We start from the raw sequence: 72,089 nt of genomic DNA, 5'->3' as shown, positions 1-72,089 counted from the left end.
TCAGCAGGGGAGAGAGCCTCTGCAAGGGCTACTGGAGATCAGGCACAGTAACAAAGGGGTTACCCTTTGGCAGTGTTTTACCAGTCCAGGGGTCTTTCTTTCCCATATCTCTTTTCATCTTAGGCTTGTCAACTGACATGTCTACATAATTCCTTTTGGAAATTGCTGAAAAACTATACATACTCACAGATTATAGTGGTACCTTTAATAATAGTAGGTTGCAAAAATGATCCCAATTCTTCACTGTTCCCTTGCACTTACCCCTTTGAAAATGACTTTGTGGCTATCCTCCATCATGGGAAGCAGGCTGTCTCTCCATTCTTTGATTTGGGCTGCCCATGTGACTTCTCTGACAAGCAGAATGCAGTGGATGTTATTTGAATAGTTCTTAGCCTCTTGCCTACTCTCTCTTGGAACCCACAGAAATAGGCCCAAGCCAGCCTGCTGGAGGGTGAGCCCGCACAGAGAGTGCAGAGAAGCTACTCCAGTTGAGGCCATCTGCTAGGTCTGAATGTGTCCCTCAAAGTTTCAGGTATTAGAAACTGAATCCCCAACACAACAGTATTGGGGGATGGGGCATAATAAGAGGTGATTAGGTATTAATGTCATTTTCAAGATAGTGAGTCAGGGATCATGAGAGTGGATCTGTTATAAAAGCAATTTTGGCCCTCTCATGCTCTCTTGCTTCTGCCCTGTCTTGCCTCTTCACTCTCTGCCTTGGTATAGCACAACACAAAGGCCCACACAAGGTGAAGACACCATGATTGGACTTCTCAGACTCCAGAACAATGAGCCAAATAAATCCCTGTTTGTTCTCTCTAAATTGCCCAGTTTTAGGCATTCCATTATGGCAGCAAAAAGTGAAATAAATAGCATCCTAGATCAACCAGCCCCCAGCTGGCTTAACAGCTGACCTCAGGGCATGTGTGAGCCTAGCCTAAAGAAGCTAAAAAACTATAGAATTTTATGCTAAATAAGAGTTGTTGCTTTAACCATTAAGTTTAGGGATGGTGTGTTAAACAGAAAGAGCTCACTGGTAGACTTACTATGTGCCACACCTGGACACTGGCTGGATACTTTATGGAAGTGTTTTATTTCTTTTAACTACATTGGTACATATCAGCAGCAGAGTATGCATTTGGGGGATACATGCCCCCCCGCCCCCCTCACTCCTCAGTTTGCTTCTGTCTGTGTTCCATTCCAATGGAAATTCTGCGTAGTCAGTTGCTCCAAAGACCTTTCAGACTGACAAGAGGATTAGGATGTTCTGTGAGAACCCCCTAATGTTCTTTAGTCTCTCCTTACTTAAAAGTTTGTGAGGTTGGGAGGTGGCAAGCTGGTTGGAATCTACCCAAATTCCCACTGTACTAGCATCTCTTGGGGGAGATTTCTTGCTACTTTTAAGCATATGGCAGGACTCACATCTTGGGCAGTGTCCATCCAGGAGGGGAGGGAGGTCCTATGGAGGTCCTAGAGGTCAGGGACAAGGAGGGATCCTTTAGTGCCACTCACTAGATAATCCTTGACCAAGAAAGTAGGGAATGTGAGACACTAGATTCTTTCTGTGCAGAAAGAAGTGGGAGTAAATGGGGAGGTGGTAGCTTAAAACCCTTGGCAGGAGGACATCACCAAAACAGTGACCATGATGAATAACACCTCTATGCCAATAAGGAGGGTATGGCATCAGGGTGGAGGTACTCCTGACTGGATAGCCACCCTCAGCATGCATAGCCTCATGCTGGACCTACTGTGGGCTGTGGGCACAGTTTGCCACATTTCCTTGATGTAACACTGGTGAAAGTCAAGGTGTCTGCCAAAAGATAATAGGTTTCAATGTGAAATTACAAACCATTATGGGTAATGCAATGCAAATTGCAATAGAAGCATTGGTAGTATTTTACTTTGATTTCATTTTTACTTTCCTTTTATTGCCAGCTTTATCTAAAGTTGCTGTCTGGGACACCTTATTCCCATGTCACATACCCTTTAGTGATGGCACTGATGTTGTCCACTTGGGTAGGAGGAGAGGCATGGAGGCCAAGGAGACTGTGAAGGAACTCTCCTTTCCAGACAAGCTATGATTATTTCTAAGTTCATGTTTAACTTTTTCAACTTGGTTTCTTCATTTTCTCTCTGCGCAGTGCTTGGAAATGTTGGATTTCCTTTGGAACTTGGAAGTCAATTTTTTATGGTTAATCCAAAAGTCACCTTTTTTCAAAAGCTTAAGGAAATCTTGTTAAAAAAAAAAAAAGTTGGTGGCGGGGGTGGGGGGGGGTGGGGGGGCTGGATTTGTTTCCTTTTTATTGGCCCACCTCTGCTGGAGAGGGAAGACTTGAAAACACTGTGGTCCTTGAAAGGTTCAAACCCACCTGCTGGGTACTTTCTTCCCAGGAATGTGGGAAAATTGAAAAGTGACCATTTCTCAATGCTTTCCTTTATAACCACAGGGAGGAAGGTATTGCTGAATATCTGCCTTAAGCGGCAAAACCAGAAAAAGAAAAGAATAAACAGAGGGAAAAAAACCCCAGAAGTGTGAAAACACTCCTGAAGTGTTTTTATTTCAAACTTCTTACAAGAATGGAGATTCAAATTGGTTGGTTCTTTCAGTCACCCACAGAAGCCCCTCCAAAAGAATTCCCAAAGAGAACTGATATCCTCCAGGGGCAACTGCTGGGAGGTGATAAAGGTTTCCAGAACATTTGAACTGAGGACTGTCTTCTTCAGGCTGGGTCTCGCTTCATCTTCCTCTTTTTCAACTCCCCTGTGGCCAGCTGTTTCTGAGGAGCTCAGTGCTTGTAATGACAAGGAAAACCCAGAAACTGAAAATAGATCTGATTTCCCAGAATCTCAGGTACTGAGAGGCAAGAGGGGTGGAGACTTCTTGGACATGAGCTCATATGCGGCCATCCTGTGCCACACAGCTCTGCCCAGCTCCTAGTGACAGGGCAAGAAGCTCATTTTGCTAGGAAATACTACAGAGGTTTTCTCCTCATTTTCATGGGAAGGGCTGAGCTTCCATACCCTGGTAACTCAGGTCAGATCAAAATGAACATGCTGCTGGGACCTGTTTTTTCTAATTAAAGTGTTTGATCCATTTCCAACCATGGGAACTATGTTAGACCAAGAGCCATGTAACTCTCATTTTGATGTTTGTCACCTGAGCATTTGAGGTCATCTGTGAACAAGGTCTGCCCAGGCATCTCTGCAATCCCTGGCTTCTGAAGTACATTTTGCATTGGTGTGAAACTTCTTATTTCAAAGGAAGCTTTGTATCTTGGTTCAATGGTCCTTAGCCCACCAAGTTATATATAACCTGGAGCAAGGTAGCCTTAGTCATTAACACTGTTCATGGCATACCTTTGCAAGGGCATCTCCCTCCCTGGCTTCTTTGCTCAAGAATACTGACCCAAGAAAACAAACATATTAGTTCTCTCCTGCTGTGCAATTAATTATACCAAAGTTTAACCACTTGACAGTAGACTTTTTGTTGTTGTCTTTATATTTTATTTATTTATTTTGGTACTAGAGATTTAACCTAGGGGTGCTTTACTACTGAGCTCATCCACTGTCCTTTTTTTTAACTTTTTATTTTGAGACAGTTCTCTCTAAGTTGCTGAGGCTGGCCTTGAACTTGTTATCCTCTTGCCTCAGTCTCCCAAGTCACTGGGATTAAAGTGTACATCACTGTGTCCAGTGTAAAGTTAACACTTTGATTCTAACTTTAAAATACATATTACATTAAGTACTTGCTAGAGAGATCTGAAATTTCCCTACCTTGTAATTTTATCCACTCTCCTTTTTGCTGCTAACTGCTTCCTCTGGGTACCTGACTATCTACCCCGCTAAGCTGCATGCTCCTCAGGATCAGGAGCCTTGTTTTGTTACTTTTTCTAGTGTCCCAACACCCATGTTCCTGCCCATGGCCTCTTCTCCCATTGTTTTGCATAGGGCCTAGTATGATACCCACAGAAGGTGCTGGGCGTGAATAGAATGGGATAGAATCACTCTCTACCCATGGTGCAATCCACAGTAGGGACACAACTGACCCTGAGGAGAATTTCAACCCATGGTCAATTAGACTGAGCAGAAACATGGATTGCAATCGTCCTGGTGAGGTCCCTCAAAATGAACCAATAACTCCAAGAATGGTGGAAGATCTGACCAAAGAAACAGAAGCAGAGGCCCCAGGGATTTCTTTTCTTAGCAGGGTCAGGGGAGAGTAAATATATCTGAAGCTGGCCAGCTACTCTCAAATGTGGTCCTGAGGACTGACCCATGGCTCACCAGAATGAACAAACCAGTCCCTGGCAGGGTTATGAGATTCACCAAATGAAATAAAACCCTTCTCATTTAGAAAGAAAAATGCATTATTTCCCACCCATTTCTCCCCTGTGGGGAGAAGGAAGAAAAAGAGGCAGAAGAGAAAGAGAAGAGTAGCATTTCCTTTATTTTTGGTACGAGGGATTGAACCCAGGGATGCTTAATCACTGGTTATATCCCTCCCCTCCCTCACCTTTTTTAAAAATTTTAAGATAGAGTCTTGCTAATTTGTTGAGGCTGGCCTTGAACTTGTGATTCTCTACCTCAGCCTCCAACATGACTGGCAAGAGAGGAATTTCCTCATATAGACTGTCACGTCAAAGTAGCTGCTTTCAGATGCATCTGGACTTGCAGACAACACATTACTGCTTCTTGCCCAGAAAGCACTATTGTCTCTCCCACTAGAGAATGTATTTCCTCTGTGCTCTGTTACCCTTCTGCATGCTGCTTCCCCACTCTCTGGGCAGAGCACATTCCCAGTTGTTCCCCACTTTGGCCATGAGGGCTTCCTTTAAAAACTTAAGTCAAAACTCCTTTGATTTACTGTAGCTGAAGCTAAAAGAGAAATGTGTGGGTATAGAATTATCTTATGACCCTGCAATGCAATTCTTAGGTATATGCCCAAAAGAATTGAAGACAGGTACTCAAACAAATTCTTGCACATGAATGTTCATAGCAGCATTATTCATAAGAGCCAAAAGGAGGAACCAGCTGGAATGTCCATCAATTGATGAATGGATAAACAAACAAAAGGTGGTGAGTGAGCACAGTGGCACAGACCTATAATCTTAGCAGATCAGGAGCCTGAGGCAGGAGGATCACAAGTTAAAAGCCAGGATTGTGTAGAGGAATGAGGGTTGGGGAGACAGTAGGGGGAAGGAAAGAAAATAGAATGAGACAAACATCATTACCCTATGTACACGTATGATTACACAAATGGTGTGACTCTACTTCATGTACAACCAGAGAAATGAAAGTTGTACCCCATTTGTGTACAATGAATCAAAATGAAAAAATAAAAAATAAAACAAAAACAAAGCCAGCCTCAGCAACTTAGGGAGACCCTGTCTCAAAATAAAAAATAAAGAAGGGCTGGGGATGTGGCTCAATGGTTAAGCACCCCTAGGTTCAATCCCTGGTTCCAAAAATAAATAAATAAATAAATAAAATTAAAAAAAAGTCAAAAGGTGGTATATCCATGCAGCAGGGATATCATTCAGTCATATAAAAGTGATGAAGCATCTAACATTCCACAACACGTATGACCCATATTGCTAGTGAAAGAAGCTAGACGAAGAAGGTCATATAATGTATGATTCCATCTGTATGAAATTTCCAGAATAGGGAAAGCCATAGAGAAAGCAGACTAGTGGTTTCCAGGAGTTAAGGGGATGGGGGGAGCAGGAAGTGAATGCTTAAATGGTATGGGATTTCCTTTTGGAATGATGAAATATCTTAAACTGGATAGAAGTGATGGTTGAACCATCTTGTAAATGCCACTGAGCTGTATACTTTAAAATGCCTAGAGGTGCTGGGGATGTGGCTCAGTGGTAAAGCACTTGTCCAGCATGCACAAGGCCCTGGAATTGATCCCTAGCACCACCCCCCACACACACAAATACACACACAAACACACACACACACACACAAACCTTAAAAAAAACAAAATGGCTAGTGGTTAATTTTGTGTTATGTAAATTTGATCTCAATTTAAGATAAGGAAAAACAACCAAATGCTTAAAAAGTAAAATCTAATGACAATTTAGAAAAGCAAAAGCAAAAAAAGAACTAGGCTCATATGATGGCACATGCCTGCAGTCCCAGCTACTTCAGAGGCTGAGGCAGGAGGATCACAAGTCTGAAACATAGCAAGAACCCATTAAAAAAAAAAAAAAAAAAAAAAAAAGGACTGTATGGATTCATGAAACTGAAAAGTCTGGGATCCATTCTACCAATTTCATATATGGCTTACCCTGGGCTCAGTGACACTGTTGGGGTTTTGTTACCATCTCTTGGTTCAACAATCACTGTGAGCAGCCTTCACACATGGGAAGAGAGAGCCCTGCCAGCTCTGGAGTCACATGATACTTAATAAACAAAAGAGGAGACTTCCAACTGTGTGGATCACATAGACCCATCCTTGGACTAATCACCATGGTATGGATTGACTGATGTGGCTCGGGTCATATGGTCATACCTGTGGCCAGCCCAGAATGAGGGTAGAAGGCAAAGTGTGAGGTCTGAGCTACCCAAAGCTCAGGGGCTAAATGGCTACTATGGAATGAAGAGAGGGCAACTCTCCAAATAAAAGAATTCTGGGCAGCAGATGAACCCTCCAGGAATCTTTCCTGGACTTTCTTGCCCCTTCCCTAGATAATCCTGCTTCTCTCACACCATGTGCCAGGGCTCAACTTCTTCCCAAAGCATTTCTGTCCCCTGAGATCTCCGTTATCAACACTACCGCACTCAAAAGAATCAAGTCATGTAGGTGGTTGTATTAATTATGCTTTCAGATAGCAATTTGGCACTATGTACTAAATTTTGAATTTTCTTATCCTTTGACCCTGCAGTTATACTTTTAGGAATCCTGCACATCCTAAAGGAAAAATTCAGCAAGAGAGCACACTTGGAGATTGTTTCCCAACAAGGAACTTGGGAAACAAATAAATGCAAAAGGGAAGGGCTAAATAAATTATGGGAAGATGCTCGAAAGGATAACACAGCCGGTACGCCTGTAATCCCAGCAACTTGGGAGTCTGAGGCAGGAGGATCAGAAGTTCAAGGATAGCCTCAGCAACTTAGCGAGACCCTCAGTAGCTTAGTGAGACCATGTCTCAAGATAAAAAAATAAAAAGGGCTGGGAATGTAGCTCAGTGGTTAAGGATCCATGGGTTCAATCCATAGTACCAAAAACTCCAAAAACAAACAAACCACAAAAAAAAGGATAACATATCTACATTTATTGACTTGACATAAACTATGGTCAATATATAAAAATATATACATATAAAAAAGTTGGGTGTGGCAATGCACTCCTGAAGTTCCAGAGACTCAGGAGACTGAGGCAGGATGGAAAATTAATTAAAAGCAAATATAGTATGATCCAGTCTTTAGAAAGCAATTCTTATGGGGTTGGGGTACAGCTCAGTGGTAGTGCCCTTGCCATGTATGCACAAGGCCTTGGGTTGGATCCTCAGCAACAGAAAGAAAAGTAGAATCAAAACAACTCTTGTAAATCAGAGGGTAGTCCCTGGGGCTCAGACTGTCTATAGTCTTAATGCAGTTTAATGGCCAAAATTAATACAAAATAAATGTCATTAGTTTATCACATCTCTGGAAAATCATTAAAAGGGCTCTGAGTTCTAATGACATTAGCAACTTGGCAAGGCACTGTCTCAAAATGAAAATAAATAAATTAATTAAAAGGCCTGGGGATGAAGCTCAGCTGTAAAGTGCTCCTGGGTTAATCCTTAGTTACCCCCCTCCCAAAAAAAGTCCATCTCAGAATCCCCTTCTTCCCCTTCCAGTTATCTAGTGCTCTGTAGCTACCCCAGAGCCTTGAGAGTGCTAAAACCTAAAAACTCTCCTGACCTGTAATCCACAGGCTTTTCCCTACTCTAGACATCTTCCCATCCCACTCCAATCCTTTATTATTATGGGGACCACCTTAGCTCTACTCCCCAAGTAATAACTCTTGCTCTCTCTAGTTGAGAGAAGGGAAAGGGAAGCCAAATAAGCAAGGTCAGGACTTTCTTCAGTGGGCAGGACGAGGAAGAAGGTTCATGTTAATTTTTTTCTTTTTCTTTTTCTTTTTTGCAGTACTGGGGATCAAACCCAGAGCCTCATGCATGCTAGGCAAGCACTCTACCACTGAGCTACACCCAAGCCCCTTCTTCTTCTATTTTTAAAGAAGCATCCTACTGTGGCATATTTTTCCTTCTTTTTTCAAGTTTTAGGAAAGGCTGAAGAGAATTGAGATACTGAATCCATCCTTAACACAGGATGATTTCTTTTTTTCTTTAATTTTAGAACTTTAAAAAAAGTAATCTCCTTCCACACATAACAAGTAATATGAATAAAAGAACGTTCTTTGTAAGTTTATAAATTTCACCCAAAACAGGCTAGAATGTAAATTCATTTAAAATAAAGCAGCCACAGGACTAGGGATGTGGCTCAGTGGTAGAATGTATGCTTAGCATGTACCAGGCCCTGGGTTCAATCCCAGCACTGAAAAACAAACAAATAAAGTAAGATATAGAATAAAATAAAGCAGCCTTAGCACAGGGTGACTGAGCTTGTTTGGGGGGGGGGGTGTTAATCCCTCTATGGCATGGGCAGGGAAGGCTATTCCCCAACAAGTTCCCTGCAGACTGCCCTCAAATTGGAGTTGCCCTTGCAGCCTGGTCCTGGAGTGTTGGCAACTGCCCACTGCCTTGTTGGCTTTACCATAGCCCCCTTGTGTGAACCTCCAGTGTGTCAGAGTGGCCTTGGCCATGAGTGAAGTCAAGTGAGTGCCTCCCTCTGCAGAGTTGCTGTGCAAGAACTCTGGGGTCTGAGCAGGGTAAAAATTACACTGCTGCCTGCTTTCCTCTTCCTGCACCTCCTCCCTCCACCCCCTCAGCCCCAGGCTGCTCTACCACCTCCCCTGGGTCCTCTCTGGCCAGCTCAGCTTTTGTGTTTGGGCCAGGCGGGAAAAAAGCATTTGGCTCGGCTCTGTTTGTCAGGAGTCCAATATTACCAGGGGTCTCGCCTGGTTTCAAGTATTTCCCAGTGCCTTTCCTTGCTCCATAGTCATTTCTAGCCAGGATTTCTTGGCTCTGGAAAAGATTGAATGCCTGTCTGAGCCTTCTGGGCCTGTGTTTCATTTGCAGCTGCCTGGCCCTGTACTGGGTGACAGTCTCAGCCCTCCGCAGTCAGCCCATCCCCTCCTGCTTGGCCAGCAGAGGAGGCCCTTTGTGTTGTAGTCCTGAAGCTTGGGAGGGGGACACTCCTAGATTCCACCCACATCCCTGAGTTCTGGGTTTACTTTAGCCCCAGCCCAGTGTCACGGGTGGCACTGCCTTTTGAGAGCATGCCTTCTGATTGCTGGCTTTCTGCTAAGCCGAGCAAAGACAAGAATGCCAACCCCAAACAACCCTGGCCCCTAACTGTGTCTAAGTCATACTGGGACCTGCTTAGCACGCTTAGCACCTGGTGCTTTCCTGATAGAATTTTCCAGCTGTTCTGATCTTCACACAGGGTTTGACAAGGAAGAAAAGATCTGGAACCAAAATAATTCAGGAGACCTGCAGAACATCAGGCCTCACTCTTAAGGGACCCCTGTGTGAACTCCCCAGTTGCTTCCTGCCTTTAGATTCATCAGAGGCAATGGCCTGATGGGGCTGTTTAGCCTTGGAATCCAAGAATCAAGGAAGAGAGAGCAGAGGAGTTTACCTTTGTGTCATTGTTGTTATCCCATTATTGAGAAAGTGTGCCAGTCAAGACTATAGGAGCCATCTGGGGGCCGGTTCAGTACATGGCACATAGAAGAGAAGAACTTGGGGATCCCCATTGTATTTTCACCACCATAGGTGACTCTGCCCTGCCATCACAGAGATGAGAGGAGGCTGCGAATGTTAAAATAATGAAGTCCTGACACAGATGTCCTCCCTTTCCTCCTCTTTGAGTCTATAATGTATTTCCTGAATTTTCCTTTGCTTTGCTTGGATTTGCCATTGGGTACCATGACTAAGGTTGCAGACAAGTACATGAGCGTTTGCAGCCTATGAAAAGTAACTGTCAGGGTGTGCAGTTGTAACATTTTAGGGAGAAAAAAGCCATTGGCAAGGGTTTTCTCTCTACAGTTCTTACTCTAGTAATAAGGGAAATAAAATAGGTGACCAAAAAGCACCCTGCTTGTGCTCCAAGCTGCTAGGCCAGTATTTATTCCCCGCCTTCTTCCCCCTGGGTTACTAAACCCCCCAGTTTTCTGCACTGGGAAAGAGGAGCTACAGGAAATGCCTCTGTACTGAGACTGTTAAGGAAAGCAAAGTATCCTTGTTAGGCTCTTCCTTTGGACCCGGTGAAGTCCCTAGATGGTGGGTGGGTGGGTGGTGGGAAGCACAGTTCTCACACTGCCAGGTGTGTGTGTGTGTAGGGGTGTGTGTGCAGACAGTCACTGTGTCTTAGGTTTGTCCTTGTCTTCTGGTCACCATAGGTGATATCCTTCGCCCTCGCATCATCCCATTCAGAGGTGGACTGGCACCAGCCTCGACTACAGATGAGGAAACGGAGGCTCAGAGAGTCTAGGATTGCCCAAGGTCTCTACGCTGGTAGACCGTGGAGAAAGGGTGGAAGCCAAACAGCCTGGCTCCTGGGCTGCAAGAGGCTCGGGCGTGGCACTCCCGAGCGCCACAAACTTCGGGATGCTGTGGTCCTCTGGTTCTTGACTCCCTGCAGAGAGCGAGATGTGCCTGTGCGTGGCGGAGGGCCATACAGCAGCCGGTGGCAGCGACCCGCCGGGGCGGAGGACGTGAGCCCTGCGGGCCTCGCGCTTCGGGCAGGCCCTTGGCGCGGGCGCCCCAGCTCTAGCCGGGCGGAGATTCAGGCCGCGGCCACCGGCCACCCGCAGCCCTGGGTCGGGAGGGGAGCGGCCCGGCTTCGTGGCGTCGTGTTACCAGATCGTCAGCGGAGCCCGGGCGGGGAGGGGCGCAGGTGGCAGCTGGCCCGCCAGGAGGGGGCGCGGGCGGGACTCGCTCCCCGCCTACCGCACGGGGCGGGGGAGGGCCATTCTTGGCCTCGAAAGGAAACCAGACCGCGTTTGTATCCAGCTCGATCAGCAAACACTGTGTCAGGTGCCATGCTGGACTTGAGCCTGTGCAAATTAGTACAGCTGTGTTCCCGCCCAAGCGTGTGTCCAGCTGAGGGAATGAATTCACACCGAAGAAGAACGTCAAAGACACCAGGAAGTGGAGGATAAGGTCTGAGAATCGTGACCAACCGAAGGTCTAGGGGTTCCTGGAAAGGCAAATCTATTTCTCTGCAGAGCCATCTGGAAAGCTTCCACAATGTGCCAGGTGCAGCTGCCCTGACACCTCCTTCAGGGCCTGTCACCTGCCCTACCACCCCATCTCCCCACAGACAGTCCTGCAAACCTTACCCCAAGACTGGAACCTTTGCTTTTTTCCTCCTGAAACCTACATGCTCCTTGGCAATGCTGTCCCCACAGCCCTCTCCAGTAGAGAACCCCTCAAGCCATGCACCTCAGGCCTTGGAGGTGACTTCTGCAAGTTTCCAGTTTCTTCTTCCTCAAAGACCCAGCTCCTTAGGATGGTGAAACTACTTAGTACAGTATAGTACTTAGTACAGTACTATAATAATGGATACCTGCCATTATTTGTCCAAACCCATACAAAGTAGACATCAAGGCTAAAGTAGAGCTGGGCTCAGTGGTATAGTGTTTGCCTAGCACATGTGAGGCCCTGGGTTCAATCCTCCTCAGCACCACATAAAAGATAAATACAGAAAATAAAGGTATTGTGTCCATCTACAGCTAAAAAGTATTTTAAAAAAACTAATATAAAGAAAGTGATCTGTGTAGGATCATAACTGTAACAAATGAACCATCCTTGTGGGACATGTCTGTAGTAGGGGACTCTGTGTAGAGACAGGAAGTACATGGTACATCTTTGTTCCTTCTGCTCAATTTTGCTCTGAACCTAAAACTGTTTTAGAAAATAAAGTATTAAATTTAAAAATTTTTAAAAATTTGAGCTAGTACTGTGGGGTGTATACCTGTAATAAAGACCATCCTTGAGCAACATAGCAAGACCCATTTCAAAAAACTAAAATTTAAAAATTTTCCCCCTTTGGGCTTGCTATCTACCACCCCTCCACATTAGTGCCATCTGTTATCCTCCTGGTTACTTCCCCTGTCCCTTGAGGACTTTTAGCACTGGACTATTTTCCTCCACTGTTATTATTTTTGGTGACCTCAGCATCTATGCTGACACCCTACCCAACACCTGGCCTCTAAAGCTCTTGACTTCATTAGTCCTAGCATTATATCCCTCATGCCCCACCTCAGCCTCCTGGTCATGTCCTAAACCTTAGAATCATCAGTTTACCATTTCAAAAACTCAGATCCAAAGATCCCACCACCTGCCATCTGTTTAGCTCATTTTCTCAAGTCTGTAGATTCAGCAATTCTTCCACCTGAGACCTTCAGTCCACTGTGTCTCTCCCAGTAAGTCTTCATTCTCAACCAGCTGAGATTCTGTAGTTAAAATGCAAAATCTCTCTCACAAACCCTTACCCTTTTTTTAATTGGCCATATTTTTATTGGTGCATTACAATTACACATAATAGTGGGATCATTGTTACATATTCATACATGCAAATGATATAACAATATAATTTGGTCAATGTCATTCCCCAGACTCCTACCTTTCTTGCACTGGTCTCTCTCTACCATCCTTACTGGGTGAAAGTCCACTGTGGTTATATCAAACTGTTTACTTCACACCTACACCACAGCAGTTGAACGCCACTAAAGTAAATCTTCCAACTACTCTGGATGGACTTATTTCAAATTTATGGCTATAAATTTCAAGTGAGTATTGAACTGCTGACCAACCCTACTACAGTTTCTTAGAAAATTCCTGCTCCTTCTCCACAGTGCAACAATTTCTCACTTTCTCCTCTCTGCACATATTTTCAACACCCCTTCCTCTCATTCTCAGTAGACTCCATCACAGAGAAAATAGGTACAGACCAAATGTCTAGTCTTCCTCCTATCCAAGCCACCAGAATGCCACAGGTCTACATTCTCTCTGCCCATTGGTGGCCAATAGTTCCACTATGTCCTAAGCCCTGTCCCCTTTCACCAGCCCAAGTATTCCCTTTCTTTCATGCACCATCAATTTCTTTCTCTCTACTAGATCCTTCCCACTGAAGTAAAGTAGAATTTAATATCCCTAAATTTAGAAATATATAAGGCATAGTCTCATGTCCCCTGCTGGTTACTGCCCCACTTTTCTGTCCCTCTTCAGAGCAAATGCTCTGGAGAGAGTTGGCCCTTACACTGACATCTCTACTTTGGCACCTCCCATTCTCTCCTCTACCCATTCCAGTTGAACATTTTTCCTACTTTTCTGTTGTAATCATCCTTAATAAGGATGCCAGTGAGCTATATCTTGAGGTCCCTTTAGTGGCCAGTTCATTATCCTGTATCTGGCCTGTCTATGGCATTGACATGTTCTGCTACTCTCCTAGTGGATGATTGAATTATGGTGCTATTGCTTCTCACTTCTGGCTGTGTCCATATCCCTCCCACTAGAGGTAAAGTATATTTTTTGCATCTTGACTTTGGGCTTGGCCTGATCACTTGTTTTAGTTCATGAACTATAGGAGGAAGTGACATGGTACTAGTTCCAAGATTAGGCTTGAGGAGGCATCTTATGTTTCCATCTGCCTATTTGTGCCTTTGATCACCATGGGAGGAAGATGCTCCCTCACTGGCCTGCTGGCACAAGGAGAATGTGGTTCATATATCTGAGCAGACTCAGATCCAACTGAAGTTCAGAACAGCCCAGCCAAGGTCAGCCTCACCTAACCGATTCCCAGATGACCCATAGACCTGTGTATAAAAATAAATATTTATATACCATTGAGAGATTTGTGGTTATTTGTTACCTTGCAATAGGAGACAGATATATTCTCCTTTAAATGTGTTGTTCTAGTCCTTGTTATGATGATCTTTTGTTTTCTGCCAACTTTGAAGGCTGCCCTTCTGACATTTTTGCTGACATTTCCTCTACCAGATTTCTACAAGTTGACTCGGTTTCAGTGTCAGCCCTCTGCTATGTTCTATCTTCAGTTTCTCTGTAAATGAAATTATCCAGGCTACTGCTTTGAATACCATCTATATGCTGTTTCTCAAGTTTACATCTACAGGTGGTATGCCCCAGACACTAACCTTTTTATACATGTTTACCTGATGTCTGATAGGTCTTGGAACCCAAACAGAACTCCTGCTCACCTCCTGCTCCTGACATGAACATTTCTATCCAGTTTACCTTAAAGTATAGGTGCCACCCTCCATTCTCTCTTCCTTAATAGGATAGATCATCAGTAAGCCATGTCTACTCCACCTCCAAAATTTGTCAAGAAACCATTATCAAGACTCACCATTTCCATAGTCATACTATGTTTTTCTGTTTGTTTGTTTGTTTAATCTCTTCTTGTCTTCTTTCCTGACTTCTACAACAATATCTTAACTGTTTTCTTCAGTTGGGCTTGGTGGTGCATGACTGTAATCCCAGCAACTGGGGAGGCTGAGGCAGGAGGATCACAAGTTTAAAGTCAGCATCGGCAACTTAACTGTTTTTAGTTAAGCTTCTGGTCTGTGCTCTCTGCATAGTAGCCAGAGGAATCTTTCTAAAATATAAAGAAATCCCTTCGCAGCCCAGCTTAAAGCCCTCCAAAGTCTTCCACTATATCAAATAAAACCCACACTCCTTACTGTGGCTCCTAAGAACTGAGATTATGTAGTCCCTGCTATGTTCCCTAAGTCTTTCTATTCTCTTTATTCACAAGTGCTGGGAGTATTGGCACATGCCCATACTCCCAATGATTTGGGAGGCTGAGGCAGGAGGATCGCAAGTTCAAGGCCACCCTCAGCAACTTCAGTACTTTAGTAAGACCCAGTCTCAAAAAATAATAATAATAAAAAGGGCTCTGGGGATGTAACTCAATGGCAAAATGTCCCTGGGTTCAATCCCAAGTACAGAAAGAAAGAAGAAAGAAAGAAAGAGAGAGAGAGAGAGAGAGAGAGAGAGAGGAAGAAAGGAAGGAAGGAAAGAAGATGGGAGGGGAGGGGAGGGGAAGAGAGGAGATGAGAAAAGAGAAGAGAAAAGAAAAGAAAAGAAAAGAGAAGAGCAGAGAAGGAAAGAAAAGAAAAGAAAAGCAGGTGGGCCAAGCCAGGGAGTTCAAGATACATTCAAGGGGACTGGCTGGCTACAGGAGAAAATTCGTGGAGGGAATGGAGGGAGAAAAGTCCACCGTCATGGGAGGTTGAACACCACTGCCCAAGTGGACTGAACCAGCAGATACAGCCAAGGATTATGAATGAAGGACAAGATATGTTCAAAGCAAAGGTTTTAGGATGAATAAAATGTCGAAGGGTATGCATTTCTGTGTCCTTAACTAAATGCTCTCCCCTGGGAATCAAGATTTTAGAAGACAAAGACATCTAAGAGTCTGGGAGCCCAGGGGAGCCAGAGATTGGTCCCTTTGGATTTCAGATGCAAGAAAAACCCATTACCCAACCTTTTAGGGACCAATATTGAGTTCCCAGTTTTGGAAGGTCTCCCTAGGTAATTAAGGACTTGCTGAGCGTATAGCAGGCACTCCCACACATGTGTTAATGAGCTGGCTGCCCAGTGCACTAGGGCTCCATTACCCACCCCAACCCCCACCTCACATACACATGCAAGCACACGGGAACGCGACCAAATTGCTTTCATTCACCCAGTGACTGAACACAGGCTCCAGCAGACCCCCACCCCACGAGTACATCCCGGACCCAGCTACTTGCCTTCCCAGCCCCCTACGCCCAATTCTATTGTCAGGGCTGAACAAAAGGCCCAAGGCATCCTGGGTTAAAGGATTTTTAACTCTGCCAATCCCAGGAGGCTCCAACATTAGGCAGTTTCCAGCTGGAGAAAAGTGACTGAGATATCTCCCCAGGCGGCAGGGGCTTCCCCCACCCCCTTTCTGAAAAACCAAACCTAGCCGCCAGACACTCCCCCAGGACTGCCACCCTAGAGACCTCCTAGCAGTCGACGGGTCTTGAGAGCTCTTCCCCGGTGACTTCTAGCTGTGGCTGTCAGGCTTATTCGTGTCCCCGCCCACCTCCCCTTTTCCATTAGCCCAGGACTCTCTCCTTCTTCCCTCCCCTACTCCCCCACCTCGCCCGGCGACCAGCTTGGCAGTCGCTGAGCGCCAGGACCGGGGCCCTCCTCCGGGTGTCCCTGCGCAGCCCCGCGCGCAAGTCCTGGCACGTTGGAAGCCCAGGCTCGGCCGCCGCAGCGTGGCCCCTCTCTGGGCGCGCGGGGCTCAGCACGCTCCATTCTCCTTCTCGGGCACTAGCCCTGAACCTGCCCGGCCGGAAACGAAACCCGTTTTCAGGAGAGGAAAGCCTGCGGGCGTGTTGGTTCTTAGCACCAGAATTTCAGGGCGGCTATGTTCGGTGTGTGTGTTTAAACGTGCTTCTGTCCTAAGCAGTGAGCGCCGGGACACTCAGTCACAAAGGTTTCTGTGACAAAACTGCAGTTAGTGTCAAAATCCTTTTTTGCCCACCTTGGCACAAAAGTTATGCATGCATTTCCCCCGCTTAAGTTCTTCACGTAGGGCAGATACCAGGTAAATTAGAAACATGTTTGGGAAAGGAGAAAGCAGCAAACGCTGGCATTAAAACAACACAAAAATGCCCTCGCCGGGCCACAAGCCCGGGCGGCGGCACAGCGCCCTCTGGTGGTCGCGCGGGGCCCCACTGAGCCGTTCCCCGCGGGTCTCCTCACCACCACACCCAGAGCTGCCAAGAGAGCCCTCCGCGACCAGCTCCTCCTACCAGTGTGCAACACTGGGGCAACTTGGGAGGAAGGGAATGAAAGGTGTCTAACACAAAGTCCTGAGAAATGCCAAACGCCTAAGGGAGGGGCCGACATAAAAGAAAAACCCTTGTTTATTTTCAACGGATGCCTGAAATTCTACCGATACAGCATCATCCCGTTACCTGCAGGCTCTGGCTCCTTTTACAAGGCGAATGCTCCGAGGAAGGGCAACCCTTAACACAAAGGCAGATGGCAGGTTATATCAAAAAAGTAGCTAGAATCCCCGCTGCTCTTCAGATTGAGGCAGGAACGTTGCTGGAACCCAGGAGTTTGGGACCAGTCCGGGTAACATAGACCCTGTCTCAAAAAACCAAAACAAAACTAACAACAACAAAGTAATAAATAAATAAGCAAACTAAGTTAGTAAGTAGGTTTCTTAGGCTGAGGGGTATAGCTCAATGACAGAGTGCTTGTTCCATTTGTGGGAGACCTTGGGGCATCCCCTGGGTTTGATTTTCAAGTACCACAAAATAAACAAATGATCAGTCAATCACCAATTTTCCCACAAGAAAGACATATTATATGATGGTTCCTTCTTTCTCTCTTCCTTCCTTCTTTATTTTCTTTTCTTCCAGATGGGGGTCTCACCATATTGCTCAGGTTGGTCTCTAACTCCTGAACTTAAGCAATCTTCTACCGCAGCCTCCCAACTATCTGGTACAACAGGCACATGCCACCACACCCAAAAGCGACGACATTTAATAAGTAATGTTTAATCTTCTCATGTCTCTTGTTGGTTGCCTGAACACCTTCTTGTCCTCTGAACAGTGGGTCATTTGAGGTTACCCCACCCCCAGTGGCTATACCCTCCTTTTTAGTTGCCTCTGTGTTTCCTTGCCCCTCTTACATTTTCAACATTTCTGTGATCTCTCCATTTCTGTTTCTCAAGCTACTGGAGTTTAGATTCATGACTTCTGAGTCCCCTAGTCAGGATCATGTTAGTCACCCACTGACATGTTTGGATCCTTTTCATTCACACAGGATTCCAGGGAGACCCAAGAGGATCTTTCAAGTCATCTCTGTCCAACATGCAGCACCACCCCCTGTTGCCAGCTTCCTCTCTATCTGGAAATTTTCTCCTTTGGTCACTCCTCTATCTGAAAGAAGCCAGAAGAAGTGGGGGTGCCAGGCTTCTGAGGGACCCAGGCAGGTTCTAACCACTTTTCCCCTCTCAGTCCCTTTTCCCTTCCTGAAGGATTTCTACTGCCTCTGCTACTTAGTGATTGCCTGTGGCAAGCTGACAGGTCATTGGAGATTGAAAGATGGTCTCACACATTGAGTGGTTGGCCCACTGTCAGCTGGTGTGGAAGGGTGACTGGGCCACATGTGTCCCATTCAGCAGGCTGGCCTGTATAGAGTTTTCTGATGGTCTTAGGGTTCCAAGGATGGAAAGTGCAGAACCTATAAGGCTTCTGGAGTCCCAGGCTTTGAACCCCATACCCTCACTTCTGCCACATTCTTGGGGTCAAAGCAAGTCACAAATCCAACCCAAACAGAAGGGGTGGGCAAATGGACTTCATCTCTGTTAGAAGGATCTGTGGGCTTACAGCCATTTTTGCAATCTCCAATATTTGCTCTTTTCTTTCTTGGGTCTCATTGTCAACAAAGTGAAATTCACTTAAAAGTACTGCATCGCTTAGAGGCAGTATTGCTTTGTGTTTATGTATAGATACTCGGTAGTCAGAACACCAGAGCTCCATTCCCAGCTCTGCATGGACTAGCTATGAAACCACAAGAAAGCTATCTTACCATCCTGTGCCTCAGTTTACTGATCTTAAAAAAATGGAAATTGTTGTAAATGTTTAATAAGTCAAGCCATACTAAGTGCTTAGGCAGTGTCCAGTACGTGACTCTGTGTTCCTGAAGTGATGACTGGTGGCCCACCCCAATTACCAAGGCCACCAGCACCACCGCCCACAGTTCCCTAAGCTTCCCACCACTGCTGACACTGACAACCTTAAGATACCAGCAGTGATAGTAGTACCTGGCATTGACAGTGCCCCATGGAGACATCAGTGAAATGGCCCATCAGTGTTTACCAGTTCCTTCGTGGAAGCCTGTTTTTCTAGAGCTGGGACAGTTTCTCTGTAACAAAAAGAGGTCTGAAGTCAGACACATCTGAGGTTTGCTTCTGGTTCGTTTTCCTGCAGGATTTAGATGAACTTATTAATTTCCCTGTGTTTCAGTTCCTGTGTCTGTAAAATGGGTGTGACATCAGCACGTCCCAGAAAGCATATAAAGCATAAAAGAAGAATGCAAGATGCATGCTTAACAAGTGTTGGTGCTCCCAGGACATGGGGCCTGGGTCCCTTAAAATACTCCTCCTATGTATAGGTGAATTTGCTGTGGATGAATACTTTTTCCCAAAAATGTCTTCCATCACTCATATAGCCCTCCCATGTCCAGATGGGGTGGGCAGGATCCTAGGGAAAGATCTGTGCTCTCTCTATGGTTAGCCTAATGTCTGTCCCTCCACTATACTTCCTGAGGCCTATAACTTTGTGTTTTTTTTTCAACCTAGTATCTAACATTTAGTTCAGAGCTTGGCATGGTAGGTATCCAACAAATGCTTGATGAAAGAAAGAATAAATGGAACAGACATCATTCTGATACAGTTTGAACATCCCTAACAGGAAAATCCAAAATCCAGAATGCTCTGAAAAATTTTTTTTTTTTAAAGAGATGACATCTTACTATGTGGTCCAGGCTGGTCTTGAACTCCTGGGCTCAATCAGTTCTCCTGCCCCAGCCTCCCAAGTAATTTGGACTACAGGCACACAACCATGCCTGGTGGAAATTCAAGTTTTTGTTGACTGATTTGAAGCTGAAAAAGTTTGGAGTTTGGATTTTAAGGTCAGGGATGCTCAACTGGTAAAGTCTATACCAATATACCCAAATCAGAAATACTCTGAAATCTAAATACTTCTGGTCCTAAGACTTGGATAAGGGATCCTCTTTTCCTTGTTTCTAGTTCCTTATTTCTAGTTTCTCTTTTCCTTGGGTTAGAGAACTTCTGCATAGTTCCTAAACACATTCAACTCCTGGGGGTAGAAGGGAAGATGTTCTTCAGAACTGGGAGTAGGGAGCACTCCTCAATCCTGCTACCATTGCAGTCACCAGAAGTCAGATATAACCTGCCCAGGGAGTGACTTAGGTATGTAGCTCTGGGAGAGAGCCCCCATCTGGGCACACTCAGCATTTTCTCCAGAATTGAGTATTCCCGAGTCGATAGGGAAGAATTCCAGATTCTTCTAATGGTTCCCCTAGAATACAGACCATAGAAAATAACAGAGCCAAGCAGACATTAAAAGGGGAGGACAAACCTAATTCCATTCCTGAGTGTGTGTTTGTGTGTGCCTAGACATAACTTGGTGGGTGGCAGGGAGCAAGTATCTTAGCTTGTTGCTTTAAATAATTCATGAAATGAGTCCATATTCATGGATGTGCAAGTCTTGCAGAATAAATGCATGAGTGTCAGAGGCAAAAGCAGAGGGTGAGGGTGGCAGGCTGCAGAGCAGATTCCAGGGGCTGTGGGCTGTCCCCTGGGGGCTGGGCCTCCTAGAGTCCTGTTAGAGAAATCTGGGAGCCAGTTCAGTCAATGGTCATTCAGATCAGTGGCTGGAGGTGGGGGGTGGTGCAGAGGGAAGAGGGGACCCTCTGTGACCAAAGGGACTAGGCTTACTCTACAAAAAAAAGAGTGGAAACCAAGCTCCTGTGTGAAGAAGCTGAATTGATACTCTGCCTTTTTTTTGCTTCACCTTTAGCTTGGTTCTTTTGCAAGACAGATGTGTATCCATTCACCAACACTATGACCTATATTAGAAGGACAGCAGAAAAGTGGGAAGAAGGCAAGTGGGTGAATGTGGCCACAGTGACAGTGAGCACTCACACTGGGGGAGTTGAGAAGAAAGGGATCTTGTGGTGCATAGTTCTGGATTTGGGGACAAGGGTGACACCTTCATCAGAGTGTACATTTAGGTCCCCGGGAATCGGGTCTGATTTTTCAAACGACAAAGGAGGTAAGACCAGGATTGTGTGCTGAGACTGAAATTCTCAGTTGGTTACAACCAACTATAAAAGCCCTTCAAGCAGAGGGTGGTCCTAGGTGTTTACAGGAGAATTAACTTGACTGCTATTTAACATTTTGTTCTAGGGCCCATCTCAGACCTACCTAACCTCTAGAAATGTAAAATTGTTCCAAACTTCATAATCGTTTTGTTTTGCAAACTTTTTGTTTTGGGACTTTCTAGGGAGTAGGTCTGAGGAATTCAAAATTTTAAATGTGCCCCCAGATGATTCCAAGGTGCCTAAGAATGGAAGACCTTTGTTGCGTTTGCTCCCAAACCTGGGGTGTCTGAATGGCTGTGAGCTCCACTAGGTTCCACTCTTGCTTGATCTGAGGAGGTGGGTTCAGGAATTGGTCTTCTTATGAAGTTCTTCAGGTGGTTCTGATAATCACTCAGGTCTGGTGCCCTTGGAAGGAATTAACTCATAAGAAACTTTTCTGACCTATTACTCTGGGAGACTTAAGTTTTCCCATATTACCTCTTAATTCAGACCAGGGCATTGTGCACAGACTCCCAGAACAGGCCTAGGGGTGTGGAGATGCTGGGGCCACTCTTTTAGAATATTTTTGGATTGATAAGAACCCCTTAATTGGGCCCAAAATCAGCAGGGAATCTGAATGAACAAAATAAGACTCCCCACCACAGAAATCAGCTTTCCACAGACCTCTGGTCACCATTCTGCCAGTCTTAATTCGGCAGGGACAGTAGGGGCAAGTTGGCTGTGAGAGAATTTTCATATTCACAGGATGTGAATGACATCTACATGTATGTCTACATCAGTGGAGGCCCTTCTTTCCAGTACCACCTGTGCTAGAAAATTTGCTGGTAGATAAATGTCAGTGCAGTCTGGCCTTCAACCCTCAACCCTCACTAAAAGCAGCCTCCTTCCCCTTCAAAAAAATCATTTCAATTCTTAAAAAATAACACCTAATGTCATTTAAACTTTAACATCAAAATGAGTAGGGGTGGGTAAGGTCAAAACTATTGTCATAATTAGATGGTACTTGCCTTTTCTACTTTCATTCTCTCACATGTGTACAAAGCTAAGTGCTTTGGGAAAACTCAGTCAGTTATCACAACAACTAAATGACAGGAGATTCCACCTGTATTTATTAATCTAGACACTTTTTTTTTTTTTGAACCAGGAATTGAACCCAAAGATACTTAACCATTGAGCCACATTCCCAGCCCTTTTTATTTTTTATTTTGACAGAATTCAAGTTGCTGAGGGCCTTGCTAAGTTGCTGGGACTGGCCTTGAACCTGAGATTCTCCTTCCTCAGACTCCTGAAGTCCCTGGAATTACAGGCATGTAGTCATCATGCCCAACTAGACACTTTTTTTTTAAACAGCAGAAATGTAAAATAGTGCCAAACTTCATACTCTTTTTGTTTTGCAAAATAGTTATTTTTCTAAACAAGCCAACAGAAATGTTAAGTTAGCATGTAGTGGGTTTGTTATTGTAAGAAATAAATATGTTTTAAATTTTCAATTTTAATTTCTAAATTGCTGAATATTGAGAGGTACAACCCACATAGACAAGCGAAAAACTCTTTGAGGTTCTCAATAATATTTAATATTTAAGGGGATAAAGATATTTGAGAATCACTGCCTCACTTCCGCTCCTCCCATAGCAAGAATGGATTTACTTTTCTCTATTCAGAAAACCTAGAATAGGGTCAGAGGCTCCAGGCAGCTAGGGAAGTAAGGGGTTTAAGGAACTTCTGGTTTTGTAGCAGAAAAGCAGTTACTTGTGAGACACCTAAAACTACTCTTTGCCAGGTCCAATCTTGAGGGGAGAGGAGGGCCCAGATTACCTTCAACAGGTATTTAGCCTACCTCACTCCTCTTCCCCCAAACCCCCAGATTTTCGCGATTCCGACGGCGCGCGTCCCCTAGTGGCAATCTCTTGCCCCTGCAGTCTTCTCCTGGAGCTGCCTACCGCAGGCACCAAGACCTCAAACCCAGCATCTCAGCTCTGTCACCCTTCATTCTGAAGACCAGTCCAGGTCCTGGGCTACCTCCTACCTGTCCCTTTGAGCACGTTTCTCTCTCTCTCTCTCTCTTCCCTCTTTACCCGTCCACCCAACACTAGGGATTAAACCCAGGGGCGCTCAACCACTAAGCCACATCCCCAGTTCTTTTATTTAAAAAAAAAAAAAATATATATATATATATATATATATTTATTTATATATAAATTTATATTATATATATTTAATTATATAAATTATATATATTTATATAGTATATAATATAATTTATATACTATATATTTATATAATATATAAATTATATATATAATTTATATATTTTTATATATAAAATATATATAAAAATATGTATATATATATATATTTTTTTTTTTTTAGACAGGGTCTCACCAAGTTGCTGAGACTGGCTTCTAACATGAGATCCTCCTGCCTCAGCCTCCCAAGTAACTGGATTACAGGTGTGCACCGCCACAGGAGATACATGCCTATCTCTTGATGACTAATTTCAGCCTGCCCCTACCTCTGTACCTTCCCTCTCTGGGTGCTAGGCATCCTTCCCCTAACCAGATCCATATGTAGGTGATACAGAGAAATACTACAGTAGTATTGCCTTTGGGGGAGGGGATACATTCCAAGATCCCTGGTGGATGCCTGAAACTGTGGATAGTGTGTGTGTGTGTGTATGTATATATATATATATATATATATATATATATATATATATATATATATATATCATGTTTTCCTCCCTAAACATACATACCCATGATAGCTAATAAATTAAGCACAGTAAGAGATTAACAACCATAACTAATAACAAAATAGAAGTCATGTCAATATACTACAATAAAAGCTATATGAATGAAGTTTGAGTCAAGATGAATATTCATATTCATATTCATATTTTTGGACCTCAGATAGTGACTGGAACCGAAGTTAAGGAGGGTCTACTGCAAGTGGAGTGTATTGGACCCAAGTCAGGCAGCACCATGCCAAAGTTTCACTTCTTACTGATACTCCCTACAGCAAATAACCTGGCATATAAGAAACCCTGGACATTGGTTGCTGATGGATACTGTACACTGAGGTCAAGTTCCTTTAGGAGGGGAAACTGAGTCCTGATCCCCTGAATCTCCTTGGCTTAGTTGGATTCCCTGCTCTCCCAAAGCACACATCAGTTTGTAAGTTCAGGTTATAAGTTCAATATTCGCATGTAGGGATCAATACCCAAGCCCTCACAATTTTCTTCCAGTAATTTAGGGGTCAAATGGTCTCCTATAAGATCCCAGAATTCCTCAAAGTATATATGCAGATTAACACTCTGTAACCTTCTCAATGCAAAATAAAGTAAGCCCTAAAACTGAGGAACAAAATATCAAAGTTGTCTCTTTTAATCAAACCTTAGACACTTAGAGTGAAGATACACCCAAACTGATAACACTATTGGGAGAGGAAAATTCTCCCAATTTGGGAGAATTCAGAGACAATGAGGTATCCTTAGGGGAGCAGCCTGTTTCTCCCACAGTTCTGACCCAGAGTCCATTGGCAGGAATCTGACTACCCCGTAAACAAACTCCACTATCTTGAACCCTGTGGTTTCCATGGAAACTATCAAAGAGTGGGCCTCTTTTCTTTTCGTACAGATGTTCTTCCCACCAGCATCCCCACCCAAACCCCCACATATCACTTTCAAGCACCACCCAGAACTGAATTCTATACAAATATCATTTGCAAAAGTGTTGTTCATCTCTTGCAATATATGTTTTAAGGAAGTTCAAATTATTTCTTTAATTTACACAGAAATACCCTTTAAAAACAAATCAGTAATATAAAGTACAAGACATTGATTAGCCTTTCTACTTTTGTACATGCTTTAAACATTTTTACAACAGGGTTGGAAATGTAACTCAGTGGCAGAGTGCTTGCTTGGCATATGCAAGGTCCTGGATTTGACCTTGCTGGGGGTCCAAAAAATTATAATATATAAATAAAGGAAAGGAATATTCAAAACACTATTTTCTTTCAATATTCTGAAGAAAATCGGTCTTGTGAAGAATTAGGAGAGATTATGAAATAAATACCACTTTCTACAAATGAAAACAGTAGATTGTAAGCCTCAATCCTTGGGGAATGGGGAAAATAGCATGGTCTATGACTCTAATTTTGAAGCACTTAAAGAACATAAATAAACTATTATTATTGTTATCATCATCATCATTATCATTACTATTGTTATTTTGGTACTGAGGATTGAACCCAGAGGTACTTAACCACTGAACCATGTCCCCAACACTTAAAAAATTTTTTTTTATTTTGAGCCAGGTTCTCACTAAGTTGCTAAGGGCCTTGCTAGTTGCTGAAGTTGGCTTTAAACTTGTGTCCCTCCTGCCTCAGCTTCCCGAATTGTTGGAATTACAGAGTATGCCACCACACCTGGTTTATTACTATTATTATTAGTGATTCTTCTTTTTTTCTGATATTTTTATTGGTGCATTATATTAGTAATAAATAAAGCTTTAGAGTATACTAAAAATGTATAGATTTGGGGGAAATAAATGAAATCAATCCCATTGTCCTTCTTCCAGAACCCTCTTCCCATCTTTCTCCCAGAAGCCTCCTCTCTGTCAGACTTCCACAATGAGAAACACATAGCAAGTAAGAAAACCTGCTGCTCTGTCCTACAATCCAGGTTGGGTAAACTATGCTCCTTAAACTAGTTCTGGCCCCAGAATTCTGTTTTTGTATGACCAGTGTACTAAGAATGTTTTTATATTTTTAAATGTACAGCAAGCAAATACACAAAGATGTGCCAGAGATGTCTAACTGTACTGTCTGGCTGGTCTGCCCTCTGCTGCAGGCTGGGGAGCCCCCAGTGAAAGGCAGCTTTTCTTCCATCCCGGCAGCAACTGGTAAGAGGTAGAGTGCGAAGTTACCATGCCGACAGGGAATGCAGTTCTTAAAATAGTAGACTGTGCTCAGGCATTTTCAGGGTGGGTGGGTTTGGAGGGAGGGGGTTGGGGAAGGGGTTGGTTGCCAGAGAAAACCAAATAATAAAACTTGTTAAATCATTAACCTTAATTTTAGATGCATCCCTTAAGCTCTTGAGTGTGGCATGGAAATTCACACGAGTTCCAAAGGTGGAAAATGTCAGAAATCTGACTGCTAAGAGGGAGTAGGGCTCTACTATATATTAATATGTATATTTGCAGACATGCATAATTGTTGCTCATTTGCACAACAGGAAGAATAAAAGCAAGCTGAGCAAGGAATCTTATTTTTCTATCTATAAGAGAAATACCTGCAGATTACCTTTAGGACAGCCCCACCTTCATTGTAGGTACCAGTATACAAAAGTACTGCCTGCAATTCAACAATCTACTGAAGTTCAAATACCTTTTCAGAAAATAAGATGAACCATTGCTTGAAACAAAAACAAAGAATTAGGCAAATTGTGTGGAAACCACAAATGACCCATAATCTTCTTTTCTTTTCTTTCTTTCCTTCCTTCCTTCCTTCCTTCCTTCCTTCCTTCCTTCCTTCCTTCCTTCCTTTCTTCCTTCCTTCCTTCCTTTCTTTCTTCCTTCCTCCCTCCCCCCTCTTTCTTTCTTTCTTTCTTTCTTTCTTTCTTTCTTTCTTTCTTTCTTCTTTCTTTCTTTCTTTCTTTCTTTCTTTCTTTCTTTCTTTTCTCCTTCTCCCCCTCCTCCTCCTCTCCTCCTCCTCCTCCTCCTCCCCCTCCTCCCCTCCTCCTCCTCCTCCTCCTCCTCCTCCTCCTCCTCCTCCTCCTCCTCCTCCTCCTCCTCCTCCTCCTCCTCCTCCTCCTCCTCCTCCTCCTCCTCCTCCTCCTCCTCCTCCTCCTCCTTCTCCTTCTGTACCAGAGATTGAACCCAGAGGCACTTTACCACTGAGCCGCATCCCAGCCTTTTTATTTTATTTTTTGAGACAGGGTCTTGCTAAGTTTCTCAGCGGCTTGCTATGTTGCTGAGGCTGGCTTTGAACTTGCAATCCTCCTGCCTCAGCCTCCTGAATGGCTGGTATTACAGGCATATACCACTGTGCCTGGCCCATAATCTTAATTTCATTTTTTTAAAACATTTTTTTAGTTGTCAATGGACCTTCATTTTATTTATTTATATGCAGTGCTGAGAACTGAACCCAGTACCTCACACATGCTTGGCAAGTGCTCTACCACAACCCCAGCTCTTGTTTTTTTTCTTACTGAAAAATTTTAACTATGTTCATAAACTACTAAGCTTTGGGATACATATTAAGTGCATCTAATTATTCTTTCTTAAATATAGTTTTTTTAAAAAATATTTGTTTTTAGTTGTCAATGAACCTTTATTTTATTTATTTATATGTGGCGCTGAGAATTGAACCCAGTGCCTCACATATGCTATGCAAGCGCTCCACCACTGAGCCACAACCCCAGACTCCCTAAATATAGCTTTGCTTAGACTCCAAGCATCAGATTTTATAGGCTCCTCTTGGTCTTATCTCATATGTAATTTATATGTAAGTTCAGTTAGCTTTACCTTCAACATCTACACAGAATTCAGTCACTCAGTGGATGCATGGATGCTTGGCTAGGTCCAGGCCAAGTCTTCAGCTTTGTGTGGGTCTCTTATCTGACTACTGCTCCACCACTGGCTGTTCTCTCTGCAGTAGTTGGAGTGGTTATTTATAGGAGGACAGTCTTATATCTGCTCCCTGCTTATTTTTGCCCAGTGGCCTGTGACACACAAGTCCTCATTGGGCTCTCCTTGTATATACAACCCGAACCCTGCCTATCTCTGGGAACTCATTTCCTCTACTCATTTCCTGCTACTTTTCTCCAGTCACATAGGCCTTTCAGCTGGGCACAAAATATGTTTGTTAAATGAATGAAATGCAATAGTTACTGAATGGATAAATTCTACAATAATTATAATCAATTTCACTTAGTTCAGGCTGTTATGCTGCCCAGAGCAGACTTTCTGTTGCCCAACTGGTATAAACTGGTGGGCCTCAGTCTTAACCTGGTACCCGGAGGGCTTGTTAAAACTCAGGTAGTTGGATTCTATCCCAGAGCATCTGGTTGAGTAGGTGTGAGGTAAAATTCCAGGAATATACTTTGGCCTAATGATTATAGTCTGGAAAGCTAATTGACCTTTGTAAGCAGAAAATTGGAAAAATTTGTCCTAGTGTTCCTGTCTGCTTCTTTGGGTGAAAAGATTATAGTAGCCCTCATCCTCAGGGTCTGTGTTTCAAGATCTCCTGTGAAGACCCAAAACCGCAGATAGTATCTAACCCATGTATACTATGTTTTTTCCTGTACAAACATACTTATGATAAAGTTTTAATTTATAAATTTGGCTCAGTAAGAGGTTAATAATAACTAATAATAAAAATAGAATAATTATAAAAATATACTATAATAAAAAGTTATTTAAAACTTATACATTTGCCAGGTATGGTGGCACACCTCTATAATCCCATCGAATAGGGAGGCTGAGGTAGGAGGAATACAAGTTTGAGGCCAGCCTCAGCAATTTAGTGAGACTATGTCAAAATAAAAAATAAAAAGGGCTGGAGATGTAGCTCAGTGGTAGAGTGCCCCTGAGTTCAATCCCTAGTACTGCAACAAACAAACAAAGTATAAATTGTTTATATCTGGAATTTTTCATTTAATTGTTTTGAATTTTGGTTGATCTCAGGTAATTGAAACCTGGAAAAGCAAAACCAGGGATAAGGGGAAACCATTCTAATCGCAGGATTGAAGGATTGCGAAGAGATAAAAACTCCAGACCTCATTTTTTAACACTTAACCACAGGGTGGCCCTCTAGCTCCAGTAATTATTCCACTGGTCTCCAATTAAACATCTTTTGTGATTCGGAGACGTTCCAAGCCATTTCTCTTAAAAACAAAACAAAACAACAACAACAGTGAATTTAGTCTGAGTACAGCAGTTTATCATTCGCAGCTTAGCAGCCTCATGGGACATGCTGGTGTTTCCCTAAGCAACGTGGGTCTGTGCTCTGCTGAAAGTCACTACTGCCACCCAGATGGAAATGACATGGAAGTAGCTTTGTAAGTGGAAGACATTATATCAGAAAATAAAATATCTCATTTTAGCCACCTAAGGAGGAGCCATACACAGGACTATTACCCAAATAGTGTATGATGCCCTACAAGGGATACTCCCCAAGCACTGCTCAGCTGCTCACCTGGAAGGTTCTGCCAAATCTCTGGCCACTGGGCAAAGAGGACCTTTCCCTTCAGCTTCTAGCTGTCCCTCTCCAGTGTCTTCACTTCATTACCCGCCAGACAAGGGGACCAGGATAAGCAGGAATGAGCAACAAGGTGGAGGACTGAGAGCCTGGGAATGTTCCCTTCCTGGACTGTTGTACCTGTCAGGGTCTTGGTACTGAGAAGAGGAAACTGGACTGAGAGCTGATGGGTCAAGGGGATGAGTACTGGGGGGCTGTCTCAGGTGAGCAACAGGAGTGGACCCAACCTACAGGTCCTCCCGCATCCCCTTCCACTCTTCTCCTCTCCTATAGAGTGAAGCCCCGTCTCATACATTGATGGAGTCTGGAAAATGCATCCAAGTAAAAATGGGCAAAACTTAAAAATAGCCTTTCATATTATAAGGTGGGATCCTCTCCCAGAAAGACTATGAAATTCCTAAAGACACTTTGTCCACAAGCCATATTCTCCATTAACACAGTCTTAGCAGTAGATGTACTCTTTATGTGTGAAGAGATTTTTAACCCCAATGAAAGTTTTATTGAGGCTTTCTTAGGGTACTACTGGTAACTTTTTTTTTTCAGTACTGGAGATTAAAACCAGGCTTTCATGCATGTTAGGTAAGTGCTTGACCACTGAGCTACATACACAGCCCTTTTTTATTTTATTTTGAGACAGGGTCTTGCTAAGCTCCTGAGGCTGGTCTCAAACTTGCAATCCTCCTGCCTCAGCCTCCTGCGTCACTGGGATTACAGTTGTGGGTCATCATGCCTGGTTCTATTGGTAATTTTTTTTTCTTTTTTGGTACCAGGAATTAAACATAGGGGTGTTCGACCTCTGAACCACATTCTCAGCCCTTTTTAAAATATTTTATTTAGAGACAGGATGTTGCTGAGTTGCTTAGGATCTTGCTAAGTTGCTGAGGCTGGCTTTGAACTCACAATTCTCCTGCCTCAGCCTCCCGAGCCACTGGGATTATAGGCATGCACCGCCACGCCCTGCATCTCCTGATAATTTTAATCTTTATTTCAATTTTGTTGAATTTATGGGATCTATGCTTCTTATTACAAATATTGTTACTCTCATTTCTCTGTTTGCCACTCATGAGAAAGAGAGAGAGAAGAGCAAGGGCAAGTATAATAAAATAAAAAGATGTAAAACAAATATTGCTCAACAAAGATGCAATGCAGAAATAGATCCACTGGCTGGTGTGCAGGAGCACCATGAGAGGACTTGAAGTAATCATTCACAAAAGTCTGCATTTTTCATATAACAGACATTCATAGGAGTCCAGACCTTGTCTGGAAGAGAGGGATGTGCCCTGTTCATAGGAATGGTGGCAGACACTGCAGGTCCCATCAGGACACCACTTTTCCAGGATGCCCAGCAGTTCTGTCAAAGAGTGGTTCCTATGTGAAGGTGGACCTGGGAAGGTGGACAGGAGCATTATGGGGTGGGGCTACCCTGGGAAATCCCACTGGAGTAGCTTTGGGATGGGGGTTTGACTGCCTGGTTTCTAATGTTACAGGTGTGGATTGGTGGACTGTGGCAGCAGTGGAATGGACATTAGAGTAGTTCTTCTAGAACTCAGACCTCTTAGCTGCACTGTTCCTGGCTATTAGTAACCCAACTGCTTTTCTGTCTCTCCTCAAAGTTCTATATGCTCCTTAGTCATGCCCTGTAATCAGTGCTGTTGTGCTTTTGGTAACTAGGATTCTGTTGTCTGCAATTTGAAACCCTTATGAGAGAGCTCTTTATTTAAGGCAGATATAACCTGACTTCAATTCAGAGTTGGGCGTGAGCCCAAGAAAATGTGTTTTGACATTATTCTCCTCAAATCTCAAGTTGTGACAGTCTTCTGTTACCCTGTCTTCTAGTCTTGTTCATAGTTTACTTATTTATTTTTAATTTTTAATTTTATTTTTTCCTCATTAGTTGTCCATGACAGTAGAATGCATTTATACATTTTGATAGATCATACATATTTTTCTGATTATACATATTGTAGAATTTTGACCTCTGTTCTGACTACTCTGATATTTCTCAGTTGGAGAGTTTCCTGCACTCCCTGTTTGTTGATCTTTATCCTTGATTTCCTCATTCAGTTCTTTGGAGGTATTCATTTTGATATTTGCCTGACATACTTCCTTGGCATTTTCGTGGTTCCTCTACCACCATCGTCATTTGCATGTTTTTGACAGCTATTACCACAAAAGTGCAGACATCCGGGGAATGAAACACATTTACTTGCATAACTCAAAACAAGAGAACTGAGGACAAGTGCACATTGATCACAGTATGGAATGCCACCAGAGTTCTTGTTGGTGACAGCATATGATAATGCTTGCTGTACTGGCTGGTGGGTATTGTGAAAAATCCATGCCAAGTCTGCTCCTCAGTACTGTAGTCTCATGTGAATGCCACCGTCAGTTTTGCCTACAACAATACTAAGCATGGTACTCTTTCATTGCACAAAAGGGCAAATGGTCTGAAATGTGAATGTAGGGAAATTGAATGCATTCTGGAGCTTTTCATGTCAATAGTACTGACTAGATAGTGAGAGAAGCACTTTATTAAGAAAGGCTGTGAAGTCCATGGTTTGCAGCCTTGACTGCACATTAGAATCACCTGGATATATATATATATATATATATATATTTTTTTTTTTTTTTTTTTTTTAACTGTACTAGGGATTGAACCCAGATGTGCTCTAGTACTGAGCTACACCACCAGCTCTTTTTTATTTGTTTATCTATTTATTTAGCTAAATTCCCCAGGCTGGCCTTAAACTTGTGATCCTTCTGCCTCATTTCCTGAGTCACTGGGATTACAGATAAATGACATCATGCCTGGCTCACTTGAACTTTTTGTAAAATATCAATATCCATGCTCGAGCCTAGATTAATTGAATCAGAATCTTTGTGGGTGGGGCACTGGCAGATTTTGAGTCTGGGTGATCCTAATGAGCCTTCAAGGTTAAGAACCATGGGTAGTTTGTCTACTTTACCCATGAATGTGGATTTTTCTCCTCTCTTCACAGGTGTCCTTTGAGGTTTTAAGCCTAAGTAACCACGGTGTAGGTTTTCCTAGTTAGTAGCATCTGTGGCTAAAGGAAAGCTTCTCATTCACACTGGTTTATTTTTTAATTTTTTTTTTGTCCTGGGGATTGAACCCAAGTGTGCTTAACCACTGAGCCACATCCCCAGCCTCTTTTTTTTTTTTTTTTTTTTTAATTTTAAGACCGGGTTTTGTTAAGTTGCTTAGGTCCTCACTAAGTTTCTGAGGCTGGCCTCGAACTTGTGATCCTCTTGCCTCAGCCTCCTGAGTCTCTGGGATTATAGATGTGTGCCTCCATGCCTTGCAGCTCTTTCATTCTTAATGGAAACATGGAGAGTCGGCAAGATGAAAAATGAAAATTATGATTCTGTAATTGTTCATATAATAAAAACCAGGGTACGAGCTGGGTGTGGTGGCACATACCTGTAATTCTAGATACGTGGGAGGCTGAGGCAAGAGGATGGCAAATTCAAAACTAGCCTCAGCATCTTAGTGAGACCCTGTATCAAAACAAAATTTAAAAAGGGCTGGAGATGTGGCTCAGTGGTAGAGTACTTTGTTTAGTATTTGCAAGTCCCTGGGTTCAATCCCTAGTACCTCAAAACACCAACAAAGAAACACATAGAAAAACCCATGATATGAATTGCTTTACAGTCTAGGGCAAAATCTTTTCCTGGGCATGAGAGTGTGAATGAAAGCAGATTTCTCCTCAAATGAGGTCATCCTTGACCACTTCACTTAATAGACTTTGGGGGAATTACCTGGAATGGCGTCTGCTAGCAAAGACACAAGCCAAAAGTGCCCACAGATGCTGATAGTTCTATGCCTGTGGTTCTCATTCACATGCTCATGAATCAATGGAGGGGGGAGCTTGCTAAATGCAGAATTCCTAGGCCCACCCACAGTTAGCCATCATAGTGCTTCTCAGGCTTGGCTGTACACTGTCCCTGGACAGCTTTATCCCCACTCCCAAGGAATTTTGATTATTTGGCTTGGGGTATGGGCTGGGCATGGAGATTTCCCCGAAGTTCCCAGAGTAGTCTACCATGCAGCTGGGGTTGGCAACCTCTGGCAAGAAAAATGTTACTTTGGACTTTTATTCCAGCTCTCCTTTTTCTTCCTGGAGTCTTCCTTGATGATTTTCTTTCACATTTCATCGGCAGAGGAGGAGAGACGTGGAACTCAGGGACCATTTAGTCCGACCCCTTTGGTTTACAGATGAGAAAATCAAGGCCAGGAAGGCCAGGAGAACAGTCCAAGGACAAACAGCCAGAGCAGAGTTAGCTGCAGGATGTGCGGCTGAATCATGTCACCTGTTGGGAAACAGGAGGAATTTTGCCTAAAGCAAAGTGCTATAAAATATAGGAATCTTTAAACCTTCCCATTGGTTTTTAACTTCCTATTGTCTTCTATATTTATAAAGGGATGCTGGATACCAGGGGCAATTGCTTATTTATTATCAGGATCAGCGGCAGATTGGATTGGGGTTCTGATGGATGGCTGACCTTCCAGGTAAGTATTGTAGCTGTTTATTGTTATTTTTATTTCCTAAATTTCCAGGAATATGTTTACAAGATATTGTGTTTCTTGGGCTTATGCCTTTCAAAGTGGAAGGTGCTCAGATTAGGGCATCCTGGACAATTTCTAGCGATGACTAATAATACATTGAGGAAGAGGTCCTGACATGACCCCTTCCCTGTGTGTATGTATGTGGAGGGGTTGGGTAGTTAAGGGATGCTTGTTTCTCTGGGGGGCCCTGCAAGGTGGCGACTGTACATGGCCATCATTAAGCTCAGTAATGTACTGTCAGAGCTTCAGTGCTTCATTTTGTAGAAGAGGGTTCATTTTATGGAGAACAAAACTGATACCAGAAATCCTGCCACATATTTCTGCTGTCAGATTTAAACCACCTGTCAGCATCATCTGAGTGTCCTGTGGGAGTGGGGGACCAATTCTCATTCATTTCTCAGTCCTTTCCCTTGTCCCTCAGATGTTTGTTTTGTGCCTATTAATGTCATAAGGTAAGTGACATACTAGTTTCAGGATTAGACCACTCCAGAGGGAGTTGGAATTTTTTTCTGGTGTCTGGAATCTTTGCCAGGTTGTCCCTGCCAATGGGAAGAGATGATCTAAATGTTATCATGCTGAAATGAATAAGTTCATCACACCTATCAGAATTTAAAAACATTTGATTTCAGAATTAGATATACAAGTTTTCCAGGATAAGTTCATTATTTCAAACTTGTTTAATTTTGACTGGAACCTTAACCTTCTGAAAGGAGAAACTGTAAATCTACAATCAGTTTATACAGAACTGGATAAAAAAGGACCCAGCTTAAAGCACAAGAATGTCTAATTTCAATCAAGAAAATAATTAAATGCAATCTTGCATTTGTCATTCTTCATAGTGCAAATGATAACATGATTCTAAAAATTGTTGACCAAAGAAGGTATGCAAATGGCCAATGATCACATGAAAAGATGCTGAGCATCTTTAAGCTTTGGGGAAATGCATATCTGTGTCAGATGAGGTACCACCCACTAGGATAATTGTAATAAAAGTATTGGTGAGGATGTAGAGAAATTAGAGCTCTTATACACTGCTGGTGGGAATGTAAAATAGTGTAGCCACTTTGGAAAATAGTTAGATAGTTCCTCGCAAATTTAAACATGGAGTTACCATCCAACCTAGCAATTATACTCTAGGTGGAATTTTATGAATCTATATACCTAAGAGAAATTAAAACCTAGAGATATGCCCAAGAGAATATACTCAAAAGAAAACATCGTACAAAAACTCTATGGGCTGGGGAGATAGCTCAGCTGGTAGAGTGCTTGCCTTGCAAGCCCTGAGTTCGATCCCCAGTACCACAAAAAAAAAACAACAACAACAACAAAAAAACTCTATATAAGTGTTCATAGCAACATTATTCATAATAGTTCCAAAGTGAAAATAACCATTGAACAAGATGTGGTATGTCCATAAAGTGGAATATTATTTAGCAAAAAAAAGGGTTGCTGGGGTTGTGGCTTAATGGTAGACCGTTTGCCTAGCATGTGTGAGGCACTGGGTTTGATCCTCAGCACCACATAAAAATAAATAAATAAAAAAGTTATTGTGTCCATCTAAAACTAAATCAAAATATTTTTAAAAAGGGATTAAAACATGCTACATGGTATGTAAAATCAAAGAAGCCAGTTACAAAAGGCTGTATATTATATGATTTTATTTATTTGAAATGTCTGGACTAGGCTAGTCTTTAGAGAAAAAAAGTAGACAGTGGATTTCTGGTGCTGTAGAGGTTTGGGAGAGGACAGAATGGAGGGTGACTGCTAATAGATGTGGGTTTTTTGTTTGTTTGTTTTTGGTTTTGGAAGTGAGAAAAACGTTCTAAATTTTATTGTCCTGTTATTTGTACAACTCTGAATACATTAAAACACATTGAATTATGCTTTTTTTTTGTACCAGAGATTGAATCTAGAGGCGCTTAACCACTAAGCTACATCCCTAGCATCCCCCTTTTTTTAAAATTTTGAGACAGGGTCTCACTAAGTTGCTTGGTGCCTGGCTGAGTTGCTGAGGTTGACCTTGAACTTGTGATTCTCTTGCTTCAGCCTCCTGAACTGTGAATTATGCATTTTAAATAGTATGGTAAATTATATATCAATGAAGTTATCTTATAAAATAACTGAAAGCCAGGTGCAGTGGTGCATGCCTGAAAGACATGTCTCAAAAGGGCTGGGGATGTGGCTCAGGGGTTAAGCATCTTGGGGTTTAATCCCCATACCCACCCAACCCTCGACTCCCTGACCCCTCCAAAAAAACAAAAGAAAGAAAAAAGAAAAAATTGCTGAAAACTAGAATTGACAGGTATCGTTGGAGTTCTTTAGTTTGTCTTATTGCTGGTGAAATTCCAGTAAACCAAAAATCCTCAGGCCACTCACCCTGTCCAGAACATTCTTTGTTCAAAGATTGGGATTACTGAGACTTATTCCCTGGGCTGAGCTTTGTAGCATAGTTTGTACTTGGCTTTCCAGGTTCAACCAATGGCAAATGGGTCAGGACAGTAGGGAAATGTCTTCTTTAGAGTAGGTGTTGGTAACTTTTCCTGCATAGAGTCAGAAAATAAATTATTTAACCCTTCTATGATAAGAAGCAAAATCAAGGGTATTGCATCAGTTCTGGTGTAACAAGAGAAAACTTCTGCCCTGTCCCATCCTGTCCCATTAGGCCTGTGGTGGGCCATCTCTAGCAGTGGACATGATCAATACCCAGTTTCCCCAGCTGGATATATTCTCAGCACAGAGAACGACTTGCATGATGGGGTGGGCCTTGATGTTGGCCATTGACTGGAGGTGAGGCAGATGTGCCAAGTTGCTGCTCCCTGGACTGAGATCCTATTGCTTAGTCCCTGGTAGTTGCCAACAGTGAAGTTCCCAACATGTAAGGGGTGACCTGCCTGGGCCCTGGGAAGGGACATGACACAGCCACCAACCAGGAAAGCTGGCACTAGGAGTAGAGCCCAGAACCATGACCAAAATTGTGTGTCTTTTATGGGCTCTTGTAACTTTTGAGTTTATGGGAATTTTTTCATAAGCAGAGTTTAAAGTTTTATAACTGTGTTGGTATAAAGACAAATATAATCCAGGCTGGAATGTATTCTTTCTACTTTAAAAATAAATTGAGCTGGGTGTGGTGGTGGACACCTATAATCCCAGTGGCTCAGGAGGCTGAGGCAGGAGGATCACAAGTTCAAGGCCAGCCTCAGCAACTTAGCAAGACCCTGTCTCAAAATAAAAATTAAAAAAAAAAATTAAAATATTTTCATGGGCCAATAAAAGCACTGTGAACCCTAGGCCCTGTGAGTATTGTACATGGATAAGTTAGCCCTGACATAAGTGAGGGGGATGTTTAGGCTTGCTCTCTGTGGCTCATGGTGCTGGTGTATTGGAGCAACACCCATAGGCCATAAAAAAATAGGCAGTGGGATGGATTTGGCCCCTCAGCCATAGTTTGTTGACCCCTGCTCTAGATGACTAAAGTGCAATCAACTGAGAGAATTTCTGATGAGTCACAGAACACCTAAGGAAAGACATGGTCACTGAAGGGAAGAGACTGGTAACCACTACACAGGGTTAGATCTTCTATCAGGTCCTAACTACCTCCCCAGCCCCATTTTCCCACTAATGGAAAAGTACATAAAATATAAGTACACAATATAATGAATTATTACAAAGCAAACACTCATCCAGATCTGAAAATAGAACATTGCTAGCACTTCCAATGGCCCCTCTTGTTGCCTTCCTTTATCCTTTTCCTTTACCCATAGGATGCTGCTCAACTGACTCCTGACTCCAGATATCAGTTCTGTTGAATTTTGACCTGGAATACATGGAATAAAACTGCAGATGCTACTGCACTCTTTGACATATGACCTCTCTCAGTCCTTGGCCATTACTATGCTGTTTCTGAAAAGACTGAATGGAAAGGTCTTTCAGTCATGAAATCTGGGGGCCATCCTTTTGTCATGAGATTGATCTTAAAGGGGCTTGGCTGGAGGTAAGGAAGGTCAGTGAACAATTGAGCCAGACAGCCAGGTGCTCTGAGAACAGAGAGATAAAATGTATGTTGATGCTACAATTGCCTAGCAACAAAACCAGATGCCTAGTTATAGGAACGCATGTGCAAATGGAAAAGTCAGCATGGCACAAAGCTGATCAAGGAAACTACTCTTTTTTTTGGTACCAGGAGTTGAACCCAGGGGTGCTTAACCACTGAGCCAAATCCCCAGCCATTTTATTTTTTATTCTGAGACAGGGTCTCTCTAAGTTTTTTGGGGCCTCACTAAATTGCTGAGGCTGGCCTTGAACTTGTGATCCTCCTGCCTCAGCCTCCCAACTTGCTGAGATTACAGGTGGTGCACCACTGCAGTTAACTGAGTCAAACTTTTAAACTACAGCTTCCTTCCCCAATCCAGGGCTGTCATGTACAACCATGAAGTCTTCACACTGTGCAACTGTGAGCATCATTCATGCAGAATACAATGTTAATTATGCCCCCATGGAACTACACAGTATGGCAGCTGTGCCAATGTTAACAGAATCAGTTATCTGAATGCAGACAATACTTTAACTTAGCATGTGGTTTAAATATAGAAACCGTCATCTGTTATACATATTTGGGCAAAAAGCTCTTCTCAGTTAGTTAAATGTTCTGGCTAATACATTAACTAGAAATCTTCACCCTCTCTGCTTTTTGGGTCCAACTCCTGATGAAAAAAATTCTGAATAGAACAAGCTAAAAACGACTGAACCTTTAGTGGATCTTCTCTTGTATGGCCTCCTTTGGGTATGTGGGGAGAAGGCTATAGTGAGTGTGAAGGTGGGCAGTGGTTACCTTCTGAGCCTCAATTCTCTTTACCTGAGATGCATTTGTAAAAGGAAAAGATGTTATAATCCCAGGTATATGAAATGTGCAGAATAGGCACATCCATGAGATAGAAAGTAGATTAGAGGTTACTAGGGTCCAGGGTTTTTTCTTGGGGTGATGAAAACCTTCTGGAATTAGATTATTGTGCTAATTGCACAACTCTGGATATACAAAAAACCATGGCACTGTGCATTTTACAAGGGTTAATTTTATGGCATGTGGATTAGAGCTGTAGTTTGGGCTGGGGGTATAGCTCAGTGGTAGAGGACTTGCCTAGCTTGTGTGAGGCCCTGGGTTCAATCCTCAGCATGCAACAAACAAACAAACAACAAACAACAAAAAAAAAAAACAAAGAAAGAGAGAGAGAGAAACTGAATCTTTACTGACCCACTGACCTTAGGACACCTCTGAAGCTATTTTTTCAAAGAAGGAACACTTCTGAACTTCATGCATGGTTTTCTCTTCCCTTAAAGGCAGATATTGGGCATGATATGCCCTTGGTCCTGGAACAAATTTACCTGTTATAAATCACCCTAAGACTCCCAAGATCAAGTTCTATAATCTTACATTTGCTTGGAATCCAGCCTAATGTTCTTGCTCTTGCCATGCTTGGGATGCAGTTTGAGTGGGACCCCTAAAAGTTCATGTGTTGAATATAATCCTCATTGTGAGCTATTAAGACGCTAGAAACTTAATCTAGTGATGGGTATTTCTCAGAGGTGAGGTCTTTAGGAGGTGATTAGGATTAGATAAGGCTGTTAGGATGGAACCCTCATGATGGAATCCTTGTGACTTTATAAGAAGAGGAAGGGAACCAGAAGATGCACACACTGACAACCATGGAAACACACACACACACACACACACACACACACACACACTCACACGGCATGTGTTCCCTGTCTCTGCCATGTGCTGTCTTGCACCACCTCAGGACTTTTGCAGCAAGAAGGTCATCACCATTTTGACCTTTGACCTTGGATCTCTAGAACCATGAGTCAAAATAAACCTTTCTTTTTAACTCAGTCTATGGCATTGTGGTATTAGCAATAGGAAACAGGTTAATATAGCTCCTAAGATAAATAATTTAGGTTTGAGGGTCTTACTTGAGAAATTTTGAAATATTAAGTTCCAATTCTCAGAAAATGTAAAAACCCATGAGAGCTCACGGCTGTTTTCCTTCAAGGGGGGATATTTTATTTCAAATGACTTCCCTCTTGCTACGTGCTGCCTCACTCACGGAGAGCCCCGAGGTAAGGGCCTACAGATCAAGAGCCTTGAGATTGGCACGCAGGTTGGAACCCAACACCCATGCCTGTCTTCACCTTCCCTGAGTGATGGTTAAGGGGCTAAGCACCGGCCAAGATTGCAAATCCCTGTCTGGAAGACAGCGTGTTGCTGGGAGCTGTCTGCATCCTGGGTTGCAACTTGGAAGAATATAACTGAAGAGAGGAAATAGTGAATGGAAAGCTTCTTTTGTGAAGAAGGGACACCCAAGTTCGTCCTAACAAGTATTTACAAGGCCCTGTTCCTTGTAAATAAAGCAGTTGTCCAAATGCTTTTAGAATGAAATGTCTCTGCACAGGGATGGATGAGCCAAGGGCCCACCAGTTCAGGCAGGTTTTCCTCTCCATCTCTCCAAAGGAAAAGGGTCAAATGCACACATGCAGAGCTGGGCGTGGTGGTGCATGCTTGTAATTCCAGTGGCTCAGGAGGCTGAGGCAGGAAGATTGCAAGTTCAAAGCCAGCTTCAGTAATTTATTGAGGCGCTAAGCAACTTAGTGAGACCCTGTCTCAAAATGAAACATAAAAGGACTGGGGTTGTAACTAAGTGGTTAAGCATCCCTGGTTAAGCTTCACAAAAGAAGCTTTCCACTATTTCCCTGGTATTCCCCCGCCAAAAAAAAATAAATGCACAAGTTTCTTGTTGGGCCCAGGCACCAAGGGACACAGGCTGGTTGGGAATCTTTCTATCCACTGTGTCTGATTTGAAAGCAAACACTGACAGCAGATTTCATGTGCCAGTTGCTTTTCTGAGCATTTTACATGAACTCATTTAATCCTCACAAAAGCCCACATCATTGCTACAGTTATTATCCTCATTTTATTATATCATTCGTTTATTTTTGCAGTACTAAGGATTGAACCCAGGGACACTTTACCACTGAACTGCCTCAGCCCTTTTAATATTTTATTTTGAGATGGGATCTTGCTAAGTTGCTGAGGCTGGTCAGGATCTTGTGATCCTCCTGACTCAGCTTCCTGAGTAGTTGGGATTATAGGCATGTGCCACTGTGCCCAGTTTATTAACCCCATTTTAAATACGAGGACTGAGGCATGGAGAGGTTATTGTGCCCAGAGTCACACAGCAAGCGAGTGGCAGAGCCAGGACTGGAGCTGACAGTCCACTCTCCTCCTGGCTACATGGTTTATGCTGTTCATGGATGTAAATGAAAGTTCCTTTGAAAAGGATTGTGACCCAACAGAGCAGCACACTTCCTGGTCACCTAGGCAGAGGCAGCTTAGTGTGTGAAACTGATGTTCTTGATTTGGCTACTTAAAAAAAAAAAAAAAAAAAAAAAAAAAAAAATGCTGAATCACTAAGCAGTAACCTAGCCTTCAAGCACTCTCCACAGGAGAGAATCAAGGCAAACACAGACCAGGATAGGAATGCAAATAGCTATTTGTCAAAGGCCACACTAGACCTTTGATCTCTACAAACTCTCTCTCCTGATCCTTTGTGCCTTGCCCAGAAATTAAAACTGGTTTCCTTATTATTTGACAAGCTGGAAGTGTCTAGGTTGGAACAGGCATCTGTTTCTTCAGAGCCCTAGTCTGGAAACTATAGCTTCCAGTATGAGCTTGCAGGATAATCCTTTTATTAGAGGCTTCTACAATCCCTAATTTTGCTGGAATGTGGTGTCACTGACAACAGGATACAAAAGAATGGCTGGGTGTGGTGGGGACCATGGCAGAGGCATGGACAACTGCCCACCCTCAGGAACTTTCTCAGTAGTTGTAAGACCTGGGGCATTCTTCTTTGTTGTTTCTGGCTTGGTGCTTGGCTTACGGTAGATGCTCAGTTAAGGCCTGTCAACCTTGTTGTTCTGACAAGACTTAATTTTATGGAGGTATGTGGCAAAACAACACACTTTTTGCAAGAACCCTGCTAGTGTGGACAGGAGGTCCCAGGCAGCTTGATGTTCACCCGTGTAAGCTGGTGGTAACAGAAGGATCAGTGACACCCATCTCTGAAGCTTTGCCCACCTGAGCCAGGCTATCCTGCTTCTGGGGCTCATGCTGGCTGAAAGGAGCAGGAAAAAATTCCACTCAGTCCCCCCAGGCCACCCCTAAAACAAATGTCTCTTCAAACACAAGACAGGAACAAAGGACTCGCAGATGCCAGTAGAAATACTGTATTCATTTTTGAGGACTGTGCTACTTTTAAGGCAAGTGTCACATGTACAAAACAGAGATAAACAGTATTTATGACATGTTAGAAAGACAGTGGCAGGGGAGACACTTCAGACAGGGTGCAGTGGGATTTTCTCTCGTAGGTTACTCCAGATCACTGACTCCTCTGTGGACTGAAAAACAGGAGACACGGCACCTTCGTTGTTCTCTTCCAACCTCCAAGGGGAGGGTCATCCACATGTCACATGGAAGCAGACTTCTCCAGAACTGTCCTTACTGCAGGGCCAGGTTGCGACATGAGTGTTCAACCAATGGGCCTCACTATCCAGCTCTAACCTCTGCGCTTTGTAAGGTTCATCTTTAGAAATGGAAAACCAGGAAGCCAAAGACATCTACCTATAGGTTAGTTCTCCATCCAAACTCAAACCACTTTGGATTGGGGCTAAAACTAATACACACACACACACACACACACACACACACACACAGAGTGTATATATACATACTAGTATACATACACATGCACATTTATACATGGAATAAAAAAGGTTTACTGAAGCCCTGAAGCCTGAAAGGTAGTAGATGTTCATTTACTGTGTGGAATCCAACAAGTGTTCCTGACCCTTTGAAAACAGAAGGCATTGGCAACAAGCTCTAGCCACAGGCTAGAAGTTTTGGGGCACCTCTGCTCAGTTCCTGGTCATTTCTGGCTTCATAGGACACTGGAGTGGTTTAGCTGTTTCAAGAGAGCTGACCTTCCTGCTGACCAGGTCATCTCTGCACCCCATAGCTTTCTCCACCCTTTCCACTCAGGCACAGAACCCCTATTTTAAAATGGAGGGGTGCTTATCTCGGTCCTTCTGCCTTTCTCATGGAAATGGCAGACGCATCATAAAGGTGTTTACCTGTAAGACCTGGGTGACACAAACAGGAAAGCCAATAGTGAATGAGATTGAGCATTTGTGGACTTTTAATGGCCTGATGTATTATGGGAGGGGGGTGGCCAAACCAGTGCCTGGGCCTGGGGGTCACAGAGAAGTCAGGCACCCAGAAATGTGGTGGGAGGTGGGGAGCAAATTCCTCACAGCCTGAAGGATATCAGGAGAGGCTTTGATGTCAGCAAATAACTACACAGAAAACAGGTGGCAGGATACAGGTTCTAGGGCACAGAGCTGAACTGTCTCCACCAGAAGGTAGCCTTCATGGAAGAAAACTGTCATTTAGGTAAAGAAGTGCATATGGGTTAGCATTTGCTCTCCAAAAACCAGAAATGGAGAAATGGTCATTTTCACGGATTTCATCTGCCTCACCAGATACCTCTGAGGTAGGTAAGAGGCAGGTGATATTAGCCCCATTTTATAAATGGGGTAAAGTGAGGCCCCAGGACTTGTCATGGGTCACACTGTGAACACACCAACAGCTACAGTGAAGGAGCAGACTTGGGTCTTCCCTCCTACCAGTAGCATACTCTCTTCTAAGAGATCTCTTCCCTGGACTAAAACTGGGGCATGATAACAAGAGGAACATGGACAATTTTGCTGGTAATTTTAAACTTTGATACACCAGCAGGAAAGGAGTCCAAATCTGTGGAAATCAGTCAAAATTTGGGGACCAGGGAGTGGAGGCACCCTACCCCAATTAGTACATGGATTTATTTGTGTGGGGGTTGTTTTTATAGTTTTGTTTCTTCAGTTGTGCAGTATTTTAGGGAGGGTCTAGTTAGATTATCATTAGATTAATAAACCAACGTGGATTGTGAATATGATGACCACATCTCACCTCTCCAGAGAAAGAGGTCCCTGTAGCCCATTGTCAAGTCAGAGTGGTTGGAGATAAGTTGAAGTATTGTCAGAGGCTCAGGTCTCTGAAGCAGAAAGGGACTTCAGGTCTGGGATGGGAACAGGACAAATGTGTTTGCCCTGTTCTCATTAGTGTCCCTGCATCTACCCCCAGGCTGCATTCCCTTGCCTTTCTTTGACCTTAGAAATTAAATGAGTTTCTTAGTGCTACTGACCAGAGACCCCAGCAGTGCTAACACCACCTGGAGTATTTTTCTTTTCTGAGGTACTGGGAATTGAACCCAGGGTCTTATGCAGGTTAGGCAAGCACTGTATCACTGAGCTACATTCCCAGCCCTGACCTGGAGTATTTCTAACTTGACAACTGGGCAATGCCTCGGATCCTCTAGAAGCCACCCACACCTAGTTGGAATACACCCAAGTCACGACTCAGCAAATTCCAGCCAAGTCTAAGAATTTGGGAATTTCTCCAATTATTACTGTCCATGAGGCAATGTGAGAGGTGACCAAAAGACCCTTGGTTTGTTCAGAGAGCATCTGATGATGGCTGACCAGGGACAATGAAAAATAAATCTGCATTTTTCCAGGCTTTACCCAGAGGCTCCGGAGAGCCCATGATCTTCCCAAGCCTGGTAGCTTGAGTGGGTGTTTCCAAATAGAGCTCTGGTGCCAAATATCAGTGTCCCGGTCCATGGGAACCAGTTCTTGCTGGGGAGCCCAATGCCTGTGCTGAGGTAATTCCTCTAACCAGTGACTGGGCCAAAGCATTGCTTGGGAAATTAAAAGTCCATGAGGGCTATGCCTGCATCAAACAGGCTGGGAGCAGGGCTGGGTGCTGGCCCTGGCAGGCCAGCCCATGGCCCAGCCCCCTCACAGCACCGACTCCTTGGATTCCAGTTCTGGGGCGCTGGCTACAGGTCCTGCAGGATTCTGGTGTGTCACCAGAGGTGACGTCTCTTCCTCAGACTTGGAGTTGGGGATGGCTTCCACTTTCACCTCGCTTAGTTCCTGCTCCCCTCTCTTCATCGCCTTCTGATTCAGGTGGTGGAGGATGCCCGCGCCCAGGGCATCCCCTTCCACATTCACCACAGTGGTGGTCCGGTCCCTGGTGGAAAAAGCAAAGGGCAAGCATCACATCCAGTACCACCACTGAGAGTTAGCAGGGAGCTGGCCTTGTCACAGGCAGGCTGGACAGTCCTGGGGAAGTAATGATGAGGGCAGCTACTAAGGTCTTGTTTTAAATTGATTTTCTTTGAATGATCTTTATTCCTATAAAAGTAATAGACCCTCACTGAAGAAAATCTGGAAAAAAGAGAAGTAAACTGGGCATGATGACATATGTCTGTAATCCCAGAAATCTAGGAGGCTGGGGTAAGAAGATCGCAAATTTGAGGCCAGCCTCAGCAACGTGGCAAGACCCTGTCTCAAAATAAAAATAAGGACCAGGGGATGGGCGTGGTATGCACACCTGTAATCCCAGTGATCCGGGAGGCTGAGGCAGGAGGATCACAAATTCTGAGGTTCTGAGTATCACAATCTCAGCAACTCAGCAAGGCTCTAAGAAACTTTATGAGACCCTGTCTCAAAATTAAAAATGAAATGGGCTAGGGATAGAGCTCAGTGGTTAAGTACCTCTAGGTTCAATACCCAGTGCCAAAAAAAAAAAAAAAAAAGAAGGAATAAAAAAAGAAGCAAACAAGTTACCCATATTCCAGAACTCTGAATGAGTCAGGAGTAACAATGTGATCTAGTTCCTTCCAGACATCTTTCTATAAATATCTTTTAGATGTAATAGACACCATCATATAAATTGTATACAGCTGGGAGAAGAGAGTAGCTATGGCTTTGAGTTCTTTTTCCCCTCAGCGTCACACTGAGCTGTTCTCATTTTGGCCTAGCTTTACTAATGGGGACCCTTGCATGCATTCCATGACTGTTGGCAAACACCCTTTCACAGAACAACAACACCGTCCTTTCTAAAAGCTTATTTACCACAGATGAGCCCAATATCTATCCCCGCTGTCCTTGAAGCTCAAAGAAGGTACTGGGCCCATTTTGAAGAGAGGGGAGAAAACATGATCTTCCCAAAGGGTACAAGAGGACAAAAACCATGGATGCAGGATCAGAGGGCATGGGTGGCTGGAAGGTTCGGATGACTGCAAGTCTCAGGTGACCGCAGGTCTTGGTGGCTCAGTTGGTGTGGGCCCTATTCCCCCCTGGCCAAGTCCCTCTTGATGCCCTTTCTCCTTGCACCAGAGGCATCTGCATGAGGAAAGAGATGGATCTCTGATATGACTCTGGTCCTATCCAAGTTGCCAGCTTAGGGATGGGGTTTTCTTTTATGGAGGATCTGGACAACAGGAGTCTATAGGACATTTTACCCTCATTTCTCTGAGGATGTTAAGTTGGAAAAACTGATTCCAACCACCCAACCACCATGGGTAGATCTGAGAGTTCAGTGCTAGACACCTGTGTTCACTTGTGACTAGCTTGACAGGAATGTCTTCACTGAATCTATCAAATGCTTTCCCATGTGCCCAGTGTTTTGTGTGTTTTGCATGACTGATTAATGTAACCCTCACTGCATTGTGGTGAAGCTTCTGTTACGATTCCCATTTTACAGAGGAGCAGACCAAAGCACAGAGAGCTTCCATTACACACTGCTATGTGGTGAAGCTGGGACTTGAGCCCAAGTGCCTGGGCTTCCAGATGCTATAAACAAGTTCTCAGTAGAGGCATCTCATGGTCACTCATGGATGTTCATGGGCATTTGACTCTCATATTGTTTAACTTTTCCTAGTTCATCCTTGCGTATGTGCTCTCCTATCTCAACATCAGCACCTCACAGACCCTCCCTATATAGCAGATATTAATTATACCTGCAAAAGGTATCACAAGACTCAAGAAATCAACATCCAGAAACTCTTTTGGCTTTTGCAGTAGCTCTGGATCACCACTTTGTTTAACTCCTCCTTTGCTGAGCCTGAACCCAGCTGCTTGCATTAGCAGGTTCACCTTCTTTCCTCAGAAATCACTCCTTAGACATTTCCAGGTGATGGACAACGATTCCTGAAGGATCACTGTTTCAACTACTTATCATTCATCTGCAGCCAACAATCTCCATAGACCCTTGTGCCCCTGGGGCCTGTGGTGGGGGCCTTTACCCTGGATCCTCACTTTACTGGATGTTACAAGTATGTTCTCAGTACTGGCATCTCATGGCTATTCATGGATGATCATGGGTATTGGATCTCATATTGTTTAACTTTTCCAAGCTCTGAATCTGGACTTGCCAGTTTAACTGTAGGATGCTTCATAAGGCAGGGGGTGTGTTTTAAGTTTCTTTGTATGCCCCAGGCCTAGTGGAGAGTCAAACTCCTGGGAAACTCAACAACAGTTTTCTGGTTTTGGTGTCCTTAGCACTCACTACTTACACAATCCAGTCCACAGCTAGGATCAGAGAGAGGTCATGAGTTGGCAGCCCAATAGCCTCCAGGATAATGGCGATGGTGAGGACCCCTCCAGCTGGCACACCTGCTGCTCCAACACTGGATGCTGTGGCAGTCACTCTAGGGGATGGCAGAGCAGGGTCACCATTAACATAGATAAGCAGGGGGCACAGAAAAATGCAGAATGTGGCAGCCGTAGTGTAGAAACTGAAAACCACACCACCACCATGGATTCTGAGGGGCTGAAGAGATGAGCCACTCTCTTCAAGTACAGTCAGCTACCTTAGGCACAGGTTCTGCATCCTTGGATTCAACCAACCACGGATCAAAATATGTATTTTTAAAACTTTCTTCTTCACTGAACATGTAGACTTTTTTCCTGGTCATTATTCCCTAAACTCTATAGTCTAACAATTAATTACATAGTACTTACATTGTATTAGGGATTGTAAGTATTCCAGATGATTTAAAGTAGATGGGAAGCCAGGCATGTTGCTGAATGCCTGTAATCCCAACAACTCAGGAGGCTGAGATGGAAGTATAAATTTGAGGCCAGCCTCAGCAACTTAGCAAGATCCTGTCTCAAAATAAAAAATAACAATAAAAAGGGATGTAGATGCTCAGTGGTAGAGCACCCCTGGGGTTCAATTCAGTACCAAAAAAAATTATGGGAAAATGTGCATAGGTTGGGTGCAAATATTATACCATTTTATATATGAGACTTGAGTTTGATGGAATTTGGTGATTTGATCTGATTGGTAGGGGGTTGTGGGGATTGTGGGGGAGTGGCCCTGGAACCAATACTACCCAAGATTACTGAAGGATGATTATAATGAATCCAAATTGTACACACTTCACAAATGAGATGCTGAGTTGCAGTAAACTAGTTTTTCAAAGGAAATCACAAAAAACCCTCAAGTTTTAATCCAGGCCCCAAATGAGGGAAAGAATAATGAGCTTACAGAATTGTGAAGATCTGTCCTGCATTCAGGTCCACGTTGTTGAGCTGGGCAATGAACACTGCAGCCACACACTGGAAGATGGCTGCTCCATCCATGTTCACAGTGGCCCCGATGGGGAGAATAAACCTGCTGATCCTTTTGTCTACACCATTGTTTTCTTCAATGCACTTCATCATAGAAGGAAGGGTTGCTGAGCTAAAAATGGCAAAAAACCAACCAATTGTGAGAATAGTTCCTTCAGACCAGGTTAATATATTACTCATCTCAGATCCTGGAACACAGCAATAGTGCTTAAGTTTCTGACTTTCCTCCCTTAAAATAAGAAGGAAAACCCAGAATTGTTTCAAAGTTTCTGGCATAACACAAGGCTTGTTAACTACCAGTTACTTCTGCATTTACCTGTTAAATTATTTTCGTGGATTTACCTGTTCCAAATTTCTCAAGAACCACATATTGCCTTATAGTACAAAATGTGCACAAGAAGAAAAAGAACTGGTTGTGCATTTATATCCGTGATCTCACCTGGTTCCATACTGATGTGACTGCAGCAGTCAAGGCCCTCCAATTCCACTCACCTGGAGCAGGTAGCAAATGCTGTTGCAAATGGTGTGAGGAGGCCCAGAAGGAATCTGAATGGGTTTTTCCGTGTGAAAACAAATAAACAAGTGGCAGAACAATTCCTCCATGAATAACATGGCCTAAGATAGATGCAAAGATATATTCCCAAGGCTGGTCACCAGCACAATGATGTCCTTCATTTCCACAATCTTGCTTCCGACCAGGAACATGATGCCCACAGGTACATACCTAGGGGATAGAGCACAGGGTACTTATCAGGAAGGTGGTAAGGAGGGACTGAAAGATGATGGACCTTTCTGATACAGAATGCAGGAACTTTCAACCAGAACATCTTCATCTTGCTCTAGGATTACCCTGAGAACACATAATGATGGGGGTAGATTATGTCCATCTTACAGTTGTGAGACTGTGTGAAACAAAGTTGTTCACTCACCATAAGAAATGGAGTCAGTACCAGAACCCAGACTTCTTTCCCTTGGAGACATATGTTCTTAACAGATGGATACTACCAACCACAGGAGCTCCCAAGTAGGAAAGCCAGGAAGTCAAGATCAAAGCCCCTGGGACTATGAACTTGACTTTCAGCTTTGTTCAGGCTCCTTCTGAGAACTCAGAAACACGGAAGACTAACATCTATTTCACAGAATTGCTGTGATACAAAATTGAGCCAGAGCTGTGGGACTTCTGTGAAATTTTACATTCTTTGTGGTTTGGCAAACATGATCCCGTGGGAAAAAGTCATTAACAATGATACTCTGGGAACACTCCTGGAACATGAAGATTTTTTTTTTTAAGGCAGAAAGGGAAGGAATGAATTATGGGAGCTGCAAAGAACAAAAGTCAGTTTTTAAATTTAAAATAAATTCAGGAAGAATTTGATCATTTGATTACTTTTGGCTTCTTTCACCTTACAGTGAAAGAGCTGGATTATTGAAATAGAGACTGTATGGCTTGCAAAGGTTGCTGACCTTGTGTTTGATCCATCTAGAAGTTATTTCTGTGAATATATAGGGTAAATGGGCAAGGGCTGAGGTTTTAGAGTGGATCCCTCCCATGCGTGGTTGAGATCCTTAACCAGCTGAGGCATTTGAAACTCCAATTCTATGTGACTTGGGCTTTCTGGGCAGCTGATCTCCCACTGTAGCTAGATACCCTGCAAGATCTCCTTCAATGAAATACCTGCTTACATATCCAGCACATGAAATTGAAGGAATGACTCAATGAGTTTCCAGATTGAAAACAAATGTTCTAAACTGGGAATATTACTTTCTTGCATAGGGTTTTTTTTACATCCAAACTGGAAGGATTTTAGATTGAAAAAATAAGCCAAGAAAAGAAGTTGACATCTGATGAAAGAAAAGTTTCGTTTTCGAAAATACCAGTTCTCTCATATGAAGTGGCATGTTTGCAATGACAGAGGCAGACTCTGAGATCTTCAGATGGAGCAAGAGAAACACACTGAGGGTGCTCTAGAGTTGGCCTCTCTGTTTCAGACATCTCTGAAAATCAGTCTGGCTATCACCCAATGCCATCTGATTGTGAAGTAGTTCTAGGATTTTTTTAAGTGTTGACAATAAGGAAATTGTGCACAAAAGGATAAACAAGTTCTTAACGACTAACAGGTAAAAGCTAAAAGCCACAGAGGTCTGGCTTGGGGGAAATGCCAGGAAAAGTTTATGAGGTCTCTCCCTCTCTCTCTCTCTTTTTGGTACCAGAGCCACATCCCCACTCCTTTTTATTTTTTTTATTTTGAGACAGAGTCTCTTTAATGGCTTAGGGCCTTTTGGATTTGCAAAGCTGAGGCTGGCCCAATCCTGTGATCCTTTTGCCTCTGCCTCCAAGTTGCTGGGATTACAGGCATGTACCACCAAGCCTGACTAATTTATGAGGTCTGAGCACTGGATTTGATGTGATTTCTGAGTTGTTTGGAGGGAGTTGGTAAAACTTTTACTTTTTTAGCCATGAATCAATCTATTGCTTTCTTACTAAACAATCATTTTTCCTTTGGTATTATACAAAAAGTAATTTACGAAAGTATAAAAAAAAAAAGTTTATGAAAAAAAAGACCCCATTCCAAGTTTTACATATGCCTGGGGTGAAGATGGACTGATCATCCATGTTGTGAAATACTATAGTGAATGGTCCCTTAGAAGTTAGAGATATATCCTTTTGAGATAAATCAGGCATATTTTATGTGACCAATGGCAAATAATGAAACTCAATGGTCTACACAATGATGTGGACAGCCTTATGGCATGGGTTGATGGTGGGAACTTCTAAATAGATCACAGTGACAAAGCCACCAAAGGGTCATTGAGGGCTTGCAGGGGGTGACTGGTAACCATGGTGCACCCCTAATTTCCTGAGGTCCTGGACAAGAGGAGAAGCTGTCTCTACCTGTACCAAGCTGTCTTTTCCTGTACCAAGACTGGCCTGAGGTCCATCCACCACAAAAGAGCCCTGAACCAAGTGGCCCTACAGGAAAACTAAGAATGGCAAAGTCAGATTATTTTCTGGACGTCAGGGGAAATGAGAGAAGAGGAGGTGGGCAGGGTGACACTCACCACATAATCCACGACACCAGTACCATTGTTGCCTCATTGAAGGAGTTGAAGAAACGGATGAGCTCTTCTCCCTCAGAGCCTAGTTTCTTTAGGGCAACTCCTAACACCAGGGCAAACAGGACCAATCCCAAAATGTTCATCCCTTCAATCTCAGTGCCAATGGGAATCTGCAGGATAGGAAGAGACAGAATAGTTCAAGTTCACAAAAGAAGAGAGAGAATTTAGGGTGTATGTATATGCTTGGCATTTCCACCAGACTATGTCCCAAGTAATAAAAGTCTCATTATTTTCTTTAACCTTTAGTGGTTTATAAATAAGGAAAACTTAAGGGGAGATGGTGTTTGAGGATACAGAAAATAAATAAGTAATTTTACCTCTTTAACTCTGAAGAGTTAAAATATCTATGGCATAGGTTAGAATACAAAGCAATGAGCTCCCTGGGTTACTTTATTATTTTCTTTACCCTTTTTCTTTCTTTTTATGTGGAACTGGGCGAGTACTCTACCACTGGCACTTGCCCAGCCTTTTTTATTTTGAGACAGGGTCCACTAATTTGCCCAGGCTGGCCTCAAACTTACAACCTCCTGCCTCAACCTGCCAAGTAGCTGGGATTGCAGGTGTGTGCCAATATGCCTGGCATTCTTCCAAATTTTCATCACAAAACATTTCAAAACTAATAGAAAAGCTGAAATATAGGATGATGATCGCCATATAAAGTGCTTTTGTTTATGCTAAGATATAAATGTATGAGTGACATCTATGTGACATATAGAGGAGCAGTAGTATTAATAATTATGGCACATCAACTTTGGAGCCTGACTTACACTACACTTGCTGTTTGTGAGTGTAGGTAAGTTAGTTAACTCTGTGCCTCAGTGCCCCATCTATAAAATGGGGACAATAACAGTAGCTAGCAATAAGGTTGAGTATTCAGTATATTATAAATGTAAAGTACTTTGATGGTGTTTGGCAATGAAAGCCTACAAGAATTTGCCATTGTAATTTTTTTAATGGGATATTTTGTTGGAGAGCATTCTAGGGTCATTTTATCTGGGCAGTATTCTTCTTACAAATGTTATTGTATTACTATAGACAGTAAGACTTCTGAATATCACTATGTTCTCCTGAGACTTGGTATATTAAAGTTGCAGGGCTACAGGTTAAAGAGCTGTGGAGGAAGAAAACCTGGATTATAGTGCTTGCTCTACTGATAGATTTTGTGTGATAGGGGGCCATCTCTAGAGAAGTGAGCACTACCAGGAATTTATGAGCTGCAGGGCAACACTTGGTAGTGACCTCAGGGCTATCAACTCACATTTTTTGCCCATGTCCCAAATCTTAACTGGAACGGAAGATCAAGAATCAATGGTTATGGTTTGAATGTGAGGGTCCCCCCACAATGCAAGAAGGTTCAGAGGAAACCTGAACTGCTTCCCTCTGCCACACTCTTTCCACTGATGTTCAGCCTTGCCTTGAGCCCCTGAGGAATTGGAGACAGCCTTCTGTGAACTAAGCCCTCTGAAACCCCGACCCTTCAAATAAACTTTCCTCCTCAACAGTTTTTCTGGTCACAGCAGCAAAAAAAAAAAAAAAAAAAAAAAAAAAAAAAGATGACTAAAACACAATGCAATCAGAGAATTCATCTGCTAACCAAAAATTGGTTTTATGGGCTGGGGTCGTGGCTCAGTGGTAGAGCACTTGCCTTGCATGCGTGGGGCACTGGTTTGATCCTCAGCACCACATCACTCCACATTGCTCTCATTTATCTTTAAATTTTTAAATTTGTTCTAATTAGTATACATGACAGTAGAATGCATTTTGACACATCATACATAAATGGAGTATAACTTCTCATTCTTCTTGTTGTACTTGGTTTTGTATAGTCTTGATCAACCTCAGAAGACCATCATTTCAAGTAATTTGTAGTGGGACTATTACCCCTACCTCACCAGGCTGTCCAAAGACTCAATGACATGTCAAAGGAGTTTCTGTGCCATGAAGGTGGCATACAGAGGTAAGCCATTTAACTAGAGAGCCCACATCCCAGTGAGCCCAGCTGCAACAACCAGGGATTGGCAGAGGGGCCAGCTGGACCTACAGCCACATTCTCTGGACTTTTAAATTAAGGACTGATGATTAAATCAACATTTATGAACCAGGGGAGTTTTATGGGGGGTACTTTGATAGTCATTTGTGCTATTCTACTAGGAAACGGCAGACAAGGATCTTAAGAATCATAAATGTTCTGAAAGGATTTTACATATTTTAAACAAAGTGCAGGTTCTTCTACACCCCACAATTTTCTGAACATCCCACCAGACATAAACACAGGGGAAGTTGGGAAAATCCTACTTATGGATCTGAGCTAGAGCTAACTCCATTGTATATGTAAATAGCTTCTTCTTTTTTTTTCTGCACAGTTTTAACATCCATTGGACTCCCAAAGAATATCAAGCCAATGAAAACTCAAGGAAAACTGTTTTGTTCTAGGGTTGTTTTTCATTTCAGAAATCGTGTCACCAATAGCCAATGTGCTAATATCCAAGTCACCAGTACAACACAATGTCAATCTGCTATTGTAGCTGTCACATTCAGGGGGATTCCATACATGGATACAAAGAAATATTAGCACTTATGCAAAAGAACAAAAAGGAAAAAAAAAAAAAAAACTGCAACAATGTTTAGTTGAGTTCTGTCTCACTGCTTTTATTTATGTATTATTTGAGAGATGGGGTCTCAATATGTTGCCCAGGCTGCCCTGAACTCATGGGCTCAAGAGATTCTCCTGCCTTAACCCTCCTGAATAGTTGGCACTATAGGAATCTGCCACCATGCCCAGCTCAGTCTCACAGTTTAAAACCAAATACATTCAAGTAGATGAAATATCTGAAAACTTCATTATGTCTTATAATTGTGCATTTACATGATGAAATATAGATTGCTTTATTATACATTTTTATTGCTTCCTTAAATTATATTACTTTTAAAAAAAGTTTTATGTGTAGGAATTGGTTGAATCACCTTTTAATTATATTTCAGAATAGTACAGGTGTTATAAAATACTTTACAGATTCTCTAAGGATTTAGTGCCACAAGTCCTGGCATTTGACCATGTTCATAAATAACCAAAGAAGTAAACCTAACTTATTAACTTTAACCAGTCATTCAAATCCCAAAGTTTCAACCCTGCTGAGAAAAAGACACATCACAAATCTTCCTTAATTAAGAAACGTTATTTGCTTATGAATATTCTATGCACGTGATCTTGTAGAGAGCTTTACCTTTTCATGGGTCCATGTTTCCAAAGCTGGTGTTGTGAGTCATCTCTTTATAATCAGTTGCGTACTATAACGAAGAAGAAAAACCCATGGTTAGTGCCCAGGCCAGAGCCCCACCCCAGAGGAACCCAGGACATGGCTAGGCCTCCTCACTCCTCCAGCATGACGTTGCAACTGAGCACTGTGGGCAGGCTTCCTTGGCTGGCCTGATAAAATCGCACAGAATTTACATTAAGAACAAGGTAGCATGTCTTTAAGAGGCCTCTGGTCACTTAGGGACCCTAGGAAAGAGGGAGAATTTCTTCCTGTTCCTTAGGCAATGGTTTGGAGAAGATGTGCTCAATTTTCCTGCTGATAGTTTGATATTTCCAACAGCTGAGACTTCATGGTATTCAAAGATCTTGGCACTATTTTTGTAAGGTCAAAGTTTACTTTCAATGTTGTCATTTTATTTTCACTAATTTATTTATGCCTTACTTATTACAAAACTTATTTGAGTGTGACTGCTCTTTAGCATCTGTTTCTAGTCTAGCTTGAGCCTATGCTTTCCAAAGTAAGGGACTGTAAGGCAAGATGATGTCTGCTGTTTGAGTCTTCCAGGAGACTCATAATTCAGAAAGTGAGACCTCTCTGCAGGGTTGGTCCTAAGGTTGGTTGACTTTGCAATCCTCTGCATGGTGCACAACAGGAACCTCCCCATGTCAGTCCATGCTGCTGAATGGACTCTGCTAGAGCCTGTGCCTTTCTTACCCCTACCAAGAATACTTGACTCCAGAACTGTCTAGAGGAGCCCATTTTGAAGTACAGACCTGGCAACTGCCTTGTGCCTGCTTCTGATGAGTTCTGGATTCAACCAGCTTTGTTTTATCAAGGGCGTCAAAGAGGTACAGGTGTTCAGTTATCTCATGGTCAAGGGTGCAGGGAGACAAAACTCACCCTACTCACTCTGTGACAGGCACTGAAAGCTCCATAAATCTTTTTCTCCTACCCTTACTATATATATATATATATATATATATATATATATATATATATATATATACACACACAGGTTTGCTTCTGTGCTTGTATGCAGATTAAAAAAACAAAACAACAAAAAATGAGAGGTTGTAAGTGGAAACAGAAATATCTCTGCTAATAAAAAGCAACTGTGTTAGATCACCTAATCTAACCTTTAGAATCCTTCTCTGTCAAGAAGGGCCATAGGAGTGTATTTTGATGCTTTGCTAAAAACAGGGGAAAACTAGTAACAACCCTGAATGTCCATCAACAGGGGATACATGGAGGAAAACTGCGCTATACTCTTAACTAACACAGCATATTCTATAGCCATTAGCATTATGCAGAGGGATACTTATCTATATGGGAAAATGCTGATCATGTACTGTATTAAAAAGAGCAGGTTTAAAAGAGCAGGGCTGGGAGGGTAGCTCAGAGGTAGAGCACTTATCTAGCATGTATGAGGCACTGGGTTCCATCCCCAGCACTGGAAAAAAAAATTAAAAAAGGAGCAGGTTATGAAGCAATATGTGTGGTATATATACCTACTAACAATAGGTATAGCATACTAAATTTTCATGTGTACACACAAGAAAAAACATGTAATGGATATCTCTAGGTAGTGACTATGGGTGATTTTTGTTTTCTTCCATGTTTAAAAATTTTACTTATGTATTTTTGCAATGAGTACATATTGCCTTTCCAATCAGAAAAAAGGTGTATTTTAAAAAGTTTTATAATATTTAAGATATCCCCACAAAGTTGATTGGGAATATTTTAGATATAAAGGATGTGGGGGTCTTTGGGACATGTAGAAATTTCTTTTTTTGTTGTTGTTCTTATTTTTTGTTTGTTTTTATTTTTTAATTCTGGGTGCCCATCTATAAAAACTTGGGTCAATGTTACCAAGATTTGTTAAAAATACCAATCCCTCCCTGCTCTTACCTTACCTAACTCTAGAGTTGTGATTATATTTCTCCTCTATCAAAGTTTCATATTTTTGGCAAAGGATCAAAACCTTACCGTACGGAATGCTGGCAACCACAAGATTGGAAGGAAACAGGTTTCTGTAGGAAATGAAAGCATTTCATTAGTATTCTTAACATTCAGTGTGAAAAAAAAAAAAGATTCAGGGTGCAAAGTGTCTGTTTTGAGATGGGCATTTGCTTTTATTTTTGGTTGTTTTTTTTGTTTGTTTGTTTTGGGGTACTAGGATTAAACCCAGAGTGCTTAACCACTGAGCCACATTCCCAGCCCTTTTTATTTTTACTTTGAGACAGGGTCTCACTAAGTTGCTTAGGGCCTTGCTAAGTTGCTGAGACTAGCTTTGAAACTTGTGATCCTCTTCCACCTCAGCCTCTTGAGCTGCTGAGATTACAGGCATGTGCCACCATGTACAGATCGAGATGGCCTTTTCTAAAAACATAACTGTTGTCTCTCCTTCCACCTCCAGCAGTTCTCTCTTGATCTAGACACCCCAACACCTCAGTTGCTTGACCACAATACTTAAGCACTCCACCTCTAGGCAAGTGCTCTACCACTGAGCCACAGGCACAGCCTGACTGCACACAACACTTCTTGATCTTTAGGTTTAACTGAATCCAACTAAGTCTTGATAACTGCATTACTTTGTAGTGGTTTGCAATGGCAAGTGGTGCTGCCCACTAGCAAAATCCTAGGGGTCTTTTGCTGTTATGATAAGGGGACAGCCATTTCTAGAACTGGCGGGGGGGGGGGGAACAGTGTGTTTGGGGCAGTGCCAGGTCCCGGGCATTTATCCTGATAAATGCAGTGCAGTCCTGTACAATAACTGTCTCAAGGTCCTTATCATTTCCAATGTTCTGCACAAGATACCTGTAGGTAAAAACCTTACTTATAATTATGTGAGCCTGGATTAGCTCTAAAAGAAGAGTTTACTTACTTTTTTGTTTTTTTATGTTTGCACCTTGAACATGCACTGAATTTTCTAGAAATACAACTTCTGTAGAAATTATGGGGTGATGATCTTTTGTTGTTGTTTTGTTCAGGAAGTTCCAAGAATTATTCATCTTCCTGGAAAATTATACCACTAATGGCAAATTGTAGATCAGAGTCCTTAATACCCATGCCTCAGTATTAAGTATCCACCTGCATTGAGAGCTAACTCATTAGCAGTGATTCCAAATCCAGGAATAATCAACCCCTTTGTTTTGGAGAATCTACATATTGAAAACACATTTTTTAAAACATAATTATTTCCCCTTTTGTCTTTTCTATAGTTAAGTCGTTATGATGTTTTTAAAAATTATTTGGGTAGGTAAATTCTGTTTTTGGATTTTATTTTAGGATGAAGGCTATTATAGAGCATTTGTTACAAAGAAGAGCAATAGACTTGAATTCAAAGTCTAGTCACATAAACGACTTTTATTAAGTGCCTCCTTGGGTCATGCTCAGTAAGATGCTTATCTTGATATACAAGAAATTATATTCCAGCCAATAGTCCATTTGTTCTACCCATTTCCTGCAAGAATAAGAAGTCTGGAAGAGCAAAAAACTCAGGATCATCCTTTACAATTTGTGTCAGATTTATCCACTGATTCCTTATTTCTGTCATTGGATTGTTTGCTGGGGTGCACAGGGTTTCAGAGGTAGATAGGTTTGGCTGTAACCCAATGGCAGGCAGAATCTAAGCTGGGTTCCTGGTATTCACACCTTTAAGTAACCTCTCTCCTTGAGTGTGGGGTAGGGTCTGTGACCTGCTTCTAACCAATAGTATGCATGTGCCTTCCATGATTTGATTACTTAAAACTGTAGCTTCCATCTTGCTGTCCTAGTCTCCTGATTGTCTTCTGGGATTGCACACATTGAGAAAAGCAAGCAGCTGTTGGAAAAGCCCACATGACAAGAAACTGCTGGTGGCCTCTAGCCAAAATCCAACTAGAAACCAAGGCAACCAGCCCAAACTTCAACTAACTGAATTCTGCCAACTACCAGGTGAACTCTGAAATGAATCCTTCAGTCAAGCCTTTGGATGAGATTGTTAGTCCTGGCCCAACCCATGACTGTAGCCTTGTGAGAGACTCTGAAGCAGAATGCCAAGATTCCTGACCCACAAATACTCTAGGATAATAAATGTGTGGGATTTTTAGCTGGGACATTTATAGTAATTTGTTTTGTAGCATATAAAACTAATACACCAGCCGACAAGGTTCATGAGATGCAAAACTACTTCATTAGAACACTCAGGGCCAGCTAGGGTTCTGTAGTACATGCCTGTAATCCCAGTGGCTCAGGAGGTTGAGGCAGGAGGATAGTGAGTTCAAAGCCAGACTCAGCAACAGCAAGGAGCTAAGAAACTCAGTGAGACCCTGTCTCTAAATAAAATATAAAACAGGGCTGGCAATATGGCTCAGTGGTCAAGTGCCCCTGAGTTCAATCCCCAGTACCCTCCCCTACAAGAAAAAGACCATTCAGGGCCCTCTTACAGGATGGCCAGCATTTAGCGGTTGCAACACAGCACTTCCAAACTTGTCTATGAAAACTGAATTGGCTTTTAACATATAGAAGACCAGCAAGTACATGCCTGCATTTAAGCTGAAAAAAGGTGATTTTTGGTGCTGAATTAATGGTCGCAAAATTGTGATCATAAATTTGATTCTTATCACTTGTATATTCACTTTAAAAAAGGTGGAGTTGGTCGGAGACTAGCAACTTGCATTGGTTAGTCTTTGGTATATAGGTGAAGAGCAACATTTGCCTATTATTTCCATTACAAACCACTCTCTTACCTATTTCAATCTTGTGGGCTAGGTTTGGTATCTCATTTTTGTTTGCTCCTCTGGTCAGAAACAGAAAGTGCCCCATGCCAAGATTTTCTTATTCTATATCCATCACTTAACAACTCTCAGTAGTTTCCAGACTGAGCTGGCCACAGGACTCTCTTTCTGTGAGGACAGGTAAATTAAGGAATCAGCCAAGTTCAAAAACCTCCATCTTTCCAAGGAGAACAATTTCCCCTGCAAATTCCTCACATCTTTCAGGGATTGAGCTGTTTCCTCAATTGATGCAAGCACAATCTTTCTCACAACCTGGAAATGCACTCTCTTCCAAAAAGCACAACACTATTTTTTTAAAATCCTTTTCTGTCCTGCCTGGTCTTTTATCATGCACCCTAACCCAGAACTTGTTTTCAGACCAAGACAAAATCCAATGGAAACAGAGGGGTACAGGCAATGCTTCAGGTGAAACAGCAGCTTCTGCCAAAAACAATTAAATCCCTAAGAAGAATATAATGCATTTTAGCAGTTCCTGATAAAGTTAAACATATATTTACCATATGACCCAGAAATTCTACTCCTGGAATATTTACCCAAGAGAAATGAAAATAAATGTCTACACAAATGGTGCATACACATAAAAGTACTATTCTTATGAGCCCCAAACCCAAGTGTCCATCACAGATGAATGGATAAACAGACTATGATAAATTCATACAATGGAATACCACTTGGCAATAAAAAGGAACCAACTACTGATATGTACAATAACATGGATAATTGCTGCAGCATTGTGCCAAAGAAAAGCACGTACTGAATGATTCCACTGATATGAAACTCTAGAAAAGAAAACCAAACTGACAGTCGTAAAAAGCCCATCAGCAACTCAAGGCCAGGGGAGAATGGAGATTTCTGAGAAGAGTGATGAGTGAGGGCAATGTGTGTGTGAGCTCGTGCTACTAGGATTGAACTCAGCAGGGATGCTGCACCACTGAGCTACATCAATAGTCCTTTTTTTTTTTTTGGAGACAGGGTCTCACTAAGTTGCCCAGGCTGACCTCAAACTTGTGATTCTCCTGTCTCAGCTTCCTGAGTCACTACAGTTATAGGCGTGGGCTTCCATACCTAGTGCATTCAGTGTCTTGATTGTGGTATGGTTACATGAGTTAACTATTTCTCAAAACTCACTGTATCGCATATGGGTGCCTTTCACTGTATACAAATCATACCTTAAATTTGCTTAAAAAGTGAAGACAGTGATAACTGAGGAGATTCTACAACCTCAAAACACAGAGAAGGAGATTCTACAACCTCAAAAGACGGGCACTCAATGAGAAAGTTGAACTGTTTTCAAATATCAATTCCTAGGAAGGACTTGCCTGGGAGCAGTGAGCCAAAGCTGAAACACCCACAAAAAAACACATTCCATTCATTTGGTCCCCGGTTGTCACAGACAAGGAGCACCAATAGTTTCCTTCTGCCAGATAGGAGCTGAGGCTGCAGGAGGAAAGCACATCCTCTGACTCCTTCTTAGCCTCATCATTCCAACACAGATGTGACTGTGATCTCTGGCTCTTCCTTCCCTGGAACGTTCCTGTACACAATGATTAGCTGTTCACCAGCCAAACAGTTCTGTTCCTCAGAGCTCTGTTTCTAGGGACTTCTCCCAACAGCTCACATTCACACAATAACTAACTTTATGAACTTTCAAAATTAGAGACATAAAGCTGGAAGCAATTCTGGAGGTGATCACTCATTTAGCACATGGAGACCACCCAGGCCTGGAGTCATGAAGTTGATCCATCTTCCATCATGCTCCATCTAGACCAGCACTGCCAGTGGAAAAGTCTGTATTTGTGCCATACATGTGGCTACTGAGCTCTTCCAATGGGGCCAGTGCTACTGAGGAACGGAATTAATTTTATTTACATTTAAACTAATTAAGTTTAAATAGCTTTGTGTGCCTAGCGTCTGTCCTGTGGGACAGCACAGATGTGTAGGAGATCTGGAGCCCGGAAGTTAGGAACGAATTATCTTCCTAGGTTTTGCTCTGCACATGGCTCCCTGTTCCTAGGCATTAAAGGATTTCCAACCCTGGAGATCTTTGTCTTCTTCAAGATGGCAAATACTTCCTCTTTCTGTTGTTTGATCCTGAGGGATTTACATGAATTACATAATACCATGTATGTGTTAGACTAAGGTTTCTCAAGCATGAGTAGATCACAAAATCAATTTATTGGTTTTAACCATTATTTTATTTTATTTTGGTACTGGGGATTAAACCCAGGGGTGCCACATTCCTAGCCCTTTTTTACATTTTATTTAGAGACAGTGTCTCACTGAGTTGCTGAGGGCCTCTCTAAGTTGCTGAGGCTGGCTTTGAACTAGTGATCCTCCTGCCTCAGCCTCCTGAGCTGCTGAGATTACAGGCATGCCCACTGAGTCTGGCTAGTGTTTTATAAATATGCAACTCATTAGACAGGATGGAAACTATCACTATGAAAATATTTTTTGGTGGAACCTGTTTCAGCTGCTGTATGTGATGGTGGGGGGATGTATGTATGTGGATACCTCAATGTAAAATGCATTTTTTACTGTGGGTCAAAGTGAAAAATTGTGTGTAAATGCCAAGATATTATTACTAAAGCCACTAAAACCAGTGATTCAAGTTATAATGAATGGAAAACTTTTCAGTGCTGTATGAATCTTGGGATACATAACTTTTTTTTTTTAAGTTGTTTACTTTATTCATTTATATATATACGGTGCTGAGAATCGAACCCACTGCCTCACACATGCTAGGCAAGTGCTCTACCACTGAGCCACAACCCCAGCTCTGGAATACATTACTTAAAACCAACAGGAAAACAGGTGTGAGGTGAGGCCAAATTAGCAAATGCAGAGCTGCTGTTGGGGTGCTATACGGGTTCATGCAGCTCAGTGTGAAAAACTTCAAAAATGTTCCCTCTTTATATAGCTGGTGCTGTGTGGTCTTCTGATCCTATTGTCAAGGGCGGTATGTGTTTTCCTGCTCTACATGAGAAGAATGCAAAACAGTTAACTTTTGCTTAGGTATATATTTTTGTTCCAGAAGTATTTCCTTTGTTTAAGTTCAAAAATTCTTTACTTGATCTATACAAATTTCAAAGACTCCAGAACAGGATATGGCATGGTACGTATATTTGGTAAATATTTATTAGCCATTGTGTTTATTATTTCAGAGCCAGTTAAGAGGATTTTCCCTCTTCAGATCTTGGTACCCTCTACCAGTCTGGAAGCCAAGGGCAGGCTGGGATAGTGGGTTTATGCTCTGATGATGAGTGTGTGTGTGTGTTTATGTGTGTACTGTCAATCTACCTTCTCTTTCAGGTCTATATCTACTTTTACATCCTAGTCAGAAAAGCTAGGACTGGACTCCTGGGGGGACTTTTGGGGGAACATGGTTAAGAATAGCATTCACTCTCTGTATCAAGTAGCCCTCAACTGATCCCAGAGGCTGGGATACATTAGAATACCAGCAAGGCACTCAAGTATTAACTCATATAATCCTCCAAGAAATTCTAAGGAGTAGGGATTACTATTAGCCTCATTTTATAGAGAAGGAAACTGAGGCATTAGAGACTAAATGGCTTGTCTGGGATTTAAACCCAGGTTGCAGGTGGCTGGCTTTAGCGCTGCTCTTACTCATGATCTAGATCACCTCCTTGGATGTTCTTTTCATTCTTGTTCAGTTATCCTCCTGTGTGACAGAAGAAATGGTCAAGTTAAAACCTGTTTTTTTTTTTTTTTTCCTTTTAAATTATGAACTTCTATTTTTTCCCCTCAGGATTCTGTTAGGCTGAGAAATCTCTGTTAATTTGTTTCATCCTGCCTATAGAAAAAGAGTCACAGGCATAGTTAAAGCAACCTGCTGGGGGCAATACTTCAAAGAACTTATTCACAATTCACTCCTTTGTCTGTGTAATTCCTATTGTGTGTGTGTGTGTGTGTGTGTGTATATATATATATATACTTTTTTTTTCGTGTTATATATATATATATATATATATATACTTTTTTTTTCGTGTTATATATATATATATATATACTTTTTTTTTCGTGCCAGGGGTTGAACCCAGGGGAACTCAACCACTGAGCTACATCCCCAGCCCTTTTTGTATTTTATTTTGAGACAGGGTCTCACTGAGTTGCTTAGGGCCTTGATAAGTTGCTGAGGCTGGCTTTGAATTTGCAATCCTTCTGCCTCAGCCTCCCCCTATGCTGAGATTATAGGTGTGTGCCACCCCACCCAGCTCCTAGCTAATATTGATTCCAGTCTCCAATAGGTTTCTCTGCACCTACTTGAGAAATGTTTTCTTGGCAGCTTGAGAGGCATTGTAAATATCTGTGCCAATCCTGGGGAAGGCAAGTAAGTCCATCCTGACTCTCTGTGAAGGGAAAGGCCTAAGTATTGTCCACTATTAAGAAAATAAGTACCAGCAGAAAAAACTTAGAAAACTAGGTGACAAAAAAAATTCTACCATGCACTCTTGCTATGTGACTGCACAACAGTGGCCCAGGGCCTTTCTTCTGGCTGCTGGTGAAGACAGGAGCCCTGGCCCAGGTCCGGTCACTACCTGTCTCCTTTGCAGTTAAGCCTCTGGTTCTCTTTTTGAAAATCACAAACTTTAGAGCCCAAAGGCATGTTTGAAGCCAGTTGTCTCAATCCCTTCAATTTATAGCTCAAGAAAACTGAGGTCAGGCTGGAGATGTGACTCAGTGGCAGAGCACCTGCCTAGCATGCGCAAAGTCCTGGGTTCCATCCTTGTGAAAGAAAAAAAAAAACAAAAAACAAAAAACAAAAAACAAAAAACTGAAAACTGAGGTTGATTCTGGAGACCATGCACATGTAAGGCAGAGGAAAAAGAAACTGGAAGGTCAGTGAGGATCTGTGAGGATTTGCCCCATTTAAGAATGGAAGGTTCTTCAGTATTTAGTTTTACTTTTCTTCCTCCTGCAAATTTCCCATAGTGTGATCCTATTAGACCAGAACATAGTCACTGCTGGATTCTCTTCTAGATGCCACATGGTTCCCCATAAAGACTACTTAGCTTCGAGTTAACTTGAACTCCCCTAAACAGTTTTTTTTCTTTCCATTTATCTCAGATTATAGAAAAAGGGCCAACCTGATTAGAACATGTGAACTGGAAAAACCCAACCTCTCTGTTGTATTGATCCATTGCAAGTGCAAGCAGATATTAGGCCAGCCCTGTTGTAAGACTTTATAGACATAACTCATTTAACTCTCAATACAATCCTATGAGGTAGGTACTATCACAATTCCTCCTATAAAGATAAGGAAACCAAGGAATGGAGAAGTTATAGACATGCCTCACAACCAATAAGAATTGTTGGGGATCAAGAAGTTCTACAATGACTAGTATCCTAACAATCTATTTGTCTCTTTGGTGCCCAAACCATGTTATTTTGGATGAGAAGTCACAAGTCAATCACTCGGGTCACACACACAATTTTGGAAGTCCTGTACTGTTCCCCGTTCCCAGGCAGTGGAGCTCTGAGCTGCTCAGGAGGAAATTGTCATTTTCCTACCAGCCAGTTGCTACCTGCCATCACTTCTCAGCGCTTCTAGCACCAGCCTCCTCACTCCAACTTCTTTTGTCATTCAAATCCATTGTGTGGGAAATCACAGTTAACTCATGAATCACACTGCCTTTTAATATAATTATAATGTACTAATTGAAAATAATAATAGAAGGGAGATCAGTAGAGTAGAGCAAGCTGATGGGGGAGGAAGGGCAGGGAAAGGAAGGTAAAGGCACCAGCTTGGGAGGCTGAGGCAGGATTGCAAGTTCAAATCCAGCCTCAGCAACAGTGAGGTGCTAAGCAACTTAGTGAGATCCTGTCTCTAAAGAAAATACAAAATAGGGCAGGGGATATGGCTCAGTGGTTGAGTGCTCCTGAGTTCACTCCCTGGTACAAAAAAAAAAAAAAGATTGATCAGATTATGTATGAATATGGAATAATGAATCCCACAATTATAATGCACCCATGAAAAATATTTAGTTAAGTATGATGATCATCCCTCAGAAAGGTTCAAGCATTTGCCTATGTGCTCACTGCACAAGATTAAGGCAAGATTCTCAACTATGCCTGTCTGACTTCAAATCTTTTGTTCTCTGCACCACCTCCAAATTACCAAAAAAGTTCATTCTTATATCAATTCATTCATTAATGAAAAGTGTATAAGATTTGCTCATTCAATTCATATTATACATCCAGCTCCTGGGTCCACATTATGTAGCCCAAACAGGAGTTTACAATTTTCCATAAAACTTTACTTCTGAAGCTGGAAAGCCTTCAGTCATCTATTGATCCATATATAGGAAGAACAAGGAGATATTGGGCCAGCCTGTTCTAAGAACTTTACAGATGTAACTCATTTATAATTCTCAAAACAGTCCTGGTAAGGTAGGTACTGTCATGATTCCATTTTGCAAAAACTATGTAGTCAGTCTCCTGGTCACTAGACAATGAAGGACTGTCCGTTGCAATGTACAGTTTCTGATCCCACACCTGATGCTCCAGACTTTGTTGTCTGACTACAATTTATGTGCATGTATTGTGTTATTATTTGTTTAAATAGATTGATATCACTCTCAAAAAACAAAACAAAACCCTAAAGCCCCTCAAAACTCTATAGTTTTCTTGTTTATAGGTTATCTTTAGATAAGAAATAGAAATCAAAATAAAATTAAACAAAAATATGGTGAAACATGCATGCGCACACATACACACGCGCGCACAAATTATCATCTATTGGCTTCATCTCTGACTGGTAGTTTCATCTTTACAAGATAAGTTAGAAATCATGACAGACCGCTTGGGAGTTCTGAGTACTTCACCATCAGGAAAGGCCATGAACTGGAGTGCAAGACCTTGGTGGCAACTGTGCCAACTCACCAGGGAATTTTTCTAGTCTTCCAGGTGTTTGAATTCTGGATGGTTGTCAGGCAAGGGTCTGGAGGAAAAATGAGGTATTCCCTAACTGTCTTGTTTCATTCACCTGCCCACAGGCTGGGTCCTGACTCTCTCTGTCAAAGAACAAGTCCAAAGGCATATCCAATCGGCATCCATGATGTTTGTTGAAGGAAGCAAATTTTACAAATTGACTCAGGGAATCTCTAGACCCAGGAAGCATTTCTAAGGTTGTTCAGGCCTCAGTTTCCTCACAGGAGACACTCAGTATGAAACCAAAACTAAGCAGGGGTTTGCATATTTTCCTTCATTTAAGGGGTTCAGCCTTGAATCCTGGTTAGAGGAAGTGGGGTTTTGACCTGGTCCAGTCACAGCTGACCTGGTTCCTTTTATGGCCCAAAGCAACTATTTCTGGAACAGTGACATTAAACCACAAGTGTGACATCATTACTATAACATGTTGACTTGGGGGAAGAGGGAGTAGGATAAATACAGAGTTCCAAACTATAGGACAGGAGAGCCACAGTTCTAATCCATTTTTTGATAAACCACTCCATGATTGTGAACAAATTGCTTCATCTCCATCTCAGCTTCCTCAGCTATAAAACAGGATCATATCACCTGCCCTCCCTTTATCCATGAGCTGCTGGATTAAATGAAGTTGGCCTTTGGAAGCACAATAAAACACTGCCTATTCTAACAAGCCAGGACAAAGCCTCTCTTAGCCCTCCCAGGCAGGTGTGGCCCAAGTCATTGAGAAGTGGAACCTATACTGACTGCTAAGCGATGACACTGGGTTACCTTCCTTCAGAAGCAGGAGCTACAGGGGCTTAGATCTAAAACCATGACCAGGAAACAAGAAGTCCTTTCTGGGGCTGGTGAGAATGAGGTGTCCTCCCCTATCTTAGCCCTTGTCACCATTTTATGGCCACCATTTATTTTTTGGAACTAGACCAGCCCGGCAGAGCTGAACTCATACTTTCTTCTTGGATCACAGATCCCTGCAAAAAAGCATCCCTGAACTCCTCCCTGCAAGAGCTGACTGACACCTGAAGGCAATAAGGCAAAGGTGCTCTCCATGTTAGCAGACTTTTTTCAGCACCTAAAAGTTAGTCCTCGAACTTTAAAAATCTCTAAAGACTCCAAATATCAAGCTGCAACAGGAAAAAAAGGCTGTGATTTCATCAAAGTTCCTATAGGCCACCCCTACTTGAACTTTTGGCAAGACTTCTGCTTCTCCTCATCATTTTTTTTTTTTTTTCTTTTCCCTGTAGAAATGTCCTGGATTTTTGGTTGTTATTGATGTTTTAGATGAACAATTTCTTTCTTAAGTAGCAGACAGTCATCACATTTTCCAGACAGAGAAATAGAAACGGCAGAAAAACAAGTCACTTTGCCCAGAGTTTGCTGCTTTATAGTCTCAGCAATGAGGAGCTTTGCCTCAATGGCTCAAGATCAAACCTCAGAATCTAAAATTAGCAGAAACCTGGAGGTCCCCAGTTGAACACCTCACTCAACCAAACCTGGTTAGATCAGTAAATGCTTGTCTGCTGTTGTTTCCCCATCTGTGAACTTTGGATTATTGGAGAAACAAGAGGTGAGGCTTTGGAAACAACATCTCAAGGGATGAAATGTAACTTCTGTGAGTCACCCAAAGGAAGCAAAGTTAAGTGAAGATGCATCTTTGTTCCAACCCTCTGGAACACACACCTTCTCACAAAAATGTCCTTTGAAACTCACTATACTCTTCAGTGGTCCTAACTGGAGTAGAGAACAATTTGTCCCAAGTTCTCAGGGAGGCATGCTTCTAGACAAGGACCCCACACAGCTCTTCAGCCCTGTTATGCTAGAGTCAACTCTTCAGAAAACTGCCGGCTTCCTTCACAGCCCAAGGGCTTAATCGGAGAAGGCCCTAAACTGCAAGCAGGAGAGCCCAATAGGCAAACTTTAACCAGTGCTCCCAGAAGGTTTTGAGCACCATGGGTACAAAATGGGGTGAAGATTCTGGTCGTGGTGGAAACATTTTTTAACCAGTTGAGGGCAGTCTGAGTGTAAGGAGTTAAGTATAGGTGGAATGGCATATACTGTTCCCTAACACACACACACACACACACACACACACACACACACACACTCATCTAACGGTAACACTGGTTCTTGATTAAAGATGCATCCCTTCTCGTTGATACTGGCCGGTGGACTCCAGCTGTTTTGCAAAGAAGTGGTGAGAGAGCATGCAGACTCCTGACGCTATTTGGACATTAAAATAAAATTTATAGGCCACCATAGGCCAATTAAGAATTAAACTAGGACATATGTGTACGTGTACCATCTGGATGGAGACACCCACTTCGCCTTTGGCGAGATGGGCTGCATTACCTGACCAGGTCAAGGAAAGAATCCACCGTCTCTTTGGGGACCGGAGGAGGCCCCGACTCCTCCAATCCCAGGTCGCTGGACTGAAGAGTCTGTGCACCGGATCCTGGCTTGATGATGAACGCCAAAGCGACAGCAAGCGCCGAGGCACTAAGCGTTGTGAGGCCAAAGTAGGCAACAGCTATGCCACCCAGACGCCCGAGGGAGCTGGCGTCGAGAGAAGCAGCGCCCGACACCAGGCTGCAGACCACAAGCGGCAAGATGATCATGCGCAGCATGCGGAGCAGCATCTCTCCGGGGAAGGCCAAGTAGGTGATCTGTGTGCGATTTAGCTTTAACTCGCGCAGCGCAGCACCCAGGCCGGCGCCCGCCACCACCCCTGACACGGTCAGCAACACCAGCGCGTGTCGCCGCAGGAAGTCAGAGCAGCGCCGCGCGCGTCCCCCGGCGGTCCCTGGCGCGCCAGACCCCACTGCAGGCCCTGCCTGGGCGCCGTCGAGGTAGCCGTTGGTCTCACTGCTTTTCTCCATGGCGCTGCCAGGTGTTCCAAGCTGGAGGAGGCAGGGGACTTGGGCTCTGAAAAGACAGGCTCCCAATGAATGGATCGGGCGGAGCTAGCGGAGTCTGCCAGTTACACCCGGCAAAGTCTGAGAGGCGGCCCCAGGGTCTTCTGACCGGGCGGTGGAGCAGATGCGGAAAGGGCGAACAGAGGCGTGGGTTGCGAGCTGCAGTTGGAACAGAGCGGACCGCGCCGCGCCCAGCCTTTTCACAGCAGCCGCGGGCGGGAGATGATGCAACGCGGGAGCAGAGCTGGAGGAAGCAGACGAAGGAGGGAGTGGGCAGGAGGCGCCTGAGCCCGCCCCGCCCCGCCCCTACCCCGTCCCCCGCGGATCTGGCCAATCGGAACCCGGGAAACGCCGCGCCGCCAGCCCCTGGCCACCTCCAGGATTGTCCTGCGCGGGGTTGGGGATAGGCTGGGCCTCGGTGCTGGCCAATCCTGGCTTCCGCCGCTGCCTCCCCGCCCAGCTAACGGAAGCTGGTCCCCGACAACCGTGGGAGGTGCGACCTGGGAGATGGCCGGGTCTCATTGGCACCCGCCGGGCCACTCCGGACCAGCCGGGGTCTGGACCCTCGGGGACAGAGCGCCAGGAGAACGTAGAACGACGCGGCGTTCTTTATCCAGGGGTTGGGGGTGGGGAAGGTTTCCCGCCAGGGTCTGTGCTTTGGCTCTCCGCGTGGCCTGAGTTCTCGAGAGCCAGTCAGACTCCCCCGAGCAGGGGCGTGAGCGGTGAAGGGTATACAGGGCGATCATCCCTCCGCGTCTTCTTCCTGCGTAGAATCTTTTTCTTTATGAGTCTTGTGGGGGTTGGGGTGATAAAGCTCTCTATGGTGCCCGGTAGAGTCCCCGGCCCGGAGACAAAAGAGGGGTGGATGGGTGCATGGATGGATGAGAGAAGTCTAAGCACATGCTCATTAAAGGCTCCGGTAAAGCTTTACCCATAAGTGAAAGGGGGGACTCGCGGTGGCGCCAAATCCAGTGCCCCGCGCGCCGGGGCGTTTGGGACCGCCCGGAGGTACCCAGAGTCCCTCGGCAGTTTTCCGCGGTATGCGGGCTGAAGGCTTAATAGAAGAAAGAGCTCTCACACCACCACTTCCAGTTGCGTTTGCCACGTAACCGCAGCTGAAACAACAAGCCACTGGATTTTTAACCTCTTCATCCCAGGGACCCACCCTGGCGCGAAAGCATTGCGGGCAGCAGTTTGGCCAGCCCGAAATGTGGTTCCTTATTGTTTACATTCAACTAACTTCCTTTTTGTTGCTTCCTTTATTTAATATCTGCTCTGGCCATCGCAGATATAAGAGGAATCTCTACAGTTTGTTTACTGTGCTACGGTTATGTTTTTATTTTCTTATTCTGCTTTTGAAAAGAATTGTTCTTTTAAGATGTCTGTGAAAGTCTTATGTACCTAACCTAAGTTAAGGAGGAAGGCAATGTATTATCGATTTCTTGCATAAAAAGGAATAATCTTAAAACATGTCATGACATATTTGTGCAAATTAAGATTGCCTTCATAAGGAACTTGAGGAGCTGTCCAAATTTTGAGACAGTGCCTGGTTCATTACTTGAAACAATTAAGCTGTTGGCTGGAGCTAGTAGGGGGTTTTGGTGGTTGGGAGGGGATGTGTCTGGTAAAGAGGCCACATATTTTTATCTGGTTTACCATAATGCAATTTATTTTTCAGTGCACTGAAGAAAGAATAATTCCTACACACACACTATTTTGCCCATGAGCTCCTCCCTTTGATTTGACTACTCCTTTTTGTGCAAAAGTTCTCAAGTCATGCTCTAGAGATAACTTTCCAACTGCTGCTTTACATTTCCACCTGGATATCCTGCAGGCACCTCACCTCAACATACTCAAAGACAAATTTATGGTTGCCTTCCTCAAGCTTGCTTGTTCATCTGACTCCCCTGTTTCTGTTACCAACATCATTGAGGACCCAGTCACCTCTGTGTGAAATTTCAGAGTGAACTTTGGTTCTTCCCTCTGGTGTCCTCTCTCATCTGATCTGTTGCCGAGTCCCACAGACATTCCTTTCACAATATTTATCACATTCCTCCCTCCCGTCCATTCCCATTGCTACCTTCCTGGCTCAGTTCTTAGTTCCTCACTTCTTATCTATGTTATTGAGTTCTCCTAATCAGCCTTCCTGCCTCCAATATTCCTCTTGTTTCAGCCATTCTGTAATTTGCCTTGCCCAAGGGTAATCTAGGAAAAAAAGGAGCACTGAGAGCATTCATTCTCCCTTTAAGAACACATGTAATCCCAGCTATTCAGGAGACTGAGGCAGGAGGAGTCCAAGTTTCAGGTTAGCCAGGGCAATTTAGTGAGACACTCTCAAAATAAAAAATAAAAGAAAATGTGCAGGGTATGTGACCTAGTGGTAGAGCACTTCCCTAGAACCTAGAATTCATGAGGCCTTGTGTTCCATAACCTGAAAACAGTTGGGGGCGATGAGAAGGGGCCATGGAGGATGATGAAGGGTGGCATGATCCCAAGATTGCATACATTATGTGTCTTATATTTCTTATAGAGAATTTAGTCAAAATGACCATACCTAGCTGTAAGAGAAGATAAGGAGATATAATCATTATTTTGCACAGGCATGCACTCAGTTAAAAATTGAGGCT

At 43.1% G+C, this 72,089-nt stretch overlaps 1 protein-coding gene across 1 annotated transcript; it reads right to left on the bottom strand.

The window, feature by feature from the left end:
• Positions 1 to 42,152: 42,152 nt before the first annotated feature.
• Slc1a4 (solute carrier family 1 member 4) lies at positions 42,153 to 69,703 on the bottom strand. The gene is given in 12 exon segments (XM_047523415.1): positions 42,153 to 45,064; positions 47,394 to 47,528; positions 48,371 to 48,565; positions 48,946 to 49,027; positions 49,030 to 49,092; positions 49,095 to 49,177; positions 51,514 to 51,680; positions 54,795 to 54,806; positions 54,808 to 54,858; positions 56,814 to 56,825; positions 56,827 to 56,857; positions 68,900 to 69,703. Coding segments are annotated over 12 exon segments (1,593 nt in total). The 5' UTR covers positions 69,427 to 69,703; the 3' UTR covers positions 42,153 to 44,829.
• Between the last annotated feature and the right edge of the window lie 2,386 nt (positions 69,704 to 72,089).

Source organism: Sciurus carolinensis, chromosome 13 (genome assembly GCF_902686445.1).
Source record: "Sciurus carolinensis chromosome 13, mSciCar1.2, whole genome shotgun sequence".
NCBI lineage: Eukaryota > Metazoa > Chordata > Mammalia > Rodentia > Sciuridae > Sciurus > Sciurus carolinensis.
Note: the sequence above shows the minus strand (reverse complement) of the source record. Positions and strands in the feature narration are given on the sequence as shown.